Genomic DNA, 72,089 nt, shown 5'->3' with positions numbered 1-72,089 from the left:
CAATGTATTCCACTTAGTGAATTTACCCACCCATGCCCTGTATACACACATACATATTTAGTCCTTTAAGAAGCTGGACATGCTCTCTGCACATGCTTTGAGCCCTCATTCTTTATGTCATTTTTTGTATATTTTTCCCTATCTGGAATGCCTGTCTCCATCCATTTACAGGGGTATTACTCATTTACCTTTCCAGAACCTCTTTCAGAAACCTTTCCAGATCTCTCGAGACATCGTAAAGCAACATACTGTTACCAATATAATAGTTGATGTTCTATATCCTCAAACACTGCAAAATTAACTACTCAATGGCCATGTATGCTGTGTCAGATGAAGTTATCTCCCGTTCATTGTTATCAGATAGTACTTTTTTGTCGGTCAAGGCAATTGTCTTTTGTAACAAACTGCACTCTAATGAAGAAAGGAAAGTGAGATCTTTTTATGTAGCATTTACTGAATTTGGTTAAGATGCAGTTCTTGTGAACCAGAGTGAGCATGTGTGCTGTGAACATGTCTCTGTGTGTGTGTGTGTGTGTGTGTGCTTGCTTGCATAAGAGGATATGAAGTTGGTGTTAGCATTCAGAAAGAACCTGGGAGAAAATCATTAACAACAACCTTTTTGAATTTATGAGAAAAGGCATCTTTTCAATGTGCAAATTACTGAGTGTGTAATCCATACCAGTCTCTGTTATAAGACATCAGAGATACAACTGAAAGACAAAGTCACTGCCAACATGACAGTTCCATTCTAGAGAAGCTCAACAAATAAATGCAAATAATGATGTCAGGATTTGATAAATGCAACAAAGTAAAATGGAGAAACAGGATACAAAGTGATAGGGCTGTTTTAGACTAGATGGTCAGGAAAGGCCCACTGAGGAGGTGACATTTGTTGAACAGAGACATGAAAGAAATGAAGTACTGAGCCTCGGAAGTATCTTAGAAAAGATATTGTAGGCAGCAGAAGTACAACTGCAAAGATTTTAGAAAAAAAGGAGTTAATCCTGTGAACTAGATTAACCTGTCCATTTCACAGATGAAATCTCTAGTAAAGATAGCTACTTAATTAGTTCTGTAGTGCAGTACGACTTACTAGTTGTCTCAAGCTTCTTTCATCATCTTCAAAATTAGGCTTAACTAGAGGAGAGTTAAGGACTTTGTAGCTCCGGAGAGCTGTACTTCTGTTGTGGGTGCCTAATGACTGCGCAAGGTGGTGGGGGAGAGGGAGGAGCTAATGATTGACAGCTCCATCTGAACTGGAGTTTGAGAGCTAGGAGCTGAGTTAAGGTCTACCATCTCCTGACCAACCCATCCTGGTGACTGACAGCTAGGAGCCACACTAGAGTCTGACAGCGGCAGCCAATGAGATCAGCAGGGCGTTGGGAGTCCCTAATTCACAACTCCGGACTGCAGATGATGGCTCATCAGTGTCCGCAGAGGTCCTTAACAGTTCCAGATGATGGTAGCTGGCCTGCCTTGAGACAGTTGCACCCAGCTGCTCTAACAGTTTGGTTCTACTTGCATGTCGGGTCTCCTTCTAAGCACCATCTAGGTCCTTTCTCTGCCTGTCCGTAAGCAATGCAGCTCCCACACACACCAGGAAGCACCCATGTGTAAGTTTCCGAGTAGCAGAAACAGCCAATGCCACAATGTAACAAGCGCCAGCCGGAAGTGCCCAACAAGGCTGCGGAATTTGCTCCTCCGATGACCTAGAGGTCGTTATAATATCATTATAATATGCCATGGGGGAAATCCTCTCCAACCTCGCCTATAACTCCGACCCCTTTTGAACATTCCATCAGTCTCCATCCTGGACAACACCCACAACACCTGTCAAGGATAGGCTTCACCTTGTTAAGAGGGGCTTTTTCTTAATCAGGGATTATTTTCTTAGGGCCTTTTTCTTTAGTTGAGACTTTTTCTTTTGTGGGTAGATTTTCACTGTTGTAAGTTTTTCCTTGGAGAGTAGTTTTTCCTTTGGGGCCTTGTGCATTGTTGGCTGTTTTGTTAATGGCAGACTTGGTTTTTAAGCTTGTACTTTTGTTTTGCTTCAAATAAACCCTGCTGTCACATATCTCTATGCTGCCACCTTTGCATTCTTCCACCTGTGGAGTGAAAAACCTGCAAAAATTTGAGCTGGAAATCCCTGTTCTACAAAATTTTTATGACTTAATTGCTTCTCTGCCCTCTTGGCAACACTAGCTTCATTTGTATGAGTTTGATATACTTTCAGTTATGAATTTATATATATATATGGTTAGAACAATATATTGCAAAAACATTTGTTATTAATAGCAGTGTTTTCTCTCTGTTGATTTCTGAAGCCATCACTACCTGGCTGTCTCACTATGACTGCAGTTTTGAGGCAGCCCTATAAAGCTCTCCAAACAGTGATCTCAGATGCCTAAGATTTACAGTCTCACTTCACTAATTCCAGCACACGTGGAAAGAAAATTTTCTGGGGAAAATTAACAGGGATTTATAAGGTAGATTCAGGATTTTTTTTATTTGCAATCATAGTACATAATTGACAGCCAGTCCAGGGTACAACTGTGGTTTTGGAGACTTAGAGGTAACTGAGGCACTTGGTCAACCTAGAGCAATTAGCCTTTTTCACTGAGGCAATTGGCTGAAAGGTCAGCTTGGGAAGACAGGGGTCCTGCTGGGATATGGCACAAGGAGCAGATTTATCTCGAAATATGATCCTTAATCCAACTTTCACAATAGGAATTCCATACCCACAGCTACCAATGAAAGCTTGTGGAAGCTCTGTGAAATAGATATTGACACTGCCTAAACTGGCCTTCAGTTTGGTCCTGGATGAAAATCAAATCAACTGGATAATTACTTGAATACAAATACAGTGTCCAGTGTGAGTTTTTGGAAGAATATTTATTATTTTTTAACAATGTTGCCTTCATAAACTTATAGACATATTGCTTACCTAAAATTCTGAGAAATATTCAAATAAAATGCTTGACAAAGGGGTTACTATTTGCATGCCTCTCCCCTTCTCTCTCCTCCTTCCTTTTTTCTTTGTGTCTATTGTGTGACAAGCACTATGGGAGATGCTATAGAATAAAAAGATGTTAACATATAGCCTATAACCTTTTTGATAGTCAATTTGCAACTACATAGAAAAGAGATATACACATGTTAAATGTAAAATATTATAACAGGAGAAATATCAACATTTAAAATTATTTATTTATTTATTTAGAGACAGTGATAGACAGAAAGAGAGAGACCCCTTCCTCTGGATCACTCCCCAAATGCTCGTAATGTCTTTAGCCAGGGAATAAGCCAGAAATTAGGAATGGAATCCATTTCTCCCACATTGTTAGCAGGAACTCAATTCCTTAAGTCATCAGCAATACCTCTTATGATATGTAATGGCAAGAAGCTGGAGTCAAGAGACAGAGCTGGGACTTAAACCCAGGCATTCGGACGCTGGACAGACATCTCACCCACTAAGCTAAACAGCTACTCCCAACAATGTGTTTTGAACACACATAGATTTTAAGTCTCAAGACAGTCAGGACACAGTCTTGGCTACTGCTGTTAATTTTGTTGAATAGCAAGCTGATGATGCATAGCAGATGCTTCATAGTAGAACAATGGGATATGTCATACAGTTTTGTAGACAAGAAATACATGATAACTTAACAAAAGAGGTCATATTTTAACTGGGATAGAAATCATTTTTTCTTCTTAAAAATTTGTGCTAAAAGTCCCCTGAAGACTATTGAATAAAATTTATTTATATACAGAGAACAGACATCCATGTAGTTCATTTTTATAATTTTAAGCATATAATGATACTTCTCTCCCTCTCGTCCTCTCTCCACCACTCTTTCTTTCTTTCTTTCTTTCTTTCTTTCTTTCTTTCTTTAATTTTTGTGATAACATACTTTCAGTTTACTTTAAAGTCACAAGCTTAATCCTCCACTAAATATAGGATTCAAGAAGAGGGCTGGTGCTGTGGTGTAGTGGGTTAAGCTGCCACTTGCAATACTGGCATCCCATATATGTGCCAGTTTGAGTCCTGGCTGCTCCACTTCCAATCCATCTCCCCGAACCTGGGAAAGCAGTAGAAGATGGCCAAGTGTTTGGGCCCCTGCACCTACATGGGAGACCCATAAGAATCTCCAGGCTCACGGATTTGGCCTGGCACAGTCCAGGCCGTTGTGGCCATTTGCAGAGTGAACCAGTGGATGGAGTTCCCTCTCTCTCTCTCTCTGCTTTTCAAATAAATAAATTGTTAGTCTTTTTTATTCTATTATCATCAGAAAAGAAACATGATATGATTTTGAGTTTTTTTTTTAATTTGAAGACAGTTGTTTTGTGTGCTAGTAAATGGTTTATCCTGAAGAAAGATCTATGAACTGATTAAAAGAACATATATTCTGCAGTTGATGGATACTATGTTTTTTAAGTGTCTTTTAGGTCCATTTGCTTCATAATATAGTTTCACTCATGATGTTTCTTTGTTAAATTTTTTTGTCTGGATGATTTTTCACTGACCAAAGTAGGGTGTTCAAGTCTTTAGTTATTATTGTATCGGAGTGTATCTCTCTCTCTAGATCTAATCTAGTTTTTTTTTTTAATTTAAATTAAATTGGGTTCTCCAGGATTAGGAGCATATGTATTTACCATTTCTACAACTTCTTGCTGAATTGATCCCCTTTTTTTCTTGGCTGTTATGCAGTAGGCATCTTTATCTCTTACAGTTTTTCTCTTATGTTTGTTTCTTTGGTGTAAGTGTAGATACTCCACCTTGCTTTGGTTTCTGTTTATATGGAATATTGTTTTCTATTCTTTCACTTTCAATCTCTGTGTATGTCATTACTGCTGAAGAAAATGTCTTGTAGGTACCATACCATTTTTTAATATATTCAGTCAGTCTGAATCTTCAAAAGTTTCATTATTTAAAAAAGTTTAAAAGACATATTGTGCATATTTATGGGGGGCTGGTGATGTTACACTGTATGTATACATTGTGTAATGTCTAGTCACAATGAATATATTTGTCTTTTGAGTATTAAACATTTCTTCATAATTAGAACACACCAAAGCACGTTTCCAGTTGTGTTTTTAATAGAGAAATCTGCAATACTGTGCAATAGAGTCCAAATTTTCCCACTCATTCTCTGTCTAACCTAGTACTCATCAATTGACTTTTCCCAATCCCTCCCCCAAGCCTGTGGTAACAATAATTATATTTTGTAGCTTCTATGAGATCAACTATGTTTTATGAATGTGATCATGTGATATTTGTATTTCTGTGTTGGATTAGTTCACTTAACACAATGACCTCAGTCACATCCATGTTGTTGAAAATGACATTTCATTCCTTCTATGGCTAATATTTTATTGTGTATAAGTACCATGTTTTTTTTTATCAGTTTTTCAGTTGATAAGCATTATGTTGTGTCCATTTCCTGGCTATTGTGAATAGTTCTATAATAAACATGTGAATGCAATTATCTCTTCAAAAGATGGATCTCATTTCCTTTGGATATATACCCAAGAGTGGGACTGCTGGATCATATGGTAGTTCTATTTGAAGTTTTTTGGGGAACAGCCATACATTTTTACACAATGACTGTCCTAATTTATATTTCCAGCAACAATGTGCAATGCTTCCCTTTTCTCTACATCCTCACTGACACTCGTTATCTCCTATCTAATAATAACCAATCTTATTAGAGGGAGGTGAGATCTCATTGGTGTTCTAATTTGCATTTCACTGATTATTGGTGATGCTGAGCAATATTTTCATGTACCTGTTGGTCATTTGTGCGTCTTCCTTTGAGAAAAGTCTGTTTAGGTCTATTGCCTATTCGTTTTATTTGTTTGTTTTTAAAGATTTATTTATTTTATTTAAAAGTCAGAGTTACACAGAGAGAGGAGAGACAGACAGAGAGAGAGAGAGAGGGTTTCATCTGCTGATTTACTCCTCAATTGCCTGCAATGGCCAGAGCTGAGCCAATCCGAAGCCAGGAGCCAGGAGCTTCTTCCAGGTCTTCCACGTGGGTGCAGGAGCCCACGGACCTGGGTCATCTTCTACTGCTTTCCCAGGCCATAGGAGAGATCTGGATTGGAAGTAGGGCAGCCTCAACTTGAACTGGTGCCCATATGGGATGCCAGCGCTTCATGCCAGGGTGTTAACCCGCTGTGCCACAGCCCCAGCCCCTGTTTGTTTGTTTTTTTTTTTTTGCTATTTAATTGTTTGACTTCTTATATTCTGGATATTAATCCCTTAATTGATGTATAGCTTGAAAATATTTTCTCCTATCCTGTATGTTGTCTCTTTGCTCTGTTGATCATTTCTTTTGTTGTGCAAAAGCTCTTTAGTTTGATGAAATCCAATTTGTATATTTATTTATTTATTTATTTATTTTTTCCTCCTGTGCTTTGGGGATCTGATAAAGAAAATCCTTACACATTCCTAGGTTTTGAAGTGTTTTTCTTATGTTTTCTTCTAATAGTCTCAAAGGTTCTGGTGTTATATTTAGGTCTTTAATAATTTTGAACTGATTTTTTTTAAAGACTTATCTACTTATGTGAAAGAAGGCCAAAGCAAGGAGCCAGGAAGTCGACCTGGATTTTACACATGGATGACAGCAGACAAGTTGTGCCATCTTCTGCTACCTTTCCAGGGCATTAGCAAGAAGTGAGGGCAAAAATTGAGTAGATAGGATTTAACCCTGCACTTCAATATTGGGTGCCAGTGCCAATGTTACAAGCGGTGACTTAATTCACTGTGCCACAATGCTATACTGCCATACATTTATCTTAAAAAATCATGTAGCTTATCTCTTGCCAAACAATACAAGAAGAAATAATTATATACTCTTTCCTACTATCACATGCCACTTTTCACTTTTTTGGCCAAGATTTATGTCCACTTTAGTTGATTAATTTTGTAAACTGTATTATATCACTTAATAAAATTTTATTTTTAGTTTTACTGGCATGATATAATTTTCTTTGCCCTGTTTTTCTTCTTACACCTTAGAGATTGTCCTTTGCAATGAATTTTATGTCATAATAAAGAATATTTTCTTGAAGTTAGCTCATTTAGTCTATTGGTCAAGCATGCTCTCAGTTTGCATTTGTTTGACATTGCATTTTCACTCTACACTCATTACTGAGAGATAACTTCACCAGAGAAAGATTTCTAAAATTATTTTTAAAAATTTTTAAATCATCCCTGTAAAAATATAATCACATTGGGGCCAGCGCTGTGGCATAGCAGGTAAAGCCACCGCCTGTGGTGCAGGCAACCCATAGGGGCACCAGTTCAAATCCCGGCTGCTTAGCTTCCATTCCAGCTCTCTGCTATGGCCTGGAAAAGCAATAGAAGATGGCCCAAGTCCTTGGGCCCCTGCCCACTGTGTGGAAGACCCAGAGGAAGCTCCTGGCTCCTGGCTTCAGGTTGGTGCAGCTCCGGCCATTGTGGCCATTCTGGGGAGTGCAACATCAGATATAAGACCTCTCTTTCTCTCTCTCTCTTTCTGCCTCTGCCTCTCTGTAACTCTGTCTTTCAAATAAATGTTTTAAAAAAGATATAATCATATTGATTCTAGATTTTAAATGTTTATAACTATAAATCATTAATAATAAGTCTGTACTTTTTCATTGATTGCTTTTAATATTGTTTTTGATATTTTCTATGACGTACAAAATTTGGACTTATGAGATTTTTTTTGGATTATTTTAATAAGTGTGGTTAATGACATTTTCCATCAGTTATTCATAACTCGTAGCCATGTTTCAACTATTTGTTTTTCTCTGTCCTTTGCATATCTCCTTCTGGAACTCAAAAAAAATAGGTTATTTTGCATATTTTGACCTTATTTAAAAATGTCATAATCTCTCCTATTTAATGTAGTACTTCACTAATGTAGTAATTTAATGTTTATTTTTTAATCTTTCCTGTTTTTTCTTATAGAAGGTGGATCTTCATAACTGAAAATGAATTTTTTGAAGAATGCAATTGGAGGGAGTGGGAGATGGGATGGTTGTGGGTGGGAGGGAGGTTATGGGGGGAAAAGCCACTATAATCCAAAAGTTGTACTTTGGAATTTACATTTATTAAATAAAAGTTTTTAAAAAAAGAAGGTGGATCTTCAGGTCTTTCTCTCTCTCTCTTTTTTCTTTTTTTCTTTTTTTCTTTTTTTTTTTTCTTTTTTTTTTTTTTTTTTGCTAGAGGAACTATTTTATTTGTAGGTGCACCAGTGTTTTTTTTTTAGAAAGTTTTTATTTAATAAATATAAATTTCATAATTACAACTTTTGGATTATAGCAGTTCTTCCCCCCTGTGGGGAGCAACTCGGACTAGGCTAAGTTACTGGAATTAAGACTTATTCTATGCATCTGCTCTCCCACAATATGGCGCTGGGAGAGGAGGAAACAGCTTCTACACAGCTGCCTCCAGTTCAAGCAATAAACAGCAGGACCTGCTCCTGATTGGAGGAGAGCAGCGTACTCAGCGTGTGGGTAGCAGAGTTGGGATTGGTGGAAGAGGACTATAAAGGAGGAGAGAGACAACATGCACCAGGAACATCTATCTGAAGGAACACCTGTGCAGCCCCCGAGAGAGCCGGCCAGCGGTGTGCCGCTCCCCCGTGGAAGTGGGGAAAGTGGCAGGGGGAACCGCCCTTCCACGGAGGTGGAAGGGACAGTAGCCAACCCGGGAAGAACCAGCAGCAAACCCGGGGAGGGCCGAGCAGATGAAAGAACAGCGCAGGGTCCTGTGTCGCTCCTCCATGAAGAGGGGGAGCGACACCCCCCCATACCCACCTTCCCCCCAAACCATCCCACCTCCTACTTCCTCTCCCATATCATTCTACATTAACATTTATTTTTAATTATCTTCATATACAGAAGATCAAGTCTACACTAAGTAAAGATTTCAACAGTTTGTACGCATACAGAGTCTTTCTACTGAATTATATATCTGTTGATTTTCTGAAGTTAGACATTACTTTCATGTTTGAATTTTACATTTTAATCAAATATACTCAGTCATATTTTAAAAGCCATTAAAATCATATTAAATATATATCAGTATTACATCTTATAATTTCAATATCTGCTTCAGTTTTTAAACTGCTAATTTCTTCTTATGGAAAACAATGTTTCATTATTTCCGTTTCTTGTAATTATAGACTGATTTTTAAAATTTTTTAGGTTCATTGTATTACATAGATTTTTTTTTTGCATAGAATGTGGATAAAATTTTTGTGGTTTCTGTATTTTATTCACCAACCCTAGTTGTGGCTAGAAAGTCATTCAATTAATGTTTGTTCTAATGTTTACTCTAATGTTTAATTCTAACAGTGGAGGCCCTTTTAGTTTTCCACAGCTATTTCGTAAATTGTCAAGCTTAATTTATATGTGATACTATTTAAAGATAACAAAGAGAAACAGTTAACATTAGATAAGAAACGTTTATATGATGTCATGTGACATCTGATTTAGGATCAGTTAATGATTGCTTTTTTTCCTATCCAAAGACAGATAATACATGTCATCATGTAATGACTTAGAGTAGTATGATTTGAAGATAGAGGAAACTGTTAGCAAGTCTCTTCACTATTGCAATGGCCAGTATATACTTTCTATTCAACTTTATTTTTCTAAGTGAATAGAAACATTTTAGAAATGTTCCTTGTGGGCCCTTGTTGTGAAACAGTGAGTGGATTAAGTGTTTGACACCTTATCCCATACCAGAATGCCAGAATCCTAGCTGCTCCACTTCTGATCCAGCTCCATGCTAATGTATGGGAAGGAAACAGAAGACGACCCGAGTATTCGGACTCCTGCCATCCACATGGGAGACATGAATGTAGTTCCTGATGTTGTCTTACCCAGCCCTAGTCTTTGTAGCCATTTCATGAGTGAACTACAGGATGGAAGATCTCTTTTTCTTTGTCCCCCTTCTCTCTGTTACTCTGCCTTTCAAACAAAAAATCAATTTTAAAAAAAGGAATGTTGGTAGTATTGTATTTTATCCTGATAATTACTACAATATTACAAATATTAGGAGAGGAAATCATCATATATAATGTAATTGCTTGTTAAATATTATGTTTAATAGCATTGTATGACAAAATTAAGGATACTACTTATCTTACCAAAATTGCTTAGGATGTATTAGATCTGATTTATTTACTTTCCAGAGACATGACGGCTTTCAAAGGTGAAAAATAATTGTGTGTGTTTCACAAAGACTTCGGTATGCTAAGATTCTAGGTGCCTACTGAAATACAATCACATAAAGTATGAAGGGCTTTGAACTATTTCATTTCAAAGCTAGTAATCATCTACATTATACACAATTAGTCACCTTCAGCACCTCTGTTCAAACAATTTAGTTCCTCACGTTCTGTGTCAACTGCAGTCTCCATTTTGGGTATTACTGATAATACTGTAACATGCTGCAACCCACAAAGCTGTTTTTCTTATTTATCATCTATATATTACCATGTAAGAGCAGAAGAGGTTGTCAAATAATCATTTGGTCACACAGGTATTCCTACAGCTATATAACACAATTTCTAGTTCTAAGGGTTTAAACCAGTGTTTTTTGGAGAGAAATTTATGGAGACTTCTTTCTCCCAGTAACAAGAGCTGGGAACTTACAGAATGCCAAGGTCTTATATCTATCTAAAAGATTAAGAACAAAGTTAAAAGTTCTGGCCTACACAGAGTTGCTTTAGGAGACATTTTCTTTCCCCTAGACTTTACTAAAGGCATCTTAATGTTTTAAAGTCATATTTTAGGGAACTACATGTCAAATATCAACGCAGTATGATCAAAGTGCCCCTCAGCTCTCCTGGCTTTGGACCTCCTTACTTTACAGGAGGGTGAATAATAGCTTCTAGCATAGTTTACCACAAGCAACTTGATTGCAAGAAGAAAAACAGTGTCTTTTTTTTAAACATAGAATGTTTTGAACAACTTAAAAATATATAAAAAAATCAAAATGCACTTGATGTGGTTAAACTACAGAGTAGCTCGCTCTTGAATTTAAAATATGTCATCTTCTTGGGTTTTTGGGAGAAAGCCAAAGGCAACATCCAAAATGCTTTTCTTAGTTATGAATAAAGACATCAGGATATATGGAAATTGTGTTCAAAGGAATTCAGACAAATTGAAGAGAGGTGATATGGATTACATCACCTCAGTAGGACAAGTGTCAAATTTATTGAATACAGCAAGGACAGTGTGTGAGACATTCCTGTCTGAACTAAGAGAGACACAAACTGCTTCCTATCTTCAAAACAAAGCTACTATCATCAATGTTTTGATTTTTGAAACTTTTATTTTGGGGGTAGTGTATGTTAATGACTAATGTATTTTTCTCTTTCAATGAGTTCTATATTTGAAGAAATCATAACTGTAACCTCTCTATGATACTTCCCTTAGAAATAAATGAAAAGTTTCTATTTTGTATTATTTTCCTTCCTGATTAGTATTTCTAAAGCAAGATAAGGTTAATAATTCAAAAATGATAGATATTTACAAATCATAAGGGACAGTACCTCATGACTGATCTCCAAGGGAATTGAAGAGGAAAGCAAAGGAGGGACCAAGGAAAACAACATTTAATAAACTGTATTTTCTCAGAAATAACATTAAGTACCAACCTTGTGCTAGTTGTTCACGGATCTTGAAATTCTTTCCCCATCTCCTTCTGGTTGGATAATTCTTGTCATCCAGGCCAGGTCCTAGATTATTTTCTAAGAAAGCAAAGAGAAATTCTGGACCATTCAATGTAAAGTAACTTCGCTGTCCCTGGCTGGTGTACCATTATGTTTTCTTCTCTTTCTGGCACTATGGAGTCATTACTTCTGTGTTTCCATCATTGAAGTTTAAGTGACTGACACCTTACCTACATTGTTCACTAGTATATATTCACAGTACTTTTTAATGGTGCCAGTAGATAACAGCCACTCAGTAAATATGTAATGGCTAAATTAATTCTTTGTACGTATGTATTTTATATATCTAACTGGACAGTACATTATCCTGAATAAGTCTGAATTAGTCTGCTTCTATTAAATTTTTTTAAACTTCTGCAAATATCTAATATATGGTCTTGTATATCAGAAATGTTAAATAGGTATTTTTAAATAGCACTGTTATTATGGCTGAAAAAAACAAAAGGAAATTGAAGTTGTTAACTCACATTTTGCAGAAATATAGTTTTCATTGTGTCATCATTGTATTTCATGGGCTCTTGGTTAGATGAAAAATATACTGAATAATATTACAATTTTAGTATGCTAACGTATGAATTGATAGCAAAGCAAGGCAACTACATTCCCAAAGGAAAACTTGACTTAATTATTTTCCAAAAAATTCTCCATGTTCTACTTTACCATTTGGAAAATGGTGCAATTATATAAAGAAAATACATTAAATTATAGCTATTATAACCCTTATAATGAACCTAAAACTATAGCTAAGTATTTTTTAAATATTTCTGAAGAAATTTTGTTATAGACCTGGTCTGTCCACAAATTAGTCAGTCTACCTGGAGGATAGCATTTCCATTCCTGATATACCATGATTTGATTGACCTAGGCTGTTCACAAACAAAAATTGTGCCTTATGTGAAATGGATTAAAGCAGAAAATTTCTAAATTCTCTAGTTAATTTTCATATAAATAGGAAAATTAATTCAAGTGATGTATTATTCCTGCAAAACAAAATGGTCTGGATTAGGTACAGACTTGTTACTTTGAAATTTAATTTGCTATGAAATTAATATTAATTAGAATGTAGGAACCAAGAGGCAGTATAGAAGTCCTTCACATGAGGTACTTTGTAGATGAGGACCCTGAAGTCAATCAGCTTACATAAAGTTGTGTAACTAGCTACGCCAGATTATCTCAACCTGAAGGCTGGCAGAAGTTCAGACACGAACATCCTCTTCTCAGTATAATGCTTGCCACAAAATATAACCTACAGACTCCTATTTAATCTAACTGAACGCAGAATTGCAAAGCTCTGAATCAGGTATTCAGCAAGCTTGGAGGCTAGTAGGTTTAGGGTCACCAAAATTTAAATTTATATTAATATACTACAATCAAATAGATAATATTCCTTAAAAGTAAGTCTTTCTTTGATTATTTGGAAAGCACTTGTGGATCTAAATCGCTTTCTTTATGAAATTATGAGATGGGAATTCTGTAGAATGAATGACATTCTTGTTATAAAAATGCACAGCAGGAGCCTAAGACACAGTGGGTTAATCAGGATTAACGCTGGCTTCCAATATGGTGCTGGTTCCAGTCTTAGTTGCTCCACTTTCAACTAGACCCCAGTGAATGCACCTGGGAAAGCAGTAAAGGATGGCCCAAGTACTTGGGCCTCTGCACCCATCTGGGCGACCTGGTTAAATCTCCTGGCTTCTGACTTTCCCTTGGCCCACCTCTGGCTGTTTTGGCCATTTGGGGAGTGAACCAGCGAATGGCAGATATCTCTCATTCTTGCTTCTTCTTTTTCCCTCCAACCCCCTGTAACTGTTTCAGATAAGTACATACAACTTAAAAGAAGAATGCAAAGTAGCAGAAAAGGACTTAAGCATACTATTTTCATGTATATTAATAAGAATTATTTCCAATGAAAATGTCTAAAAAGCCACTCAGATTATCTTATAAAAAAGAATTTCATTGTCTAGGAAGAAAGGGGTAGCTTAAAATTAAAAGAAGAAATACAGAAAAACAAACATATAGGAAAGGAATTATTCAGCACTACAAAAGTCTCTCTCTCTGTGTGTCTCTCTCTCACTCTCTATTTTATTTTTGCTTAGCTTCATTGTGTACAGTTTCATTGTTAATATTTCAAAAAATTATAGACCCTGGCAGCTTCAGCAGTATTTCCACTCAGTTTGGCAAACCCCAAAGAAAATAACTCATTTATTCTAGGTTCCATATATTAATATTAAGGAAGATTATAAATTGGAATAACGGGATACTTGTTAACAGTAAGGGATAGAGAAGTCCTATAGCAGGAGGGTATGACTGAAATGTCCACAAGAACCACATTCAGTGGGAAGAGTGATTCCCCACTCTGAAAAAGGACACCAAATGCTAAAAGGATGCTAGATTTAAAACAAATATTTGAGCTTTTACCCATAAGTTGTCTTTCCCCCTTCCTTCCTTCCTTCCTTCCTTCCTTCCTTCCTTCCTTCCTTCCTTCCTTCCTTCCTTCCTCCCTCCCTCCCTCCCTCCCTCCCTTCCTTCCTCTCAATTCTACACTACTATTTTATTTTAAAGGCAGAAAAGTTAGACAGAAACAGATAGATTTAGAGTATCTTCCGTCTCCTGGTTTGCTGCAATTGCTAGTTGTCTCCAATAGCTAGGTGCTGGCCAGGCCAAAGCTGGGAGGTAATTACTCAGTCTGAAACTCCCACATGGGAGGCAGGGATCCAAGTGCTCGCACAATCACCTGCTGCCACCTAAAGTGTACATTATCAGGAAGCTGGAGCAGGATGTGGAGCCAGTACTTGAGTCCAGGCACTCCAACACAGGATGTGGGCATCCTACACAGCATCTTAACTGTTGTGCCAAATGCTTGGCCATATCTATGGGGTTTTCATCAGTGGAATCAACAAATTGCAGCTCAGAATATTAAGAATAATTTGAAAAATTTATGGCTGCACTGAATATGCAGAGACTTCTTTTTCGTGTCATTATTCTGAACAATACAGTAAAACAAATATTTATATGACACTTGATTACATTAGGTATTAGAAGTAATCCAGATTATTTAAAATATGGGGGTTGGTGTAGATTCTTTACAAATACTGTGTCAGTTTATATAAAGAACTTGAGCATCTTAAGATTTTGGTATTTCAATGAGGTTCTGGAACCAATCTTCCATATATGTCAAGGGATGCCTGTATGCTCTCTGGAATATTGTTGATAATGGAATTTACCATGTGAATCTCTCATGAGTTGTTCAATATAGAGATGGCATCAGTATTTCTAGTATTGATGTACAAGAAAATAGCTTACAAGTTTAAAAATAAAAATGTAGATGTGGCAAAACAGTATTAGTGGAAGTGAAGTGTTATGGGCTTTTATATAAGTCTGGTAGAAATGCAAATGAGTAAAACCTTTTGGGAAAAAATTGGACAAGGTGTCAATTACATTTTCTCATGAATTTTTTGATGTACCTTTATATTGTGCTTGCAATTTTGAAGGCAAACAATTACCAGTTATTTTCACTTCTAAAAGTGAATTCTGGCATCAGATTTTGGCATGATGGTTTAGATGCTACATAGGAGCTTGGGTACTAGCCCCAGCTCTGCTTCAGATTCAAGGTTTTTACTAAGCAGAACTCTTGGAGGTAACAGGAGCTATCTCAAGTACCCTGATCCCTTCCACCCATGTGAGAGACTTAGATAGAGTTTCCTATTCCTAGCCCAATCTTGATAGTTGCTGGTTATTATGGCAGTGAAATAGCAGGTTGAAGATATTTTCCATCTGTCTCTGTCTCTGCCTTTTGAATAAATAAAAAGCAATTAAACTGAAATAAAAATGGATTATAATAAAAATAAAGCCATATATATGTATAAAATTTTATATAGTTCTTAATATTAGAAACATGCTAAGAAAAGTTGATTTACTTAAATATAAATGTAGGTGGGGCCAGCACTGAGGCATGGTGGGTAAAGCCTCTGCCTGCAGTGCCGGCATCCGATCCAGCTCCCTGCTATGGCCTGGGAAAGCGATGGAGGATGGCCCAAGTCTTTGGGCCCCTGTACCTGCATGGGAGGCCTGGAGGAAGCTCCTGGATCCTGGCTTCAGATGGGCACAGCTCCAGCTGTTTTGGCCATATGGGGAGTGAACCAGCAGGTGGAAGACTTTTCTCTCTCTCTCTCTCTCTTTCTCTGTCTCTCTCTGCCTCTCATTCTCTCTGTGTGTAACTCTGACTTTCAAATAAATAAATAAATCTTTAAAAAAAGTAAGTATAAATGTAGGTACAATACAAATATAAAACAATTTTTATGTAATTTAGTTATATAATATATATTAATATATTAGATTGCATATTTAATTGTATACATTTTAAATGAAATATATATTTTAAATGTTTCTGAAATATTTTATTTAGCTTAAATTTCACAGTTGAAGTTCATTTTCTTTTTTAAATTTTATTTAAGTTATACAAGTTACAAGGATTTCATATAAACAGATTTAGGAACATAGTAATACTTTCCACCCTACCCTCCCTCCCACGCATGCTTCGGCCCGTCTTCCTCCTTGTTCTCCTATTTCTACTCTTAATTTTCACAAATATCTACTTTCAGTTTACTTAATGATAGTAGGTTAACCCTACACTAAGTAAAGTTCAATAGTATGAAAAAAAAAAAAGCATTGTTCCTCAAGAGAAGAGACAAGGGCTTGTAAACAAGCACCAAATTTCAAAATGAGGAGGTGGTATCTCTTACTTCATACAGTGTGATCAAATTTGTAGTATCCTTTCCTAATGGCTTTTAAAATTGTTGTGTATTTTAAAATTCAGCCAGAGGAAAAAAAGCATGTGGAATTCCACAAGGAAGATTTTTATTAGAAAGTCTATAGTTGGCACATTGTTCTGTTTCCTTATTCCTAACAAACTGTCACATGATCACACCTAAGTACCATGAGTCTGAAAATGTGGTAACTTGGCCATGTGCCTAAGAAGAGGTAATAAAGTTTGTTCAGGCCAGCGTCGTGGCTCATTGGTTAATCCTCCTCCTGCGGCGCCAGCATCCCATATGGGCCCCAGTTCTAGTCTTGGTTATTCCTTTTCCAGTCCAGCTCTCTGCTGTGGCCTGGGAGTGCAGTGGAGGATGGCCCAAGTGCTTGGGCTCTGCACCAGCATGGGAGACCAGGAGGAAGCATCTGGCTCCTGGTTTCGGATCGGCGCAGCACCGGCCGGCTGCAGCGGCCATTTGGGGAGTGAATCAAAGGAAGGAAGACCTTTCTCTCTCTCTCTCTAACTCTACCTGTCAAAAAAAAAAAAAAAAAAAAAGCTTGTTCAGCAGTTAAAGAAGATTTTGCTACAGATAGACTTATTTTTCATGGCATAACCAATTATTATTAGTTGAATTTAAAATAATTGGAATATATGATATTTTAAAATTGAAGTTATCACAGAAAGTGCACATGAAAATACTCATGTTTTCTGGCTTAAATTTTGTGAGTTTTTTGGTTATTAAAGTAAATATATTTCCTTTCAGAAAATGTAGAAGTAAGTCAAACAATAAAGAAGCAGCAAACTCATCCATCAACCTCCATGATCCTACCATAATGATCTAATAGGATTAAATTGCTTTCTTTATTTTACAGTTGCAGGTGCTATACCCAGTTTGAGACTCGCCAACTGAAGTAAGTGGTAAAGTATACAGGAAAGAAGAACCAGGGAAGCTCTCTCGCAGCATGATCCAGGTTGAAAAAGCAATTAAGAATAAAGGCACAACTGCCAGGTTATTTAAAATTTTGCATATCTGAGAGAGGGCAACGAAAAAGAATCATGAAGGCAAGAAAAATAATGACATCAGCTTTAGGCATTTTTCCATCTTATGTATCTTATATTTTCATTTAGATAATACCCAGGTATTCCCAGTAGGTAGAATAAACCTGGGTGCTGGGTGAACACTGATCAGGATATCAACACTTATATGTCACAATGGGAGTGTTTCAAGGTTCTGGTATTAAAGGTTTCGGATAGAGTTGTAAAGAAGCAGAAGCAGAATCCTGAAATACAATGCAATTTAGGAGTTAGATGTTTTTCAGATTGTTGAAGGGTAGAATTGGTTTCTGTTCTTTTTCTTAATGCCATGGCCTGTTTCCCTGAAGGGCTCTCCTGGAACAACTAGATTCAGATGCAGCAAGAGGGTCTGGCCAAGATTCTAAGCAGTGAATGTGGTAAGTACTTGGCTGCCTGGTATTAAATACATCCAGGTGTTCAATTCTCCTGAGCTCCAAGGCTGTTACGTTTAACCACTGTGAACATTCAATCTAATAAATATCAAAATATAGGGAAGGCAGAGAATTTATTTTGCTCATGGGTCTGTTACTAATTAACTATATGAACCAGGAAAGATTGTTTTTCCAACCAGGACTTTGATTTCCTCATAACTAAAATGATAATAATAGACTAAACAGTCTCAACCTTCCAGTTCTGACACCTAGACTCTGTGATCTAAAGTAACAACTCTCCCAAACTCCCAAACCCAGCATTTTTTCTTGCATATAGCAATTATTACTTTATTCTTCATTCTGTGATTCTCCATGTTTCATCACTCCTACTGGATCATAACCACCATGCAGCAGAAAAAAAAACCACTTATTTCTGTCTCTTCTTTTGCATCTAATAGAGAACACTGATAACAAATGGAATCAATAACTGGAATTAATAACAATTCAAACAATGGACCAATATATAATTATCAAATTGAAATGTAGTATGGTGTGATGATTTCTGTGATAAAAATAGGCTAAAGTTCAAATCAGTGAGTGTAAAAATAATATTCTAGAACCCTCATAATTAAAATATTATGTTCTCTGAAAAATTGCATAAGGTTTGAGTATCCCCACAATATTCTTCATACCCAGTACATTAATGGATTAAAAATCTTGGAAATATGTAGCTTGAGTATCTATGACCCTGAGAAATACCCTGATTGCATATTGTGTTTTTTTTTTTTAGAGTAACAATCTTCATTTATATTCAATGTTTAGAACCTTGGCTTTACCTTACTTTGACAACTTGTCAGGAGAACATCTTGTCAAGGAGGGTATTCCCTTTGGAAAACTCTAAGCAGCTTGTGTCACTAGTGAGGAAGAAAGAAAAACATAACAGGCTTGTTCCATCCAATTAGCAAGGATGTGTAGGTTGTCTTGTTGTGCAGCTGGGCAATTGGCAATGGAGGAAGCTAATTTTATGGTCTATGAAAACCTCTCATTTGTGGTGACAAATTTAGGAACTCAACCAGTGCTGTTAACTCTTTCTAAACCATTTTGTAATCTTTTGCTTTTATAACTGTTATAATAAAACATGCTTTATCCTTGCATAAGCAGGATGGTTCAATACTTGTATCAACACAGTAGAAGTCAATGTATAATTCATCAACATAGATCTTAACTAGATAGAATATTTGGGTTTATATCTTTCTCTTTGGCATTTAGATTTCTTGTTGTACAGTGTTATGCCAAACATAGTAAACGTGGAGTTGCAAAAATTGGGATAAGGTATAAAAGTGAATACTTAGAGATGGTGAATGTAAGTTGTTTTACTGTTTATGATCTCAATTTCTTATAAAAGGGTAATTAAAAATGTTGTGAAATAATGAAATTAAAAGATTAATTCATTTTGTGCATATTTTTGAAATATATGCATATGTTTTTGATAATAAGCATTCCCATGAACTTTTTGAACAACTCACATATGAATTTCAAAATAATTGCACCAAAATATATTTATCTTTTAATTCCGTTTCCATGAACTTTTGAAATCTCCTTTAACATAAATGATTATAATACCTATCATACTGTATTTATTGTCATAGGATCATTTTAAGGATCTCCATTTAACCATTTGTGATATTGTAACATGCAAAGAATCATACAAATGCAAGGATTTATGTGTTTTCACCATATCAGCATCATCTGAGAAATATTGTCCCCGTTATTGATACAAATAAAATGGGAGTTTACAGCTTCACTGTGTAATGCTGTTAATAATCCGGTTTCCTGCTGGTCTTTCTTTCTTTCTTTCTTTCTTTCTTTCTTTCTTTCTTTCTTTCTTTCTTTCTTTCTTTCTTTCTTTCTTTCTTTCATCTCTCTCTCGATTTATTTATTTATTTATTTATTTATTTATTTGATAGGCAGAGTTGCAGACAGACAGAGGGAGAGACAGAGAGCAATATCTTCCATCTGCTGGTTCACTCCCAAATTGCTGTAATGGCCAGAGCTGGGTGAATCCAAAACCAGGAGCCAGGAGCCTCTTCCAGGTCTCCCACCTGGGTGCAGGTGCCCAAGCACTTGGGCCATCTTCCACTGCTTTCACAGGCCATAGAAGAAAGCTAGATTGGAAGTGGAATAGTTAGGACTCAAACCAGCGCCCACATGGGATGCTGGTGCTACAGCATAGTATAACCTACTATGCCACAGTGCCAGCCCTACTTGCAGATATTTCCTCATCCTTTGGCACGCCATCTGGTTGGACATTATCTTTCCTCACTTGAATGAAGAACAAAGTGAAATGCAAAATTCTTCAGTGAGTTTTCCAAAGCCAACCAAATATTAACATTTTGTGATGCCTTAAATTTACTGATTTCTTTTCTATCATATTGCATTAGACAGGATCCGTAAAGGACGCACTCCCTGGTGAGATGATAGTTGGCCAGATCTCTGGATGAAGTAAGACAGCAATACAGACCAAAGCGAAGACAAAACAAATCCTGGAATAAGGAAGCAGCAAGTACAAATTCTATCAGTGACAATTGTGTCTGGAAGAACTACCAATAGGTTCAGTCTTACTGATGTCAAATGAACAACATCAATTGTGTAAGAAGAGAAAGGTAAAGACATGAAGTGTTGGGGCGGGTGCTGTGGTGCAGCAGGTTAAAGCCCCAGCCTACAGCGTTGGCATCCCATGTGGGCACCAGTTCAAGTCTCAGCTGCTCCAATTCCAATCCAGCTCTCTGCTATGGCCTGGGAAAGCAGTACAAGATGGTCCAAGTCCCTGCACCCCTGCACCCACATGGGAGACCCTGGAGGAAGCTCCTGGTTCCTGGCTTCAGATCAGCTCAACTCTGGCTGTTTTGGTCATTTGGGGAGTGAACCAACAGAATGGAAGACCTCTCTCTGGCTCTACATCTCTCTGTAACTCTGTTTTTCAAATAAATTAAATTATATTATATTAAAAAAAAGACATGAACTGTTGGTCTCTCACAGGTAACATTGTTTTATTCCAAGTGCAGTGAAGTGGCATTGACAGCAACATAGGGGAAGCAACATAGGTGAAGCAAGGTAGACAGGGAAAAGTGATTTTGGAAATAGAAAATCAGGAATTTGGGTTTGTATGTGAAGAAATTTCATGAAATTCCCTCATATATTAAGTATAAGTTGCCTAGATTCCAAGAGAAGAGTTTGAGCAGTCAAATGACTATAGGTGTTTTCATATTGGCTAATAACAATGATAACTAAGAAGAAATAATTTTTGCTATATGCTACTTGCAGGTCTAAATGTTTTACATGTCTTCACTCTCTTAATGAGTTCTCAATTCTTGTGTTAGTATATGTCTAGGATTCATTCCAACAGCAGGTGTCACAATATCTGAGAAAAGTGCGCCTTATGTAAAGATGCTAACTAATAACCTCATATAACAATATCTCTAAGTATTTGATTTCAGTTTACATTAAGACTTTTGGTAATTTCAGCAATATATTCATTTTTCTATTCTGCCTTGTTAAGCCTGTTGTGTTTTCTCTTTCACCTTATTGTCTCTGATGGCTGCATCAGTTTTAAGAATCAAAGCCTTAGACATTTGCATTCAAGGGAGGATGAATGAGGCCAATCCAACTAAGCAAGGAACCATTTTTTTTTTTTTTTTTTGCATCAGGAAGGAAAATCTTCCCCAAGGAAGCTCCAAATAAACTGATGTTTCTTAGGTCTAACAGACCAATGTTTTCTCCCCTCTAAGAAATTAATGAAAGAAATGTCCACTTTTTACATTCCTTCACTCCTTTTAATCAAGGGACTTGCCACTGATGTCCTACGAGAGGCAACCAAGGAGACACTATGTATTAATTTAAAACATAAGCAGAGATGGAAGTACTAAAAAAAGACAATCACAAACTACAACATACCTTAACATATATTTTATGGCTCATAGATATGTTTATGGATATATGTGCTTTTGAATATCACTTAAAATTATTTTAATGGCATTTCATAAAATTCCAGAAACATGCAATTAAAATAAACCATAACTTATGGCTCAAGATTCATATCACACAAATGATCCTGACCAAGAATTCAATTTCCCCATTACACAAGAATGTTCAGAGAAAAAAATAAATGTATCAGTAAGAAGTAAATTTGAAAAGAATATTAATAGCTATATATGATATGTGCTATGTTGGAAAAATCAAGGCAAATTGTTTATTCTGGGAATGATGATTATCTGTTCTAATTTTTTAAATTGCATGAATCACCTGCCGTCCAAACTAGTCATTTTAAGAATTATAAATTGATTTTGTAAAACTCATCATGAATCATAAGTGTCACCCTTTGCATCAGCTACTTTTATCTCTGGTAAGGAAATAACTAATTTAATGAAGAAGTTTAAGAAAGGGAACAATTCAAAGAAAAGTAATATAATGAGAAGCAGTTTTATTCAGACCTGCTCCTAATATTTAACATGGGAAAACTTCAGTGATCTTTTAAGATTTAGAGATGTTATAGTGATGTATACAATAACAAAGATTATCTTACCAATGATAGCCAGGTTAATATCGAACTTCTCACATAGAAGGCAGAGTATACCAGGTATTTTCCAAATGTTCATGGAAATGCATATTATGAGAAAATTATGCTTGTATTTCAAAATTTTTACACCAAAATACAATTCTCACTCCATTATTTCATTAACTTTTGAAGTAGACAGTGTGGTATGTAGAAAGTAGATCAATTGCCATTTTCATGTTTCTTTTGCCTTTTTTAGCACGTCATTCCATGGTATGATGTTCTGGGTTGATAGCCTTGACAGAATAAGAGAGTTGAAATGACTAGTAAAGGTGGTGTATTAGCAGGAAAAGAACAAATACAAATTTTTGAGGTTGCCTCAACATTATTTGATTTGAAAAATTCAGGTAATGTCTTTCTTCCTTCTCAAAATTTGAAAATATAATTTTGAATAATGATATTGGGAACAAAGAGTACCTAAAAGATACCTACTCCTTCTCCTGGTATTTAAATTCCTTCTTGATTTCTGTTATAAGACAGTATTTCTAGGCAGAAGATTTCTCTCTAACTCCATCTTTCAAATAAATAAAATAAATCTTTTAAATAAAAGATTTGTTAAAGAACTAGTTGTTGATTACGCCTTGTGTCTAGAAATATCATCTTCACTTGTTCAATGGGAAAACCACAACTTAGCTTCAAAGCTTAGCATCAGTATCAGTACCAAACATGGTTTTCCCTCTGTGTGAAATTACTGCTTCTTAATGTTGTGAACTTTGCTGTCTGTTTAAGTAGAAATTGTCTTTGATGACAGATAAACCAAGGACTTTTGCCAGGAACCCATTTACTTGGTGGCTCCCATGTTTCAGTTTTTCAGTGACACCCATGAGACTAGAAGAACTTATACTCAGCTTCTGTATTTCTTAAATATAGCTTGCAAATCAACCAACTTCTTAAGAATAAAGAATGAGTGCAGAAATTTGTAATTACCTTGCTGGATTTCTTCCCTCTTGGATACACTGCCCCCTAGAGTCTGAAGACCTTAGAAAATATTGGATATCTTCAAATAGATTTTTTTAAAAAAATATTTCTATGTTTTCTAGCTATATCCAGAAGGATGATTGATTCAGAGAATAATCTAGGCTACCATTATCAGAAACAAAATTATTACTTTTGGCTTTCATAACAGCAAAACAAAGCAAAAATACGTAGTATATACACATTTTTTCTTATCAACTTTCCTGAGAAAAAGAGGCTATAAAGGAAGCTGTATTCATTTAAAATTTATAATAAATGAATTTTGGCAGCTGCATATGCTCATAAAACTACAATCATGACATTCTCACCATTCTTAAAAGAACATTCTCATACTTTTGCAGTCAGACCTGCCCTCCATCCTCAATTAAGCAACCACTTACCTGATTTTTACTTGCATTTTAATAAAGTGAATAATATCATAGTATCATCTGTTATGTCTACCACCTTTCAGCAAACTGATTTTCAGACTTATCTATATTATTGTGCATATTGGTACTCTATTCCTTCCTATTGTCGAGTGTCATTTCATTGAATGGACAAGGTTTACGTTATACTTTATCAAGTCATCTGATAATAAAAAGTTGGGTTCTTTAAATGTTGGGCTGTTACAAGTGAAGTTGTTAACTGTACTTATACACACGTTTTTACACAAGCATATTGTTTGATTGCCTTGTGTAAATACCTGAGAGTGAAAAGACTGACTTATATGGCATATGCATTATTAACTTTATAAGAAACTGATGAATCTCTTGTCAGTGGTTATACCATTTTACATTACTACCAACAATTTATGCAAGTTTTAGTTGCTCTATATCCTTGGTGATATTGGAGAATGTAGTTAGCCTGTTCAATGTAAACCATTTTTATTGTTGGTAAGTAGTAGTTAGTTGTGTTTCAGTTTGTATTTACCTGATAAACAATGATGTTGAGTACCTTATCATGTATTTATTGAGTATCAATGTTTCTTATTTTTTTTTAAAGATTCACTTCATTCATTTGAAACACAGAGGTTGGCTGGCGCCGCGGCTCACTAAGCTAATCCTCCGCCTTGCGGCACCGGCACACCGGGTTCTAATCCTGGTCGGGGCGCTGGATTCTGTCCCGGTTGCCCCTCTTCCAGGCCAGCTCTCTGCTGTGGCCTGGGAGTGCAGTGGAGGATGGCCCAAGTACTTGGGCCCTGCACCCCATGGGAGACCAGGATAAATACCTGGCTCCTGCCATTGGATCAGCGCGGTGCGCCGGCCGCAGCGCACTGGCCGCAGTGGCCATTGGAGGGTGAACCAACGGCAAAGGAAGACCTTTCTCTCTGTTTCTCTCTCTCACTGTCCACTCTGCCTGTCAAAATATAAAAAAAAGAAAAAAAGAAACAGAGGTACAGAGAGAGGTAGAGACAGAGACAGAGACAGAGAGGTCTTCCATCCGCTGGGTCACTCCCCAGATGGCTGCAAGGGCTGGAGCTGTGCCAATCCAAAGCCAGGAGCCAGGAGCTTCCTCCCAGTCTCCCACATGAGTGCAGGGGACCAAGGACTTGGGCCATCTTCCACTGCTTTCCCAGGCCACAGCAGAGAGCTGGACTGAAAGAGGAGCAGCCAGGACTTGAATTGGTACCCATATGTGGAACAGCCGAGACTAGAACTGGTGTCCATATGGGATGCCGGCACTTAAGGCCAGGACTTTAACCCACTGCGCCACAGTGCCGGTCCCCATGCATCTTCTTTTACAAATATATATTCAAATCTTTTTAATAATTGAAAAAAAAGGTTAATGTCTTACTATTTCAATAATTGATTGTATGTTCTAAATATAAATTCTTTGTGAGACATATGTGTTGTAAATTTTTATGTATTGATTTCTGTTTTCTTAATAGTAGTTTGAAGAGTAAAAATGTTAAAGATTTTTAAAATCCCATTTATGAAATTTATCCTTAATTTCACCTTATGTGTTCTATATAAGAAATGCTTACCTAACCCTAAGCCTCCTGGATTGTTTTGTTTGTTTTTAAAATTTAAAAAAAATATATTTTTATTTTATATAAAAATCAGAGACCAAGGCAGAAAGAAAGCAATCTTAAACTTGCTACTTCATCACCCTAATGCTGCCAAAGCCATGGCAGGGTCAGGCTGAAGCCTGAACTCAGTTCAAGTCTGCCACCTGGTTGATAAGGATCCAAGTACTCGGGAGTTACCTGCTGCCAAACAGGGTATGCATCAGCAGGAAGCTAAAATAGGTGGTAGAGCTGGGAATTGAACTCAGGCACTGTGATGTGAAATGCAAGTGTCCCAAGATACATCTATATGGTTGGGCCAAACATCCACCCCTCATTTTCTTTTTAAATGGGTATTTTGAGATTTTAGTTTTTTTTATTTAGGTCTGTAACCCACTTAGAGCAATGTGTGATTAAAGGCTGAAATTATCACTTTTTTCATACAGATACCAGGTTTTATAAGTGTCAGTTTTTGAAAATTTTTTCACAAAAGAATTGTGTTGGTATCTTTGTTAAAAATCAATTCACCATACATATAGTTGGGTCTAGTTCAATTTGCTCCATCGTTCTGTGTCTGTCTTTATGCCAGTTCTACATTGTCTCGATTACTCCAGAGCTATTGTTATTTATGATATTATATGTTTTTTACTGTTTAACACTGCTTTCATGTGTTGAATGTTGCAAAGTTTAACAATTAACTACTCTAGATCCTTTATGTTTCATAACCACTTTAAAAATCAACTTGTCAATTTCTATAGAGCTTTTTAGTTATTTTATTGAGAGTACAATAGACATTTTTCAAAAGAGGAAATTCAAATGACCAACAGACGCATGAAAAACGTTCAAGATCACTAGCAATCAGGGAAATGCAAATCAAAACCACAATGAGGTTTCACCTCACAACGGGTGAGAATGGCTTACATACAGAAATCTACCAGCAACAGATGCTGGTGAGGATGAGGGGAAAAAGGGACACTAACCCACTGTTGGTGGGAATGCAAACTGGTAAAGCCACTATGGAAGTCAGTCTGGAGATTCCTCAGAAACCTGAATATAACCCTACCATACAACCCAGCCATCCCACTCCCAAATTAAATTGGCAAATAAAAGAGCTGTTTGCACCTCAATGTTTATTGCAGCTCAATTCACAACAGCTAAGACCTGGAATCAACCTAAATGCCCATCAACAGTAGACTGGATAAAGAAATTATGGGATATGTACTCTATAGAATACTATACAACAGTCAAAAACAATGAAATCCGGTCATTTGCAACAAAATGGAGGAATCTGGGACACATCCTGCTGAGTGAAATAAGCCAGTCCCAAAGGGACAAATCTCATATGTTCTCCCTGATCGGTGACAACTAACCGAGTACCAAAAAGGAAAGCTGTTAAAGTGATTTGGAAACTATGAGAAATGGTGACTTGAACAGCCCTTGCCCTGGCTGTTGATGTACAATGTAATACTTTATGCCTTTTAGTTTTTTGTTGTTGTTGTTGTTCTACTTAATACTATTGGTTGAACCCTATAATTAACACACAATTATTCTTAGGTGTTTAAATTTAAGTGAAAAATGATCTCTGTTAAGTATAAGAGTGGGAATACGAGAGGGAGAAGATGTACAATTTGGGGCAAGCTCAAGCTGACTTGCCCCAAATGGTAGAGATAGAAATGTGCCAGGGGATTCCAATTCAACCCCATCAAGGTGGCATATACCAATGCCATCTCACTAGTTCAAGTGAGCAAATTTCAGTTCACAATTGATCATAATGATAGGACCTAGAGTCAAAGGGATCACATACACAAGACTAGTGTCTGCTAATACTAAACAATAAAATAAAAAAAGGGAGAGAATGATCCATCATGGGAAGCGGGATACACAGCAGACTCATAGAATGGCAGATGTCCTAAACAGCACTCTGGCCTCAGAATCAGCCCTTAAGGCATGTGGATCTGGCTGAAGAGCCCATGAGAGTATTTAGGCATGAAAAGCCAAGACAGACTGGAAAAAAGAAAGAAAGAAAGAAAGAAAGAAAGAAAGAAAGAAAGAAAGAAAGAAAGAAAGAAAGAAAGAAAGAAAGAAAAGAAAAGAAAAGAAATCTGTGAGTGAGATCCCAATGGAAAGAATGGGCCACCAAAGAAGGAGGTACCTTTCTCTGAAGGGAGTAGAGAACTTCCACTTTGACTATGACCTTGTCTAAATAAGATCGGAGTTGGCGAACTCAAAAGGCTTCCATAGCCTTGGCAACTCAAGAGAAGAGTCTTGGGTGATTACTGACGCCATAAACAAGAGTGTCAATTTGTTAAGTCAACAACAGGATTCACTGTGCACTTATTCCTCATGTAGGATCTCTGTCCTTAATGTGTTGTACAATGTGAATTAATGTTATGACTAGTACTCAAACTGCACTTTACACTTTGTGTTTTGGTGTGGGTGCAAATCTTTACTTAATATATACTAAATTGATTTTCTGTATAATAAAGAGAATTGAAAATGTGTTTTCATGTGAATGGAATGGGAGAGGGAGTGGGAGATGGGAGGGTTGCAGGTGGGAGGGAAGTTATGGGGGGGGAAGCCACCCTAATCCATAAACTGTACTTTGGAAATTTATATTCATTAAATAAAAGTTTAAAAAAGAGAGTGCATTGTATTTATAGATAATTTTGAGATAAATTTCATCTACAATATTGATCCTTCCAATTTATGATGTATGTGCACTATCACTCCATTTATTTATTTAGTTTAATTTTTGTTGTTATTGTTGACTTCTGTATTTCACAGCATAAAGGTTCTGCAAGCATTTTGTTAGGTTTTATTTTAATCATTGTATTATATGGGAGTGCATGAACGAATGTTGCATTTTTAAAAATTTTATTTTCCATGTGTTTTTATAGGTGTGTAAAATACTGTTACTATTGATTTTTATATTAACTCTGAACATTAATGAAGTTATGAAAAAAGATTTTATACATAACCCCATATTTACTGTCTTTAGTCTTTGTTGATTTAAACTTCTTTCAATTTTCTCCTTTATTTTCTTATAAGAGCTATTGTTACATAGAAAATTAACCCTGTAAGTCGTTCAGTTTCCAATAAATTATTCCAGTTATTCAGTTAGTCTTGATTAATATCCTCTTACATTTTTAAAGGAATTTAACAGTCTAATTTTTAGGGTCATAGCAAATGTATAATAATTACTACAGCACAATTCTCATCAGTTCTAGTGTTAATGTCATATTAATACAAAGAGAAGAGATTCAGTGTAATTCATAGATATGATTCTATTTTTTTAAAGATTTATTTATTTATTTGTGAGGTAGAGTTACAGAGAGAGGGAGAGACAGAGAGAAAGATCTTTCATCTGTTGGTTCACTTTCCAAATGGCTACAATGGCTGGAGCTGGATTGATCCAAAACCAGAAGTAGGGCACATCCTCTAGGTCTCCCATGCAGGTGCAGGGGCTGAATGACTTGAGCCATCTTCTGCTGCTTTCCCAGGTCATAAGCAGAGAACTGGGTCAGAAGACAGGCAGCCAGGACACGAACCAGAGCCCATATGGAATGCCAGCACCGCAGGTACAGGCTTAGCCTACTGCACCCCTGCATGGGCCATTCATAGATTCAATCCTAAAAGCAGGATGTTGCTTCCCTTCTACCCTGCCTCCTTGTAAACTTTGTTCATTCCAAAATATCTGAGTTTCCCTCTGATATCAATTTCCCTTTCAAGCCTGAAGAATCGTATTAGCATTTTCCATAGTTTTGCTTTTTCTGAAAGAGTATTATTTTAACTGTAGTCTATTTTCACTCAGTACAGAAGTATTTTTTAATATTTTAACATTAAAATGCATTGTTCCACTATTATTTTTTTCTTTCAACACTTAAAATATTTGTTCTACTATTACCTGTTCTTAATGGTTCCTGTTGTATCCTTCATCATCTGAATCATTGTTCCCTTTTCTGCAGAGTCATTTTCCCGGTGCTTTTGAATTTCAGTAGTTTGGCTATTATGTGACCACGTCTGTTTGTAGATTGCCAATTTTTGCAATCTATACCTGTAGGTCTTCTGCCACATTTGTGAAATTTTTTTTTGACAGGCAGAGTAGACAGTGAGAGAGAGAGAGACAGAGAGAAATGTCTCCCTTTACCGTTTGTTCACCCTCCGATGGCCGCTGCGGCCAGCGCACCATGCTGATCTGAAGCCAGGAGCCAGGTGCTTTTCCTGGTCTCCCATGGGGTGCAGGGCCCAAGGACCTGGGCCATCCTCCACTGCACTCCTGGGCCACAGCAAAGAGCTGGACTGGAAGAGGGTATGGTATAGGAGTCAGCGCCCCAACAAGAACTAGAATCTGGTGTGCTGGTGCCGCAGGCAGAGGATTAGCCTATTGAGCTGTGGCACCGGCCACATTTGTGAAATTTTTGGTCAAGATTTCTTCAAAAATTTTCTAGATCATATTTTCTATTTTTCTGATAGTATTCTAATTACTCACATGCTAGATTTTCAAAATTGCCCACAAAAGTCTCTGAAGCACATTACATATTTCCTCCATTTCTCACAATTTTTTTTTCCTTTCTCTTCTTCAAATTGGATGATTTTTTAAAATGTCTTATTTATTTTAAAAGCAGAGAGACAGAAAAAGAAAGAGATACAGAAAAAGACAAGGATCTTCCATCCACTAATTCTCCAAAGGATTGCGACAGCTGAAGATGGGCTAGGCTGATGCCAGTTTCCCAGAACTCCATCAAGGTCTCCCATGATGGCGGTGGGATTTCAGATCCTTAGGCCATCATCTCCTCCCTCCCAGGCTGTGCATCAGTGGGAAGCTGGAATCAGAAGACAAGCTGAGACTGGATTCCATGTATTACGGTGTGAGTTTTGGCATCCCAAGCAGTGTGCTGACTCCTATACCATGTGTACTTCCCCAGTTGGATGATATCTACTGATTTACTTTCAGATTCACTTAGATTTTGTTGTCATGTTCATTTTAATAATTAAGCCTTTTCTAAAAATTTACATTTCAAGTCTTGAATTTTGATTTATATATCCTGAAATTTATTATTCCTTCTTATATTTTCCATTTCTATATTGATATTTCATGTTTTCCTGTTAAGGATTTATTTTACTTATTTGAAAGTTAGAGTTACAGAGAGAGAAGGAAAGACAGAGAAAAAGGGAGAGAGAGATTTTCCATCGGGTGGTTCACTCTCAAAATAGCTGCAATGGTTGGGTGGGGCTGGGCCAAGCTGAAGCCAGGAACTTCATCCTGGTCTCCAAACACTTGTGTCATCTTCCATTTCTTTCCCAGGCACATTAGCAGGAAACTGAGTCAGAAGAGAGCAGCCACACTGTAACCAGCACCTACTTGAGAAGCCGGCATTGCAGGTAGCCACTTCACGTGCTATGCCACAACACCATCCCCATTTTGTTTCTTGTAAGTGTACTTTTCTTTACCTCACTGAGCATAGTTATAACTGTGCTTCAATTCCTTTTCTCCAACATCTTGTTAATAAGATTTGTCATCTTGCTGATTTTCTTCAAAATGGATCATTGTTTCCTGGTTCTTTATATACGAAAATATTTTAGATTGGGTTGTGAGCATTTTGAATGTAAATATAGGCTTCAGATGTTTTCAGAAAGCGTTGCTGCATTTGTTTAGAAGAAAATTAACTTAAACTCTAATTAAAGACAACGCATCTATAGTGGCAGTGGCTGAAACTGTAGGCTCATTCTTTAAACCTTACCTCCTAATTGCTTTCTGCTTTCTGCTTGCCTGTACTTCAGTTGTCAGCAGTTCAGGTGTTAAAGTTTCCTCTGCTCTGGAATTTTTTTCCTTTTCTGGAGCCCTAGTTTCTCTGGGGTCTCTTCCCTGATTTCTTTCATAAAGAGATTTTCTTTTTAATTAGAGCTACAACTACCACAAGTCTAGTTCTGCTGCTGTTATTGCTTTCTGTGGAGAGCAGCTGGAAAAGAACATCCTGATGACCTTTCTTCCAAGTGTCCATTCTCTTTCAAAGGATATCTTCTCAGTTTCATCTCCAGTGGGCCTCAGGTAGGAGTCTGAGAGTCTTTTACTTGTGGGAAGATCTATTTTTTAAGAGTTCACTCCCCTATGCCAGAAACTGAATTCTGGCATACAAATTATGAAATGCACAACAGCTCCATTTTGCATGTTTCCACCCCTTTAAGCCAAACTCCCTTTAAAACCCGTTGTTGCAATGAAATATGGTAACAGAGAGGTACATATTATTTAGCTCTGAGATATGCAAATAGTACTACAGTGAAATAATTTCCTACCCTTTTATTTTCTGCTCTCAACTCTTCCTTATAGATGAACTATTGAATTCCCCCTCATTAGCATCAGGCTTAGCCAATGATACATGAGCAGAAATTATTTGGGTGACTTTCCAGCAAAATAAATTATAGCTGTTACATAGTCCTATCATCTTACTTCCTTATTGCCATAAAATAATTATATAGCAGATATCATCACCTCATCATCCTTAGTCTGGAAGAAAGCAGAGAGCAGAGCCACAGCCACTCTGCAATGCGTGAGAAATAAATCTCAGAACATGAATGAGAAATAAATCTTCATTGCCTTAAGCCTAAAATAGTGGGGTCATTTGTTATGATAATATAACTTAGCTTAAATTAACTGACAGAGACATGCTGCATAATTTAGCCTAAACTGACAGATAGTTATATATGAATATAAGACTGAAGAAGAGAAACAGAATTTCTCATTGTGTATATTAACCAACAACATGAACAGGAATAGCAACAAAAAAAAACACACTGGTTTTATGAAATAATTTCATGCTTCTTCTGAAGAAAGAAGCATAAAGAAATAGGCAAAACTAACAAAAAATAAGGCAAGACAAAATCTGCCCCCTTTGAGAAACTAACTTATGACATCATTCTTTGAAAGTGACTTTTTATTTTTTTATTTTTTAGATTTTTTTAACTATTATTTAATGAATATAAATTTCCAAAGTGCAGAATATGGATTACAATGGCTTCCCCCCCATAATGTCCCTCCCACCCGCAACCGTCCCCTTATCCACTCCCTCTCCCCTTCCATTCACATCAAGATTCATTTTCAATTCTCTTTATATACAGAAGATCAGTTTAGCATACATTAAGTAAATATTTCAACAGTTTGCTCCCACACAGAAACATAAAGTGAAAAATACTGTGTGAGTACTAGTTATAGCATTAAATCTCAATGCACAGCACATTAAGGACAGAGATCCTACATGAGGAGTAAGTGCACAGTGACTCCTGTTGTTGACTTAACAAATTAACACTCTTGTTTATGGCATCAGTAATCACCCTAGGCTCTTGTCATGAGCTGCCAAGGCTATGGAAGTCCCCTGAGTTCACTGACTCTGATCATATTTAGACAAGGCCATGGTCAAAGTGGAAGTTCTCTCCTCCCTTCAGAGAAAGGTACCTCCTTCTTTGATGACCCGTTCTTTCCACTGGGATCTCACTCACAGAGATCTTTCATTTAGGGTTTTTTTTCCCCAGAGTGTCTTGGCTTTCCATGCCTGAAATACTCTCATGGGCATTTCAGCCGGATCCACATGCCTTAAGGGCTGATTATGAGGGCAGAGTGCTGTTTAGGACATCTGCCATTCTATGGGTCTGCTGTGTATCTCATTTCCCATGTTGGATCATTCTCTCCCTTTTTGATTCTATCAGCTAGTATTTGCAGACACTATTCTTGTTTATGTGATCCCTTTGGTTCTTAGTCCTATCATTACGATCAATTGTGAACAGAAATTGATCACTGGTACTAGTGAGATGGCATTGGTACATGCCACCTCGATGGAATTGAATTCGAATCCCCTGGTATGTTTCTAACTCTACCGTTTGAGGTAAGTCAGCTTAAGCATGTCCCGAATTGCACATCTCTTCCCTCTTTTACTCCCACTCTTATATTTTACAGCGATCACTTCTCAGTTAAGTTTCAGCACTTAAGAATAATTGTGTATTGATTACAGTATTCAACCAAAAGTATTAAGTAGACAAACAAAAAAAAATACTAAGAGGGATAACATATTAAGCTGCTCATCAACAGTCAGGGTGAGGGCTGATCAAGTCACCGTTTCTCATAGTGTTCATTTTACTTTAAAAGGTTTCCTTTTTGGTGCTCAGTTAGTTGTCACCTATCAAGGAGAACAAGTGGTATTTGTCCCTTTGGGATTGGCTTATTTCACTCAACATAATGTTTTCCAAATTCCTAACAGGGATCACTTTTCAGTTAAAATTTAAATACCTAAGAATAATTGTGTGTTAATTACAGAGTTCAACCGATGGCACTAGAACAAAAAAAAATACTAAAATGGATAAAGTATTACATTGTACATCAACCGTCAGGACAAGAGCTGATCAAGTCACTGTTTCTCATAGTGTCCATTTCACTTCAACAAGTTTCCCCTTTGGTGCTCAGTTAGTTGTCGCCAATCAGGGAGAACATATGATATTTGTCCCTTTGGGACTGGCTTAATTCACTCAGCATAATGTTTTCCAAATTCCTCCATCTTGTTGTAAATGACTGGATTTCGTTGTTTTTGACTGCTGTATAGTATTCTATAGAGTACATGTCCCAAAATTTCTTTATCCAGTCTACTGTTGATGGGCATTTGGGTTGGTTCCAGGTTTAGCTATTGTGAATTGAGCTGCAATAAACATTAATGTGCAGACAGCTTGTTTGTTTGCCAATTTCATTTCCTTTGGGTAAATTCCAAGGAGTGGGATGGCTGGGTTGAATGGTAGGGTTATCTTCAGGTTTCTGAGGAATCTCCAGACTGACTTCCCTAGTGGCTTAACCAATTTGCATTCCCACCAATAGTGGGTTAGTGTCCCTTTTTCCCCACATCCTCTCCAGCATCTGTTGCTGGTAGATTTCTGAATGTGAGCCATTCTAACCGGGGTGAGGTGAAACCTCATTGTGGTTTTGATTTGCATTTCCCTGATTGCTAGTGATCTTGAACATTTTTTCATGTGTCTGTTGGCCCTTTGGATTTCCTCTTTTGAAAAATGTCTATTGAGGTCCTTGGCCCATCTCTTGAGTGGGTTGTTTGTTTTGATGTTGTGGAGTTTCTTGATCTCTTTGTAGATTCTGGTTATCAACCCTTTATCAGTTGCATAGTTTGCAAATATATTTTCCCATTCTGTCGGTTGTCTCTTCACTCTCCTGACTGTTTCTTTTGCAGTACAGAAACTTCTCAATTTGATAAATTTCCAAAGTACAGTTTATGGATTACAATGGCTCCCCCCCATAATTTCCCTCCCAATCACACCTCTCCTATCTCCCACTCCCTCTCCCATTCCATTCACATCAAGATTCATTTTCAATTATCTTTATATACAGAAGATCGATTTAGTATATATTAAGTAAATATTTCATCAGTTTGCACCCACACAGAAACACAAAGTGTCAAATACTGTTTCAGTACTAGTTATAGCATTACTTCACATTGGACAACACACTAAGGACAGATCCCACATGAGAAGTAAGTACACAGTGACTCCTTTTGTTGACTTAACAATTTGACACTCTTGTTTATGGCATCAATAATCTCCCTAGGCTCTAGTCATGAGTTGCCAAGGCTATGGAAGCCTTTTGAATTCGCCGACCTCGATCTTATTCCGACAGGGTCATAGTCAAAGTGGAAGTTGTCTCCTCCTTTCAGAGAAAGGTACCTCCTTCTTTGATGGCCCCGTTCTTTCCACTAGGATCTCACTCGCAGAGATCTTTCATTTAGGTCTTCTTTTTTTCCAGAGTGTCTTCACTTTTCATGCCTAAAATACTCTCATGGGCTCTTCAGCCAGATCTGAATGCCTTAAGGGCTGCTTCTGAGGCCAGAGTGCTATTTAGGACATCTGCCATTCTATGAGGAAAGTGACTTTTTTTTTAAGATCTAGTTATTTATTTGAAAGTCAGAGTCACACAGAGAGAGGAGAGGCAGAGAGATAGAGAGAGACACAGAGAGAGAGAGGTCTTCCATCTGCTGGTTCACTCCCCAATTAGCTGCAATGGCCAGAGCTGTACCGATCCAAAGCCAGGAGCCAGGCACTTCTTCTGGGTTTCTCACATGGGTGCAGTGGCCCAAGGACTCGGGCCATCTTCTACTGGGTTCCCAGGCCATAGCAGAGAGCTGGATCAGAAGTGGAGTAGCCAGTTCTCGAACTGGCACCCATATGGGATGCTGGCGCTTCAGGCCAGGGCGTTAACCAGCTGCTCCATAGTGCCGACACCTTAAAGTGAGTTTTTTTTTTTTTTTTTTTGACAGGCAGAGTTAGACAGTTAGAGATAGAGACAGAGAGAAAGGTCTTCCTTCCGTTGGTTCACCCCCCCCCCCCAAATGGCTGGTACGGCTGGCACACTGCACTGATCAGAAGCCAGGAGCCAGGTGCCTCCTCCCGGTCTCCCATGCGGGTGCAGAGCCCAAGCACTTGGGTCATCCTCCACTGCCTTCCTGGGCCACAGCAGAGAGCTGGACTGGAAAAGGAGCAACCAGGACAGAACCTGCGCCCCAACTGGGACTAGAACCCGGAGTACCGGTGCCGCAGGCGGAGGATTAGCCCAGTGAGCCATGGCGCTGGCCTTAAAGTGACTTTTAACTTTTGGTTTCCCCATATGTGTTTGCAATCAGAGCTACTGAAGATTTACTATATCTAAAAAGATCTAAGATTTGATGAATATCAGCAAAACAAAGCTTATTGGCCCCATTGTAAAACATCTCCTCAGTGAAATACTAATAACAGTACCAAAGGGCTTCTATTAGCACAAAAGAGTATCTGCAAAACAAACGAAAAACCTCTGGCACTCTATCCCCAAAATTAAGACATTTGTTCTGAAAAATGCAGCAGTACTTCTTGCTCTTCCTCTCTGTCATGAGGTTGGGTATGTTATAATCAAAGGCTGCTCCTTTAGCCTGTTTCCAGGAAAGAAAACTCATTTGGAGCCAGGAAAAGCAAAGCCAGAGCCAACAGTCAACCTACAAGTTAGCCCAAAGTAAGAAAATTTATTACTACAAACTACTGTGGTTTTGACTCTGTTTGTTATTTAACAAAATTTATTGCTACCCAAAATGTGATGACCCACAAATGGGCTCTCTCTTCCCTATCAAAATTCCCTAAGATATACCAATAGAAAAATATAACAGACTAGTGATGAAATTTGTTTTGAAAAGTTGAGGAAAAATGACAGTACCTATCAGCCAATGGTAAATATTTTGGATGCTGAAAGTTAGAAGAATTTGAAAGTCAATTAATATAATGGAATTTAGAGGAATAGAATTTAGAAATCAAAATTTTTCTAGAGCTTTTATTTATTGGCTGCATTTATCAAATACTAAACAATTTATGCTATTACATGTGCTGAGAAAAATATTGGCCCATTTATAAGCAGGAGTGTAATGTAAAAACAAACAAACAAAACCAAGACAGAAATTCTCAGAATTTGAGAACTGATATTTGCAATTGCTTCTTGTGTTCAGTTTAAAAAAGAAAAATTAACTTCAGAAATGATTCAATGAATCAAACTTATTCTCCAGGCATAAATTAAAAATGTCGCAGTAATGATTGCCTTTGTTAAGATATCTCTATAGATTAATATAGGCCTCTATTTAGTTGGACCCAGTGGCTCAAGAAGAGATGGAAAGTGCTTTCCTGCAGAAGTTTTCAGTGTCTGTATATAAGAGGAGAATGTGACTGTTTTTGCTGTGAAATAATCATTGGTTTCTAAATTGTCTCCAGGAGCAAAGCAGACTGAGAAAACTGCTCAATTCCCAAGGAGGTCATGTTCTCCATTGCTCTCTTCAGATTTGGACAAGGAAGATAATGGAAAAGAAGTGAACTCTCAGAGGACAAAATAAGAACTCACAGAGAGTAATGAACTGTGGAGTCTGTTATCAAGGCACATTACCAACCTTCAGGATGAGGAATTTCATAACATTTGCCCAAAAGGAATTAAGAATTTCTGGCAATCTCTGGGTACTTTCTTCCAATTTCTCTCTTTATAAAGATGTTATATATTTGCAACTAAAGGTAGGGGGGAAAAACTTGGCTTTTTATTTCACAGGTATTCAAGTCAAGTGGAGTTATAACTGAATCTTATGCAAAGACTATATGAAAGGGATTATACTTGTTCATCAATTATGGTGTTACTTGCCAATCAATGCCTCCCATATGAGGAGTTTACAGCTCCCACATATTCATATGGGGATTCACCCTGTAGCAGGCTTTAGTCAATCAAAGCTGTTAGAAGCATCTCAATTTCCTGGCTGCCCATCTGTCCTCAGTCCTTTGTTATGAGAAGGTGTAGGACCCACACAGGCGATGCATCTTCCTCTTGCATCTTAGAATGAGAAAATTCAAGAGCAAAGATAAATCACACCCATAAACTATATCAAAGCCACAGGTGAAATATTCTACATAATATAAAATGGGTAATAAACATAAGGTTTCATAAAAAGTACCAAAAAAGAAAATGCTCTTACCATAGACCACCATTTTTACATTGAATTTCAATAGAAATATTATTTTTCAAGACTGTCTTGAGAAATAGAATCTGTGCTCTTTGAAATGCATGTGCATACATTTATAAATCTGCAATATAATCAATGGTACATATCATGTTAGAGTCTATGCAGGAGCAGAAAATAGGACTACATCTCAACTTTGTATTCAGTACTGTGAGAATATATATTGACATACCATTATGGAAAACAGAATGGAATTTCAGAAATTAAAACATAACTACTTTATGATCAAGAAATTCCACTTTTGGGTATATATCCTAAGGATATAAAACTACTATGTCTAGGAAATTTCTGCACTCACATGTTCACTGCAGCATTATTCACTATAGTTAAGATATGGACTTGAACTAAGTGTCCACCAAAGGATGCATAAATAAAGAAAATGTCACACACACACACACATACACAATGGAATACTATTCAGCCTTAAAAATCATGGAAGTGCTTGCGGTTGTGAAAACATGGATAAAATGAGTGGACATTATCTTAAGTGAAATAAACCAGGTACAGAATGATAAATACTATACTTACATGGTTTCATTTCTATATGGACTCTGAAATAGCCAAATTCAAATAAGCAGAAACTAGAATGATTGTTGCTCTGAGCTGAGTGGTAGGGGGTGTGAAGTTAGTCAAAAGACAAGGCAAGATAAATAAGTTATGGTGGCCTACAGTATGGTGGTTATAATTAACTGTATACTGTTGTATAATTGATATTTACTAAAGGAGTATATCTCTTTTTTTTAAGAAAAAGATTTATTTATTTGAAAGACAGAGTTAGAGAGAGAGAGGGAGAGATAGAGAAAGAGAATCTTTCATGCATTGGTTCACCCCCAAATTGTCATAATGGCCCCAGGCTGGGCCAGACTGAAGCCAGGCACCAGGAACCAGGAGCTTCATCCTTGTCTCCCATGTTGGGGACAGGGGCCCAAGCACTGGGACTGTTCTTTGCTGCTTTCCCAGGCATGTTAACAGGGAGCTGGATAGGAAGTGAAGCAGCCAAGACCCCAGTTGGGGCCCATATGGGATGCAGTTGTTGCAAGCAGCAGCTTTATTCACTGTACCCCAGTGCCAGCCCCAAAGGAGTAGATCTTAAAAGTTCTCAAAAACACTCACCTCCCTCTCCTATTCCCATTCCTTTTGTTCCAGGGTGTAGGCGGGGTGGGGGAGTGAGAGTGTGGGCAGGAGGGAGGGTAGGGTGGGAAGAATCACTATTTTCCTAAATTTGTATATATGAAATGCATGAAGTTTTATACCTTAAATAAAATGTTTCTACGTAAAAAAAAATTTAAAAACACAGACACACAGACATTCACTATATAAATTCATGGAAATGTTAATTATCTTGATTTTTCAAAGTCATTTCATATGCATACCTATATACTCACATTTTTATTTGTCAATTATACCCCAATAGAACTGAGAAAATACTATGTTTTGAAAATGTTTTATTCTCATAATACTTTGAGTCATTTCTTTGTCCAGTGTGGGTGATAACTGCAATTCAAATTATTTTAACCTTCAAGAAAGCGTCCTTGTTCACTGATTAATCTTATTTTACTAGTCAATGTAACTCCATGGTCATAAATCTTCCACAGATTTTTAAGAAATGATTAGACTTCTGCATCTTTTCATATTATCAGGATACTTTTGGATTTACTTCTTTTTGCATTTTCTTAATGTCATTTTAGTGTGTTTCTGAAGGTCACTAAAATCAGTGTCTATTTTGAAATTTTAGAGTATTGAACTAGCAGAACTTTCTTGAATTAATATCACCATATTAATACTTTAAATCATTTAACCTTTCAGATAAATTTAAATATCATCTAAGGCAAAACATGTTTAATATTTTTATGTAAAAAGGAACTATTGGGAAAAATGAATCACCAATTACTAAAGCAGAGAATAGCGAAGGAGACATCAAGTACATATTATCTATATCAAAATTCAAGTAAGAAGACTGAAAATAAGTTATCTAAGAAACAGATATGATATGCATGATAAGCCACCTTTTAATCCAACTTCTCCATCTCCTACTTTATTTTGAAGAAATGGAAGTAGTTTTAAAAGCATTAGCCCTCCTTGACTTAAGTGATCACTAATAAGACATAGTAACAATCAATTGATTTAAGTTTTTGCTTAAATTTACATGCCTTTTGAAATTATTTTATAGATACCAGAATCCATATTCCCAACTCAGAAAGTGTGATTTTGGGATAGCATGCAATATTATCATGGGGCCAATGAGCTAAATATCTATTTTGCTTAGGGAAAAACATCCCATAAAGGCTTTATTTCAGTGTTTCTTGGAAAGTACTGAGTCGGCAAGAGGTTTTAAGGGTTCTCTTCTATTCATTCATTCATTCATTTAGTGTGGATGTGAGTTTTTTGCGGATTGAAATTTACACTTTGCAAACCGTCAATAGTTTTCAAAGCAAACAAAGGTGAAAGCTTAATCTGCGTGCTGAAAGGGCCTTAGAAACATTAGGCAGGGAAAGTAGAAGAAGTTCTCTCAGATGCAGAGATTAGCTGTAAAATATGAGTCTGAGAATTCCTATTTCCAAATTTGCTCTATTTCATTCAATATTGGATCAAGTGATGTTTATTTTCTACTGGACTCTGTAGCTGGTGTATTTGCACATCTTTTTATGCCAATACTCATTTCTTTTCCATTACCCAGGAACAGACTGTACCCTAGCAACCCGTGTCAGGTTTCACATGCAAACACTTGCACTTTATGAGGAGAAAATTGCACATTTCATGTAGATAATAATGTGATCAGGAAAGGTGATTCTTTCAAGGGTCTTTTAAAGGGAAGTATATTCTTAGGGAAAAAAAATACCTAAAGAATGTATCTATGATGTAGGAATGGAAAATGTGACTTATATGAGTTAATTGGAAGCTAATTATATATGTTTACTTGCAAAGTATTTATTACATTTACTGTCAATAAACTTATATGCCTATCTACATCCATATTTCTCAGTTCCAATATAAACCATAGCTATTATACAAATTTTCTCCACCTTTATGTATTCAATTTCAACATAACTTAGAGATTATGCCATAATGACATGCAAAGATATACTTGATCTCTTGATTTGTTTTAAAAATGGAATCATTTTATGATTCATGTAGAGTCATTGAACAAAACTGTGTCTGACTATTGTTTGTATTTTTTTTCCTTTAAGCTTGTTCAGCAGTTTTACCCAAAGAACTCAGAAGAAAATCTAAAGTGGGATGTCTAACTATAAAATATCTACATTCCTTTTTCTTTTGTGGTAAGGAGATTGTCCTCAACTGCAATCAGCAATCAGTGTGCCTACTACGTTTTCGTTACTTGGTTAAGCACCAAGTATTCAATAGTGATAATCATGTTTGTTGCACTCACATACTTAAAGTCTAACATAAGGCAACGAACGATATGTTCACAGAGAAGGCCAAGAATGTGTTCAAATTCACATAAAGAAGTCTGCTAGCATTTGAGGATGATAATAGCATATAATATGGAATAAGCAGAAGGGGATAAACCTGTTTTTTTATAACTAGTAAAGATATAGTAGATAACAGACTGGATCAGATATGAACATGGGATTTTAAACTCCCAATATATTGAATGAATTGATTTACCCCAACACATGAGTCAGAGCTTTTGAGTCAGGGAAGAACAGTGTCCATAAGTATATCCCATCAAAATAGGGTTATGTGAAAGAAAAGTCACATGAAATGTAGTTAACATGAAATTGTGCTATGCATAAGCAGTGACTCTTTATCCAGTTCATTAACCAGAGAAGTCCTATGTCTCCCCTAGGGAGATGCAAGTGGAAATGGAGGAAGGTAAGATATTCTATGTTATGTAGAACTTCCGAGTGGCATTAAACTTGAAAAAACATGAAATCTTTCTGGAAATTAATGTGACTGCACGTAGTTGGGATCTGCTACTGGAACTTCAGTGTTACATTAAGTCACGCAATGATGTAATTATTGCTGCTATAACTTATGGTCTTTATTCCTATTTTATCCTCAAAGCCAATAAAATACTCTGAATTCTTTGGTTCTCTCCCCTCATCTTGCACATTTTTTTTCTGTGAACATGTCCCCATGAATTTTCAAAACATTCAATTTTAGCTTTTTTTTTTCTGGGGGAAAAACTGCTTGCTTTCAGTTCACAGACAAAATATATCACAAGATGAGAACTTTCATAACTGATTCTCCCTTCCAACCTTTGAATTCCTGGTTTCTACCATTCACACTGTTATTTATTTCTGTTTTAGTGAAAAAGTTAGTTGGCTTTTTACTTAACCAGAGTGACATTACCACCTTTGTAATAAATCTCATCCCTTTGCACTACTTCAGAAATTTTAAAACATTGCATTTTTGCTTGTGATATTCAAAGCTTCTTGCCTTACTGAATTCTTGCCATCCTGTAAAACGGTGCTTTTACACTTCAAAGTTATGGATAGATCTTATGTAAAAAAGTACCTCCCTCCCATCTCACATACAGGGATGAACAAATTAAAAATTATTGAAATTATTTTTAAAATATTTTCTACCTTGCAACAATACTCAAGTGAAAAAGAAACATAAGATTAACAAATAGAACTTGTAGAGAAAGAGCCCAAGGGAAAATCGCAATGACAGCTTTGAACACCTAGGAATCAGGGTTAAAAATATTTCTGTTATTTATTTGAAAGGCAGTTACAAAAAAATAAAGATATACACAGAGATCAAGAGGGAGAGAGACAGAGAGATCAGCCATCAGCTGATTCACTCCCCAAATGACTGTAATGGCTGAGATTAGGCCAGGCTGAAGTCAGGAGTCTGGAGCTCATTTCAGCTTCCTACATGAGTGGCATGGGACCAAATATGTGGCCCATTTTCCATTGCTTTCCTAAGTTCATAAGCAGGGAGCTGGATCAGAAGTGGAATATCTGGGACATGAACAGGCACTTACACGGGGTGCTGGCTTCACTGGCAGCTACTAATCTGCTGTGCCACAATGCTGGCCTCTAACTGGGCCTTTAAATTCCACCAGGGATAGAAATACTTGTAGAGGGCCTGGCATCATGGTGTAGCAGGTAAAGCCGTCACCTGTAACAGCCGCATCCCATATGGATGCCAGTTCATGTTCTGGACACTCCACTTCCAATCCATTTTCCCAGGGAAAAATCAGGGAAAGATGTCCCACATATTTGGGGTCCTGTCACTCATGTGGAATACCCGGATGAACTTCCTGGCTCCCGGCTTCAGTCTGGTGCAGCACTTGCCCTCAAAGACATTTGGGGAGTGAATCAATAGATGAAGTTCTCTCTCTCTCTCTCTTTCTCTCTCTCTCTCTGGCTCTCCCTCTTTCTGCATAACCTGACTTTCAAATAGATAAATTTATCTTCATAAAAAAGGAAAACTTATTGAATAGAAGATTAGAACCCTTGGACCATCCACTTTTTCATAAAAGTAGTGAGAAGCTGGCAAAAATTGTCACAATAAAATTTTTCTGGACTTTGGTGATCAAAAGATTGAAACAATTCAAACAGCATAATTCAAGCAAAACAGCTGGATCTTCATAATTACACAGAGCTTTGTGGCATTTTAGCTTGTCCTGATTCTATCTGCCTCTCGTTCTATGATAGCCTTGAAACTCAACAGCATTGCAAGTACAACAGCTATGAAACAAGTAGCCCAGCAGCTTCCAGAGACGGGAGAAAAGGCTTGAAATTCCCCAAAGCCTTGTCCTCAGAGAATGGTCGCCATGCAGCCTTTCTGGAAGCACACTGAAAAGCTCAGAAACATGACTTGGCCTTCTTTAACCTGGTAGGATGAACATTTCTCAGAAAAAATCGGTAGCAAATGTTTAATATTGCAACTGACTCAGATGGTGCTACTAGTTGAGACAGAGACAGAGAAAGTCCTAGGCGGTGAAACAATCATCAGTGGAACACCTGAAACACAGATCTCTAGTTTCTATAAAGGTGAGGTCTGCATGGTTGCTAGGTACACAGTAACAGAAATCCCATACTGAGGAAGAGCAGAACTATTGCACAAATGACATGAATTTGAGCCCAGCAGAAACACACATGAAACTTCCACATACTTACGTTACTAGTGTATCAAGCTTCTACACTTCAAGGTACATGAAATTCATATGTAACACAGCCCAATTAAAAACTAAATTGTAGGGGTGGGCATTTGATGCAGCATTAGAGATGCTGTTTGGGATAACCACATCCATACTCGAGTGCCTGGTTTGAGTCTCCTGGTTACTCCACTTCCAATTCAGCTTCCTGCTAATGCACATCGTGAGGGGCAGCAGATGATCACCTGAGTCCCTTTCAACCACTTCCAACCATATAGGAGACCTGGATTGAGTTCTGGACTCCTGGCTTTGGCAAGGACTGACCCTGGGTGTTGCAAGGATCTGGGAAATGAGCAAGAAGATGGAAGATTTTTTTTTCTCTCTCTCTCTCTCCCTGCTTTCAAATAAAGTAAAACAAAATAAGCATTTTAAATTAAGTTATAGTAAGAAATACAATTGACAAATTGTATGATGAAACAAATTTTCAATAGGAAGAGTTACAGACAGTGAGTAAAAAATATTGTACCATAAGTTGTACCATAAGTGACTGAGATATTATAACTCAATGAAAGATATTTCTAAATATCTGCATTTAAAATTTAAATAAAGCATAGGAGCATTTGTAGTTAAATTGCATAACACAGATTGAACTTACTTACCTGGTTTTGTTTAAAATAAAAACAACCAAGCAAAATACATTACACAACTTTTTCAAGATATTGGATACCATGCAACAAGGGAACGGAAAACAAATGGAGTAAGTTAAAAAATTGTCCCAGTTGTGGCCTTGAGAGAGGTTCCATGGCATAGCAAAGTGAGAACAGACTTGGGCAAAGCTCAAGAGACATTCAGAGCTGAGAGTCCAGGGAAATCAGGATCTTAAGAGTATAGGGACAGACTTCCAGAGTGGGGAAGGTTACACTTAGAGAGAATCCTGAAGGTCTGAGAAAGGTTTCTGCTCAAATATCAGGGAGATTACTGATTATCACATGTATCTGAGACAATTATGCAAGGGTGGGCAAAGCCTTATAAAAGATTAAGCAGGATATTGTTCAGCCCTGATATGGGGTATGAATAATGTATTTTTTCACCTCCTAGAAAGTCATAATTCCCTAGGATTTGGTGTAGTATGAAGAAGGTCTTGCCTAAATATCAAATAGTATTTATCCTTAGATTGAGCAATGGTTTGCACTGCCTAGCATATAATAGAAGCAAAATATGGAAGAATCAGTTGTTTTAAAGCAACTTAACAGCATGTCAAAACAAGCCTCAAATATATTTATAGGGATACAAAGCTGTCACTACCAAGCAAGGTAAAATGCATAATGTCTAGAATATAATCAAAGATAATCTACAGTTTGGAAAAGACAACATAACCTATACTGTGAAAAAACTTAATCATTTGCAACCTATTCAGAGCAAACATAGATGTTAGAATTAACAGACAAGGACATTAAGAGAGGTTTTACTATTTGTTTCATAGATTCAATAATTTAAGTAGAAATTTCAGAGGCATTAAAAAAAGATCCTAAAGTAACTTCTAGACATGAAAAGCAAACTGGATAGAATTAACAGCTGATTAGACATTGTATCAGAAAATATCACTGAACTATAAGTCATTGTAATAAAACAATAGCAACTATCCAAAATAAAACAACTTGGAAGAGAGTTGAAAAATGAAGACTCCAGTAAGATTCTGGGCAATTTCAGTCAGCTCAATAGTCAGCTAGTTGGAGTCATTGAATGAGAGAAGGGAGGGTTAGGGTAAAAAAAATACTTGAATAAATAATGGCCAAATGGTTTCAAAATTCAGTAGAAATAATAAACCCACTGATGCAAGATCCTCAACAAAGCCTTGGGAGAAAATATGGTACATTATAAGTGCTCAACTATATTTTGAAGAGAAAAATCTTAAAAGCATTAAAAAATTAAGACATATGAGATACAAAGGAACAATGACAGGGATGATAAACAACTTCATATTGGAAACAATGCAAATGAAAACATCAATGTATTTTAGAACACTGAAAGAAAAAAAACTAATCAATCTAAAATTCTATAACTACAAAATGCGTAAAAGAAGAAAGCAAAACAAAGACATTTTCATATATTTAAAAGTTGGGGGCTGTCGTTTTGCTGTAGAAGGCTAAGCTGCCCCCTGCAGCGCTGGTATCCCATATGGACATGTTCAAGTTCTGACTGCTCCACTTCAGATCCAGCTCCCTGCTTATATGCTGGGGAACACATCAGAAGATGGTCCAAATATTTGTGTCCCTGCCGTCTACCTTGGAGGCACTGATGGAGTTTCAGGTTACTGGTTTTGGCCTGGCTCAGCCTTGGCAGTTGCAGCCATCTGGGGAATGAATCAGAGGATGGAAGATCTCTCTCTCTCTCTCATTCTGTCTCTGTAATTATGCCTTTCAAATAAATAAATCTTTAAAGAAAGTGTGAATGCAAATGACTAGACAACATTTTTATTTTCTCAGTGTAGCCAGATTTATCACAGAATAATGAAACTACAATCCCAGAGTAATCACAGGAAGCCAATGGATGATAAAGTGCTAGCCTCCACAGAGGGGATTTAAAGAATATATAATATATATTATGTAACTTTTCATATATATATAAAATCTCTAATAAGTTGTACACAGGATATCTGTGTACATCCTTATCTACAAGGATGTAAGCAAAATTCAACAAGGTAAAGGTAGAAATTCAGTATTGAAAGATATTGAAGAGGGGCGGAGGCAAGATGGCGGAATAGTGAGGGCGCGCACCAATAGTCCGGGAAAATTTAGTTTAATAAAAGTGGAGTTACGGTAGCCTCAGAAAAAGGATCAGGAAAAAAATTGCAGAGTAAACTCTTCCGGAGCTAGTGGCGCTGACTCAGAGGACCTACTGGGAGAGCAGGGTCGCCCACCGCGCAGAAGCCGAACCGCGGGAGCTGCAGAGTCTGAGCGCCAGTGCGGAAAGGGGAGTCGATGTGACACAGACACCAGAAGGGAGAGGAGGGACGCCCAGGGCTCCGAGTCCACACGTTGGCGCTGGAAGCGGAGGTGAGCTCAGTAACCAGAGATATTGGTGGGGAAACAGCAGATAGAATTTTAGAGGGAAGCAGGCTCTGAAGCGGGGAAGTTCAACAGACTACAGGAGAGAAGGGAAAAAAAAAAAAAAAAAAGGTGGGGGCATACTGGTACAGACAAGTTCCTCTCTCCACCAACCTTGCAAAGGCAAGCAAGAGACAAAGAGCTGGGATATACATAATAAAAGGGGAGAGTTAAGGCTACAATTCAGTAGCCTAGGCAACCCAGTGGGAGTCCACAGGAGAAACTGAACTGGCACAGACTCTTTGGGTAGAAGCCAGAGATCTGAAGCTAAATACCATCCATTCTGCTCAGCCTTGCAGTATTACTTACCTCCTGAATAAAAAATAAAATAAATAAATGAATAAATAAATAGAGATTTACCACGCATAAGCTTTGCACACCTGTAACCCTGAAGAACCAAGCAGAGCTCTCAGGCCACACCCATCTCAAGCCTCCAAGGCTCCTCCAACAGCAGGCAGTCCACAAACACAGACATAGTATATAAAAAAAAAAAAAAACTCACAGTGAGGAAAAAAGAATTAACCATGCCAAGCAATAAACACAAAAATCGAGGGAACAAGATCAACGATGACACTATGACGCCTCCAAATAAACAAAACACCCCAAGCCAAGATTAGGAAGATGATCAGATAGAAGAAATGCAAGATACGGATTTCAAAAAATTTATGGTAAGATCATTTAGACGTTTTCAAAAGCAAATCCTTGAATTACAGAAATCCTTATTGGACAGGATTGAAAATCTCTCTCATGAAAATGAAATTTTAAGGAAGAATCAAAATGAAACGCAGAAACTAGTAGAACAGGAAAGTGTGATAGTGAAGAGAAATCAAAACGAAATGAAGAGCTTAATAGATCAAATGACAAACACATTAGAGAGCCTTAAAAACAGAATGGGTGAAGCAGAAGAGAGAATATTGGACTCAGAAGACAGAGAAAAGGAAAGGATACAGTCAAACCAAAGAAAAGAAGAGGAAATTAGAAATCTAAAAAATATTGTTGGGTGCATAGGGAGATTACTGATGCCATAAACAGGAGTGTCAATTGGTAAAGTCAACAACAGGAGTCACTGTGCACTTACTCCTCATGTAGGATCTCTGTCCTTAATGTGCTGTACATTGAGATTTAACGCTATAACGAGTACTGAAACAGTATATTTCACTTTGTGTTTCTATGGGGGTGCAAACTGTTGAAATCTTTACTTAATGTATACTAAACTGATCTTCTGTAAAAAAAAAAAAAAAAAAAGAAGAAGAAGAAATTATCAATTCCCAACTTGACTCTCCCTGGGATTAAACATGACAATAGGTCTGATCTGATTTCATCATCATTTAAAAAATCATCTATTATTTTTCACTTTATGTTTCTGTGTGGGAGCAAACTGTTGAAATCTTTACTTAATGTATGCTAAACTGATCTTCTGTATATAAAGAGAATCGAAAATGAATCTTGATGTGAATGGAAGGGGAGAGGGAGTGGGAAAGGGGAGGGATGCGGGTGGGAGGGACGTTATGGGGGGGAAGCCATTGTAATCCATAAGCTGTACTTTGGAAATTTATATTCATTAAATAAAAGTTAAAAAAATATTGTTGGGAATCTACAGGATACTATTAAAAAAAACCAACATTCAAGTTCTAGGAGTTCCTGAAGGCATGGAGAGAGAGAAAGGATTAGAAGGCCTTTTTAGTGAGATACTAGCAGAGAACTTTCCAGATTTGGAGAAGGACAGAGACATCCTAATAGAGGAAGCTCATAGAACCACCAGTAAACATGACCAAAAGAGATCCTCACCACGACATGTTGTAATTAAACTCACCACAGTGAAACATAAAGAAAAGATCCTAAAATGTGCAAGAGAGAAACGTCAGATTACTCTCAGAGGATCTCCAATCAGACTCACAGCAGACTTCTCATCAGAAACACTACAGGATAGGAGGGAATGGCGAGACATAGCACAGGTGCTAAGAGAGAAAAATGCCAGCCCAGAATATTATATCCTGCAAAGCTCTCATTTGTGAATGAAGGTGAAATAAAAACCTTTCATAGCAAACAGAAATTGAAAGTCTTTGCTGCCACTTGTCCGGCCCTGCAAAAGATACTTAAAGATGTGCTGCACTCAGAAACACAGAAACACGGCCATCAATATGAAAGAAGGTAAAGGAAGAACACCTACCAGTAAAAGAGCATGGGAAGCTCAAAGCATATATTAGAACTTATCTTTGGAAATGGCAGGGCAAAGTCACTATGTATCCATAGTCACATTAAACGTCAATGGACTTAACTCTTCAGTTAAAAGACACCGATTGGCTGACTGGCTTAAGGAACAACACCCAACTATTTGTTGCCTACAAGAAACACATCTCTCTAACAAAGATGCATGCAGACTGAAAGTGAAAGGTTGGAAAAAGATATTCCATGCCAACAAAAACCAAAAAAAGCAGGTGTAGCCATATTAATATCAGACAAAATAAACTTTAATACAAAAACTGTTAAGAGAGACAAAGAGGGGCACTATATAATGATTAAGGGTTCAATTCAACAGGAAGATGTAACTATTATAAATGTATATGCACCTAATTACAGGGCACAGGTCTATTTAAAAGATACGTTAAGGGACTTAAAGGGAGACTTAGATTCCAATACAATAGTACTGGGGGACTTCAATACTCCACTCTCAGAAATAGGCAGATCATCCGGACAGAAGATCAACAAGGAAACAGCAGATTTAATCGACACTATTGCCCAAATGGATCTAACAGATATCTACAGAACTTTCATTCCCACATCTAAAGACTTTACATTCTTCTCAGCAGTGCATGGAACCTTCTCTAGGATTGATCACATACTAGGTCATAAAGCAAGTCTCAGCAAATTTAAAAGAATTAGAATCATACCATGCAGCTTCTCAGACCATAAAGGAATGAAGCTGGAAATTAGCAACTCAGGAAACCCCAGAAAGTATGCAAACACATGGAGACTGAACAACATGCTCCTGAATGAACACTGGGTCATTCAAGAAATTAAAAGAGAAATCAGAAACTTTCTGGAAGTAAATGAGGATAACAACACAACATATCAAAACTTATGGGATACAGCAAAAGCAGTATTGAGAGGCAAGTTTATAGCAATAGGGGCCTATACCAAGAAATTGGAAAGACACCAAATAAATGAGTTTTCAACGCATCTCAAGGACCTAGAAAAACTGCAGCAAAGCAGACCCAAATCTAGTAGGAGAAGAGAAATAATTAAAATCAGAGAATAAATCAACAGGATTGAATCCAAAAAAACATTACAAAAAATCAGCCAAGTGAAGAGATGGTTTTTTGAAAAAATAAACAAAATTGACACCCCATTGGCCCAACTAACTAAAAAAAGAAGAGAAAAGACCCAAATCAATAAAATCAGAGATGTAAAAGGAAACGTAACAACAGAATGGGGAAAAGTTGGAAGCATTTCCACTGAGATCTGGTACCAGTCAGGGATGCCCACTCTCACCACTGCTATTTAACGTAGTTCTGGAAGTTCTAGCCAGAGCCATCAGACAAGAAAAAGAAATTAAAGGGATACAAATTGGGAAGGAAGAACTCAAACTATCCCTCTTTGCAGATGATATGATTCTTTACTTAGAGGATCCAAAGAACTCTACTAAGAGACTATTAGAACTCATAGAGGAGTTTGGCAAAGTGGCAGGATATAAAATCAATGCACAAAAATCAACAGCCTTTGTATACACATACAATGCCATGGCTGAGGAAGAACTTCTAAGATCAATCCCATTCACAATAGCTACAAAAACAATCAAATACCTTGGAATAAACTTAACCAAGGACGTTAAAGATCTCTACGATGAAAATTACAAAACCTTAAAGAAAGAAATAGAAGGGGATACCAAGAAATGGAAAAATCTTCCATGCTCATGGATTGGAAGAATCCATATCATCAAAATGTCCATTCTCCCAAAAGCAATTTATAGATTCAATGCAATCCCAATCCAGATACCAAAGACCTTCTTCTCAGATCTAGAAAAAATGATGCTGAAATTCATATGGAGAAGCAAGAAAACTCGAATAGCTAAAGCAATATTGTACAACGAAAACAAAGCCAGAGGCATCACAATACCTGATTTCAGGACATACTACAGGGCAGTTGTAACCAAAACAGCATGGTACTGGTACAGAAACAGATGGATAGACCAATGGAACAGAATTGAAACACCAGAAATCAACCCAAACATCTACAGCCAACTTACATTTGATCAAGGATCTAAAACCAATTCCTGGAGCAAGGACAGTCTATTCAATAAATGGTGCTGGGAAAACTGGATTTCCACGTGCAGAAGCATGAAGCAAGACCCCTACCTTACACCTTACACAAAAATCCACTCAACATGGATTAAAGACCTAAATCTACGACCTGACACCATCAAGTTATTAGAGAACATTGGAGAAACCCTTCAAGATATTGGCACAGGCAAAGAGTTTTTGGAAAAGACCCGGGAGGCACAGGCAGTCAAAGCCAAAATCAACTATTGGGATTGCATCAAATTGAGAAATTTCTGTACTGCAAAAGCAACAGTCAGGAGAGTGAAGAGACAACCGACAGAATGGGAAAAAATATTTGCAAACTATGCAACAGATAAAGGGTTAATAACCAGAATCTACAAAGAGATCAAGAAACTCCACAAAAACAAAACCAACAACCCACTTAAGAGATGGGCCAAGGACCTCAATAGACATTTTTCAAAAGAGGAAATCCAAATGGCCAACAGGCACATGAAAAAATGTTCAAGGTCGCTAGCAATCAGGGAAATGCAAATCAAAACCACAATGAGGTTTCACCTCACCCCGGTTAGAATGGCTCACATGCAGAAATCTACCAACAACAGATGCTGGCGAGGATGTGGGGAAAAAGGGACACTAACCCACTGTTGGTGGGAATGCAAACTGGTCAAGCCACTGTGGAAGTCAGTCTGGAGATTCCTCAGAAACCTGAATATAGCCCTACCATTCGACCCAGCCATCCCACTCCTTGGAATTTACCCAAAGGAATTTAAATTGGCAAACAAAAAAGCGGTCTGCACCCTAATGTTTATTGCAGCACAATTCACAATAGCCAAGTCCTGGAACCAACCTAAATGCCCATCAACGGTAGAATGGATAAAGAAATTATGGGATATGTATTTTTTAGAATACTATACCGCAGTAAGAAACAACGAAATCCAGTCATTTGCAACAAAATGGAGGAATCTGGGACACATCCTGCTGAGTGAAATAAGCCAGTCCCAAAGGGACAAATACCATATGTTCTCCCTGATCGGTGACAACTGACTGAACACCAAAAAGGAAACCTGTTGAAGTGAAATGGACACTATGAGAAACGGTGACTTGATCAGCATAGCCCTGATTGTTAATGAACAACCTAATTCATTATCCCTCTTAGTAGTTTTTTTTTTTTTGTCTGTTCTACTTAATATGACTGGTTTAATTCTGTAATTAATACACAGTTATTCTTAAGTGTTGAAATTTAACTGAAATGTGATCCCTGTTAAACATAAGAGTGGGAATAAAAGAGGGAAATGATGTACAATTTGGGACATGCTCAAGCTGACTTGCCCCAAATGGTAGAGTCAGAAACATACCAGGGGACTCCAATTCAATCCCATCAAGGTGGCATGTACAAATGCCATCTCACTAGTCCAAGTGATCAATTTCAGTTCACAATTGATCATAATGAAAGGACTAAGAGTCAAAGGGATCACATAAACAAGTCCAGTGCCTGCTAATACTAACCAATAGAATAAATAAAGGGGAGAGTGATCCAACATGGGAAGTGAGATACTCAGCAGACTCATAGAATGGCAGATGTCCTAAACAGCACTCTGGCCTCAGAATCAGCCCTAAAGGCATTCGGATCTGGCTGTAAAGCCCATGAGAGTATTTCAGGCATGGAAAGCCAAGACACTCTGGCAAAAAAAAAAAAAAAAAAAAACCTAAATGAAAGATCTCTGTGAGTGAGATCCCAGTAGAAAGAACAGGTCTTCAAAGAAGGAGGTACCTTTCTCTGAAGGGAGGAGAGAACCTCCACTTTGACTATGACCTTGTCTAAACAAGGTAAGAGTTGGAGAACTCAAGGGGCTTCCATAGCCTTGGAAACTCATGACTGGAGCATAGGGAGATTACTGATGCCATAAACAGGAGTGTCAATTGGTAAAGTCAACAACAGGAGTCACTGTGCACTTACTCCTCATGTAGGATCTCTGTCCTTAATGTGCTGTACATTGAGACTTAATGCTATAACGAGTACTCAAACAGTATATTTCACTTTGTGTTTCTATGGGGGTGCAAACTGTTGAAAGCTTTACTTAATGTATACTAAACTGATCTTCTGTAAAAAAAAAAAAAGAAGAAGAAGAAGAAATTATCAACTCCCAACTTGACTCTCCCTGGGATTAAACATGACAATAGGTCTGATCTGATTTCATCATCATTTAAAAAATCATCTATTATTTTTCACTTTTTGTTTCTGTGTGGGAGCAAACTGTTGAAATCTTTACTTAATGTATGCTAAACTGATCTTCTGTATATAAAGAGAATCAAAAATGAATCCTCATGTGAATGGAAGGGGAGAGGGAGTGGGAAAGGGGAGGGATGCGGGTGGGAGGGACGTTATGGGGGGAAAGCCATTGTAATCCATAAGCCGTACTTTGGAAATTTATATTCATTAAATAAAAGTTAAAAAAAAAAGAGATGTGAAGATCACTCTTAGCTCAAACAACTAATCTGAACCACATTTTAAAAATATGTATTTTTTTCTTTAGGTAGTATATAGTTCTGGAAAAAAGAAAATATCAAAGTTTTCTTCATCCTAAGTGCCTATGTGTGAATTGGTAATTTGATTTTCTTTTTGCTTCTCAATTCTTTATTCTAGAAATATGTTCATTTCTAGCCAGGCTGGAAATAACACATGTACTGGAGACTGCTTTGAGCCTAATTATTTATCAAGTTGCTTTCATTTTCTGTTTAATTGTTTGGACTATTTAGAGATTTTCTATTCTTAAAGTTTTTTTTTTTTTTTTTTTTTTGACAGGCAGAGTGGACAGTGAAAGAGACAGAGAGAAAAGTCTTCCTTTGCCGGTGGTTCACCCTCCAATGGCCGCCGCAGCTGGCGTACTTCGCTGATCCAAAGGCAGGAGCCAGGTTCTTCCTCCTGGTCTCCCATGGGGTGCAGGGCCCAAGCACTTGGGCCATCCTCCACTGCACTTCCCTGGCCACAGCATAGAGCTGGCCTGGAAGAGGGGTAACTGGGACAGAATCTGGCGCCCCGACTGGGACTAGAACCCGGTGTGCTGGCGCTGCAAGGCGGAGGATTAACCTATTGAGCCACGGTGCCGGCCTATTCTTAAAGTTTTGAGCAACATGTTTTATGGGATTCCATGAAGTATTTCAACACATATCTATGGCATAAACTGATCAAATGGAACAGCTAACTTTTTATTTCCTTTTCTTTGTTTTCAAAGCATACTGATTCTTTTCTTCCATTCTTTTACAAAGTATATAATACATGATTGTGAACTATAGTCATCCCACTATGCTATAGAACACTAGAAATTGTTACTTATTTTTTAAAATTTTTTTATTTGAAAGGCAGTGATACAAAGAGGGAGGAAGGGAGTGAGAGAGGGAGGAAGAGAGAGAGAGAGAGAGAATATCTTTCATCTGCTCCTTCACTCCCCAAATCAGCTGAGGTTGGGCCAGGCCAAAACCAGATGCCAGGAGCTTCATCTGGGTATCCCATGTGGGTGTATGGGTCCAAGCTCTTAGCAGGGAGATTGATCAGAAGTGAAGCTGACAGGAATCAAACTGGAGTCTATGTTGGATGGCGGGATGCTAGTGTCACAGGCAATGGCTTAACCTACTATACCACAACATCAGCCCCAGAACTTGTTATATCTAAATGACTGTGTTTGGGCACCCATGATTCAATATTTCTCCTTTCTGACTTTCTCCACCCTTCCCAATATCTATTAATCAATATTCCAAGACAGATTGACTGTTATTTAGTTTCCACATATAAGAGATATAATGTGAAGTTTATGTTTATGTCTCTGAATTATTTCACTTAGTAAAATGGCTTCCAGTTCCATCTATTTTGCTGCAAATATAAGGATTTTTTTTTCTCTTCAGTGTCTGAATGATATCCCATTGTCTGTCTGTTTGTGTGTGTGTGTGTGTGTGTGTATCTCACATTTTCTGTATCCATTTCCCTAATGATGGACACATTAGTTGATTCCTTATCTTGGATATTTTGAATAGTGCTGCAATGAACATGAGAATGCAAGTATTTTGTTGATATGCTAGTTTCATTTACATGTTCTGGGTTATATATCCAGGACTGATATCTCTGGGATATCTGGTGGATCTACTTTTAGTTATTTGAGAAACTTTCATGTTGCTTTCCAAAATGGCTGTACTAATTTGCTGTATTATTTTCTCTTACAATTGTACTAACAACTTATAAGAGTTTTGTGTTCTCCACAAGGTTGCCAGCATTTATTATTTTTTATTTTTTATAATAGTCATTCCAAATAGACTGAGATGATCTAAATGTGGTTTTGATTTGAATATCCCTGATGTCCTATCAAGAATTTGTCATGTTAGCTAGTCATTTGTATATCTTTTTTTGAGAAATGTCTATTCAGATACTTAGCCCATTACTTAAAAAAAAGTGTTTTGTTACTGGGCATTTTGAGTTTCATCTACATTCTAGGTATTGTTTGCCCAAATATTTTTTCTTATGCATTAACCTGGGTTTCTTTTTCTATGCATTGTTTCCTTAGCTATACAGAAGCTTCTTACTTTGTATAACACCTGTTATCTCTTTTTATTTTTGTGGCCTGTGATTTTGGGATATTATACAAATATCCACTGTATGTTATACTGTCTTGAAATGTTTTCCCTGTACTTTCTTCAAGCAGTTTCACAGTTTTAGGTCTCACTTGTAGATCTTTGATCTATTTTGAGTTGTTATTTGTACAGACTGAGAGGTAGCTGCAAGTTTTAACATTCTGCATATAGATATTGAGTTTTTCCGGAACCGTTAATTGGGAGGACTTCTGTTTTGTGGCACCGTTATGGAGACATGGAGAATCAGAAGGCTATAGCTATGTGGAATGATTTCTGCGATCCTATTCTATTCTGTTGCTGGTGTGAAGGTCAGCAGCTGCATGGAGAGTCCCAGAGTATACATGCTGATTGAGTTTTCAGAAAATTTCCATTGCCAACAATAATGTGAGTGAGCCATATTGGATGTTTTGGTCCAGTGGAGAACCCAGGTGATTGTGTATGATCAATATCAAATGGAACAGAATAGAAGAGGTACACAGTTGAGACTACTAAGTCCATAGAATCATAACAAATGACATATTTATCTTTTTTTGTTTCACATCAATAGACATTTGAAATAAGAATAAAATCTCATTATTGTTGAGAAAAGCAAACTACAATGATAAAATGTAAAAAACACAACTTATACCATCACTTTAATATAAGAGTTTGTGTGTTAACAGTCTTCTAAACACTTATTATATAAATGTTCACTTATTCCACATAGCATTTCTAGATATAGGGATATTGACTTATTTTACATATGAAAGAAATAAGAAAATGAAAAATTTTCAGCATGTCCAAGATCACCTGGTTTGCAGGTTTCATAGCGAGATTTCAAAACAGGACAAGTGAGTCTAGATTCCAGACTTTTAGCATCTTTGCATGCTCTATCTCATCACTTATTGAAACCTAATATGTATCAGGTCTTGTTCTATGTTCTTTTTACTCTAAAACATAGCACTTGACTATCTTGTGTAAATTCCCAGGCAATGATACTTCAGGAGCTGGCATTTTACCGCTGAATTGGTGCTGTTTTCTTTATTTTCAGTTTCTTTCTCTTTGAGTGTAAATAAATTTCTGATTGCTAGGGCCTTGTGTCAGAAGTGCTTTGTTGCCCATGGAGTTGGCCCTGTGAAATTCTTTGGCTACACATTAAAGTAGCACTTTAATGCTACATTATGAGATGATAAAATTTCAATAAGGAAAATTTTCTTTTATTTTTTGCCAGGCAGAGAGAGAGAGAGAGAGAGAGAGTTATAGACAGTGAGAGAGAGACAGAGAAAGAGGTCTTCCTTCTGTTGGTTCACTCCCCTAATGACCGCTATGGCTGGCGCTGTGCCAATCCAAAGCCAGGAGCCAGGTACTTCCTCCTGGTCTCTCACGCGAATACAGGGCCCAAGCACTTGGGCCATCCTCCACTGCCTTCCCGGGCTACAGCAACTGGGGCTGGAAGAGGAGCAACTGGAACAGAATCCGGTGTCCCGACTGGGACTAGAACCCGGTGTGTTGGCGCCGCAGGCAGAGGATTAGCCTATTGAGCCACGGCACCGGCCTAATAAGTAAAATTTTAATAATTCTGTTTATAATAAAGTAATGATATGCTGTCCAGAGAAATTAAAATTATCAGCACTATGAAGTAAGAATTATTTTTTATTTTTTAAAAATTTTTTTTGACAGGCAGAGTGGACAGTGAGAGAGAGAGACAGAGAGAAAGGTCTTCCTTTTCCATTGGTTCACCCTCCAATGGCCGCCGTGACCAGTGTGCTGCGGCCGGCGCTTCGCGCTGATCCAAAGCCAGGAGCCAGGTACTTCTCCTGGTCTCCCATGCGGGTTCAGGGTCCAAGGACCTGGGCCATCCTCCACTGCACTCCCGGGCCACAGCAGAGAGCTGGCCTGGAAGAGGGGCAACCAGGACAGAATCCAGTGCACCGACCGGGACTAGAACCCGGTGTGCGGGCGCCACAGGGCGGAGGATTAGCCTATTGAGCCACTGCGCCTGCTTGGATGACATTTTCTAAGTAGCATTACAGGAATCCTCATCTATTGCTGATGATTGTGCAAATGAGTATGGGACTAGAACCAGGGGTGCCAGTGCCGCAGGCAGAGGATTAGCATATTGAGCCGCAGTGTTGGCCAGGAATTATTTTTTTAAATTGAACAAATTTGTGGAAAACTGTGTGATATTTCAATACATGTATGCATTGTGTAATGTTCAAACCAAAGTAAGTATATTTGACTTCTTAAAAATTTACCATTTCTTGGTGGTGAAAACGTTAAAAATCCTTTCTTCTAGATTTTTGAAATATAAGGTACATTTTTGTTATCTATAACCTCCCTACAATTTAACAGAATTTTTTTCTCTTATCTAACTGCAACATAGAACCTCTTGAATAGCCTAATCCCATTCCAATCTCTCCTTTACCCCTACCCTCCTCCTGCCTCTGGTAATTACTATTCTACCCCAAACTTCCATGAGATTGACTTCTTCACATTCCACATGGAAGTGAGACCAGGTCAAAAATTTTACCATAGCTAGATCAGTAATTTATACATGAAACATAAAATAATTCAGTAAAGCTAAAGTTGAAAAATATTTTTTTTATTTTGACAGAGTTAGTGAGAGAGAGAGACAGAGAGAAATGTCTTCCTTCCTTTTAGTTTACCCCTCAAATGGCCACCACATCTGGAGCTATGCCGATCTGAAGCCAGGAGTCAGGTGCCTCCTCCTGGTCTCCCATGTGGGTGCAGGACCCAAGCACTTGGGCCATCCTCCACTGCCTTCCTGGGCCACAGCAGAGAGCTGGACTGGAAGAGGAGCAACCGGGACTAGAACCCAGCGCCCATATGGGATGTCGGTGCCACAGGCGGAGGATTAACCAAGTCAGCCACGGCGCTGGCCCAGAAATAAAATTTTTAAATTTAGTTTGCTATCCCCATCAAAATAACAATGACATATTTGTAACAGAATTAGGGAAAAATCCTAAAATTTATATAGAACCAAAAAGACCCAGAATAGCCAAATCAAGCCTGAAGAAAGAAAGAAAGAAAGAATGAAAGAAAGAGAGAGAGAAAGAGAGAGAAAGAAAGAAAGTAGACAAACTGAGGACATCACAAGATCAACTTTAAAGCATACTACAATGCTATAATCATTAAAACAGCATGGTACTGGCAGAACCAACACATAGATCAATGAAAGAGAAGAAAGAACCTAGAAATCAATCTATGTAAATGCAGCCAACTGATGTTACAAGGTACCAAAAGCATACATTGGAGAAAGGATAATCTATTTATTAACTGATGATAAGACTGTCTATATATTTATAAATATGTACATATATGCATATATATACACTATATATGTAGAAAAATTAAATTTGACCCCTAACTCTCACTATACACAAAAACCAACTCATATTTGATCAAAGACTTATGTATAAAATATGCAGTTACAAAATGCTAGAAGAAAATATGTGGGTCAACACTTCAAGATTGGTGTAACTAATAATTTTTTGGATAAGACTCCAAATCAAAGGTAAGAAAAGCAAAACTAGGCAAATGAGATTTTATCAGACTCAGAAGCATGTGAAAAGCAAACAATCAACAGAATGAAGAAACACTTAACAGAATAGGAGAAAAATATTTGCAGCGTACCTGACAAAAGATTAATACCCAAAATATGTTAAGGAACCCAAAGAACTCTACAACACAAAAACAATCAATCCACTCAAGAAATAGGTTATTGGTGCAGGCATTTTGTGACGGCTTGTTAACAAGCAGCTTGGAGTGACTGCATCCCATATTAGAGTACCAGTTCCAGTCCCAACTATGCTGCTCCTGATCTAGCTTCCTGCTAATATTTCTGGGATACAGGAGCTGATGGCTCAAGTGCTTGAGCCCTTGCCACCCATGTGGTAGACTCAGATGGAGTTCCTAACTCCTGGCTTTGATATGGCCAACCCTTGGCTGTTGTGGGCATTTGTGGAGTGCAATAGTGTACGTTCGGAAGCTATTTCCTCCCACCCCTTCTCTCTCTCTCTGTTACTCTGATTTTCAAGTAGATGAAAATAAATAAATGAACCTTTAAAAAAGAAAGTGGGAAATGAAACTGAGCAGACATTTTGTTTAAAAACGTAGTACAAATGGCAAAAAAATGACAAAAATATAAAAAGCTCACTATCACTAACCATCAGGGAAATGCACACCAAAATCATAGTGAGTGGCCAGCATGATGGAGCAGTGGGTTAATCTGCTGCCTGCAATGCTGTCATCCCATAGAAATGCCAATTTGAGTTTCCACTTCTCTGCTTCTCATCCATCTGCTTGCTAATGTATCTGGGAAAGCAAAGAAAGATGGCCTAAGGGCTTAGTTTTCTGCCTTCTAAGTGGGAGACTCCAATAGAGCTACAGGCTTTTGGTTTCAGCCTGGACATTGGCCAGAACTGACCATTTTTTTTATTTTGATGCAAAATATTTTAAATACAACCCTAGTTTTATCATATGCATTTTCTAGGCTAGTTCTGTTTATAAATGAAGAAGAAATATACTTAAAAATTAACAATTTAAATTCAACTTAGGCTAACCCAATAAGAACAATCTGGGTCATCAGGGTCATCGCAAGAATGCAAAATGATTTTATGTACCATCATATTCTATTGGATTATTAAAAGAATTGTATCAGCTTACAATAATGACTTCAAAAGTCCTCTAGTTTGTCTTATCATCTGTAAATGGTGATAGTGATCTCTGCTCTGTCTCTTATTAGATGACAAAGTTGATCAAATGAAAAGAGGTTCAATTAATATAAATCTGGTTTGTAAATTAACCTGTAATATAGTTGTGAAATGACTTATTTTACTAGGCACAAAATGTGTTACCAATATTTTTCTGCTTCTCAACTCATGTTAGTTAATGAACTAAATATAACAATGGGTTGATCTAAGGATCTTAGTGTATTCTCATAACAAAAATAATCATATACAATTGTCTATACATTTACATATACTGTCCAAAGATAATAAAATAAACAATTTCTATAAGGTTTATGAAATAATGCTTTACCATTATTCAGAGGTACACTGTGAGTTTTCCTTGATTGCATCCCCTTTCCTCTCACTGAAAATTGATCACAGTTCTGAAATTTGTGTATCTCCAGCAGACACATAGAATGCCAGATGTCCTAAACAGCACTCTGGCCTCAGAATCAGCCCTTAAGTTATTCAGATCTGGCTAAAAAGCCCATGAAAATTTCTTAGGAATGGAAAGCCAAGACACTCTGGAAAAAAAAAAAAATCTCTGTGAGTGAGATCCCAGCAGAAAGAACAGGCCATCAAAGAAGGAAGTACCTTTCTCTGAAGGGAGGAGAGAACTTCCACTTTGACTATGGCCTTGTCTAAATAAGATTGGAGTAAGTGAACTCAAAAGGCTTTCATAGTCTTGGCAGCTGATGATAAGAGCCTCGGGTGATTACTGACTTCAGAAATAAGTGTGTCAATCGTTAAATCAACAATGGGAATCACTATGCACTTAATCCTCATGTAGGATCTCTGTCCTTAATGTGTGTCTGTGTTGGCGCAAACTGTTGGAATCTTTACTTAGTAAGTACTAAGTAGATCTTCTGTATATAAAGATAATTGAAAATGAAACTTGGGGCCAGCGCTGTGGCACAGTGGGTTAATGCCCTGGCCTGAAGCGCCGGCATCCCATATGGGCGCCGGTTCCAGTCCTGACTGCTCCACTTCCAATCCAGCTCTCTGCTGTGGCCTGGGAAAGCAGTAGAAGATGGCCCATGTCCTTGGGCCCCTGCACCCGCATGGGAGACCCGGAAGAAGATCCTGCCTCCTGGCTTTGGATCAGCACAGCTCTGTCCGTTAAGGCCATCTGCCTCTCCTTTCTCTGTGTAACTCTGATTTTCAAATAAATAAATAAATCTTTAAAAAATGAATCTTGATAAAGAATGGGATGGGAGAGGGAGTGGGAGATGGGATGGTTCCAAGTGGGAGGGAGGTTATGGGGGGAAAAAGCTGCTATAATCCATAAGCTGTACTTTGGAAATTTATATTTATTAAATAAAAGTTAAAAAAAGAAATGCATGTATCTCATTTTATTGATCTTATTTATATTTTACATATATATCTATATTTGTAAGTATATATGGCTATATATTTTGGTCTGCTTTTAAAATTTAAATTTGTAGACTCATACTAGATGTTATTTTGACATGACTTACTTTTTTTTGTTCAAACTCACTAAAATTCTTTAATCATAATATTTATTGGTGTAATTCATTAATATTCTACAACTATCTAGTATTCTATTGTATAAATTTAATGTAGCCAGTATCCATTTTAATGGAAATAAAATTTAATTTATTTCAACTACTTTATGTTTACCGTTTCAAACAATGCTACTATGAACATTGCCATTCCTGTCTCCTTGTAATTGGTTATACTAGTGCAAGATTCTACCTAGATTTTATACATAGGGCTGAAATCATTATGCCAAAAGTTGCCACATTCTAAATACACTGAGAAATTTTCTACCCCTTTCTAGTTCATTCCAAAATATTTATACTCATTTGCACAATCATCAGCAATAGATGAGGATTCCTGTAATGCTACTTAGAAAATGTCATCCAAGCAGGCGCAGTGGCTCAATAGGCTAATCCTCCGCCCTGTGGCGCCCGCACACCGGGTTCTAGTCCCGGTCGGTGCACTGGATTCTGTCCTGGTTGCCCCTCTTCCAGGCCAGCTCTCTGCTGTGGCCCGGGAGTGCAGTGGAGGATGGCCCAGGTCCTTGGACCCTGAACCCGCATGGGAGACCAGGAGAAGTACCTGGCTCCTGGCTTTGGATCAGCGCGAAGCGCCGGCCGCAGCACACTGGTCACGGCAGCCATTGGAGGTTGAACCAACGGCAAAAGTAAGACCTTTCTCTCTGTCTCTCTCACTGTCCACTCTGCCTGTTAAAAATTAAAAAAAAAAAAAGAAAAAAGAAAATGATATTCAAATTCTCAATTGCTATTACTATGTTACATCTGAAAATGATTTCTTATTCAGGAATTACTTTGCATTTTCCTAATTCCAAATAAAACTAATAATATTTCCTCATTTATTGGTCTTTTTTCTCTTCTGTGAAATGCTTCTTTATGTGTTATGATTGTATTTCATTTATAAAAATTTATTATTAAATATTGAAATACAAAATAATATTTTAAAGATTTATTTGAATATCAGAGTTACAGAGACAGGGGGATACACCAGAGAGAGAGAGAGAGAGAGAGAGAGAGAATCTTCTCTGCTATTTCACTCCCCAGATGGTCGCAATAGCCAGGGCTGAGATAAGCTGAAGCCAGGAGCCAGGAGCTCCATCCTTGTCTCCTACATGGTTGGCAGAGTCCCAAACACTTCAACTGCCTTTCCCAGGCCATTGGTAGGGAGCTGGATCAGAAGCAGATCAGTCGGGACACAAACCAGCATCCATATAGGATGCTGGCATTGCAAGCGGCAGCTTAATTAACTACACTACAATGCCAGCCCCACAAAATTGTATTGAAACATTATACTTAAAATAAGGACAATGATAATAAAATGAATAATGCTGAAACTAAAAATTTACATTTGAATTTCCTGCACCCTATATGTGCTTCTTGATCTTATTCCACTTCCCACCCGTAAGGGTAACTACAGTCCCGAAATATGTGCTTGTTGGGACTTTTAGTTTTCACTCTCCTGTATGCATTTAATATTGTTTTAGCAACCATAATTTCAGTTAATGAATTTTTCTCCCCATTCTCCTGTTTGATGAAACCTTTATTTTCTATTTGCATCAGCTGGATTTGGTAGCAATACTCAGGGAGTGATTGAACAGTATTAAACAGAATGCTGCTGCTGCTGACCCATCAATGGATTACATACATATCCTGTGTGAGCAGCTGCTTAATTGCAAATCATTGACTGCAAATCAAAACGCCAGATCCATTGACTTTCGATTTTGGGGTTCTGTTTGAACGGACTGGGTGCTTTATCTCTCTCTCCCCTTTGTATTTAATAGGATGTTAATCATATCTACCTTCTGGTTACCATATGTACTCAGGACTCTAAGTACACCTCAGGTTGATTTGATCAATCAGTATTGACATGAGTGTGTATTCTCTTCATGTTTTTAATAGCAAAGTTGCCTGTATATTTTCCTTTTTTTTTTTTTTTTTGACAGGCAGAGTGGACAATGAGAGAGAGACAGAGAGAAAGGTCTTCAATTTGCCATTGGTTCACCCCCCACAATGGTCACTGCGGCCAGCGCACCGCGCTGATCCGAAGCCAGGAGCTAGGTGCTTCTCCTGGTCTCCCATGGGATTCAGGGCCCAAGGACCTGGGCCATCCTCCACTGAACTCCTGGGCCACAGCAGAGAGCTGGCCTGGAAGAGGGGCAACTGGGACAGAATAAGGCGCCCCGACCGGGACTAGAACCCGGTGTTCCGGAGCCACAGGTGGAGGATTAACTTACTGAGCCACGGCACCAGCCGGTATATTTTCCATAAACAACAGCATGCAATACTAGGGTTGCATTGGTGTTTCCCATAAATAGCACACACATTATTTATTCCCATAAATAATACAAATATATTTTGCCTGTATATTTCCCATATATAACACATTATATTTAACTTATACAAATTAACTTGTATAATAAGAGTAAAAATTCTCCTAAAATATAGATTATTGGTTAAACAATGTTATCATGTTGTATATAAATAGATGAAGACAATGTATTTTAATGTGTAAAAGCATTTCATTCAAGAGACAGAGAAAAAGAGAGAGGGAAATGCAGAGAGAGGGCAAGAATTTCCATCTGCTAAAGCATTCACCCAGTGTTCATAAGGGCCAGAACTGGGCCAAACTCAAGTTGGGAGCCATGAAGTCAGTCCAGGTCTCTAGTGTAGGCAGCAGAGATACAAAGACTTGAATCATCACCTGCCACCACTGATGTCTGCATTAGAAGAAAAGTGGAATCAGGAGCTGGAGCTGGGACTTGAACCCAAGCACTCCAATACAGCCTGTAGGCATTTTAACTTACATCTTAGCTAATAGACCAAATGTCTGCTCCTTATTTTAACTTTATATTTTCTATTATGTTTCTGTCACAACTTATTAAACTTTATCTTATGGGAAACAATAAAAATTCAACTATAAATACAGAAAGGTCTTGATACCCAAGACATTTGAAGGTCTTTGAATCAATATGTTGTTTTGTACCTTTCAACACAACTGAAATGTTCTCTTAATGTTTTTCAATATCTTTAATATATTTCAATATCTTCAATATCTTTCTTTTTTTAACTTTTATTTAATGAATACAAATTTCCAAAGTACGGCTTATGGATTACAATGGCTTCCCCCCCATAACGTGCCTCCCACACGCAACCCACCCCTATCCCACTCCCTCTCCTCTTCCAATCACATCAAGATACATTTTGATTCTCTTTATATACAGAAGATCAGTTTAGCATACATTAAGTAAAGATTTCAACAGTTTGCTCCCACACAGAAACAAAAAGTGAAAAATAATAGATGAATTTTTTAAATGATGATGAAATCAGATCAGACCTATTGTCATGTTTAATCCCAGGGAGAGTCAAGTTGGGAATTGATCATTTCTTCTTCTTCTTTTTTTTTTTTTTTTTACAGAAGATCAGTTTAGTATACATTAAGTAAAGCTTTCAACAGTTTGCACCCCCATAGAAACACAAAGTGAAATATACTGTTTGAGTACTCGTTATAGCATTAAGTCTCAATGTACAGCACATTAAGGACAGAGATCCTACATGAGGAGTAAGTGCACAGTGACTCCTGTTGTTGACTTTACCAATTGACACTCCTGTCTATGGCATCAGTAATCTCCCTATGCTCCAGTCATGAGTTTCCAAGGCTATGGAAGCCCCTTGAGTTCTCCAACTCTTACCTTGTTTAGACAAGGTCATAGTCAAAGTGGAGGTTCTCTCCTCCCTTCAGAGAAAGGTACCTCCTTCTTTGAAGACCTGTTCTTTCTACTGGGATCTCACTCACAGAGATCTTTCATTTAGTTTTTTTTTTTTTTTTTTTTTTTTTTTTTTTTTTTTTTTTGCCAGAGTGTCTTGGCTTTCCATGCCTGAAATACTCTCATGGGCTTTACAGCCAGATCCGAATGCCTTTAGGGCTGATTCTGAGGCCAGAGTGCTGTTTAGGACATCTGCCATTCTATGAGTCTGCTGAGTATCTCACTTCCCATGTTGGATCACTCTCCCCTTTATTTATTCTATTGGTTAGTATTAGCAGGCACTGGACTTGTTTATGTGATCCCTTTGACTCTTAGTCCTTTCATTATGATCAATTGTGAACTGAAATTGATCACTTGGACTAGTGAGATGGCATTTGTACATGCCACCTTGATGGGATTGAATTGGAGTCCCCTGGTATGTTTCTGACTCTACCATTTGGGGCAAGTCAGCTTGAGCATGTCCCAAATTGTACATCATTTCCCTCTTTTATTCCCACTCTTATGTTTAACAGGGATCACATTTCAGTTAAATTTCAACACTTAAGAATAACTGTGTATTAATTACAGAATTAAACCAGTCATATTAAGTAGAACAGACAAAAAAAAAAAAAACTACTAAGAGGGATAATGAATTAGGTTGTTCATTAACAATCAGGGCTATGCTGATCAAGTCACCGTTTCTCATAGTGTCCATTTCACTTCAACAGGTTTCCTTTTTGGTGTTCAGTCAGTTGTCACCGATCAGGGAGAACATATGGTATTTGTCCCTTTGGGACTGGCTTATTTCACTCAGCAGGATGTGTCCCAGATTCCTCCATTTTGTTGCAAATGACTGGATTTCGTTGTTTCTTACTGCGGTATAGTATTCTAAAAAATACATATCCCATAATTTCTTTATCCATTCTACCGTTGATGGGCATTTAGGTTGGTTCCAGGACTTGGCTATTGTGAATTGTGCTGCAATAAACATTAGGGTGCAGACCGCTTTTTTGTTTGCCAATTTAAATTCCTTTGGGTAAATTCCAAGGAGTGGGATGGCTGGGTCGAATGGTAGGGCTATATTCAGGTTTCTGAGGAATCTCCAGACTGACTTCCACAGTGGCTTGACCAGTTTGCATTCCCACCAACAGTGGGTTAGTGTCCCTTTTTCCCCACATCCTCGCCAGCATCTGTTGTTGGTAGATTTCTGCATGTGAGCCATTCTAACCGGGGTGAGGTGAAACCTCATTGTGGTTTTGATTTGCATTTCCCTGATTGCTAGCGACCTTGAACATTTTTTCATGTGCCTGTTGGCCATTTGGATTTCCTCTTTTGAAAAATGTCTATTGAGGTCCTTGGCCCATCTCTTAAGTGGGTTGTTGGTTTTGTTTTTGTGGAGTTTCTTGATCTCTTTGTAGATTCTGGTTATTAACCCTTTATCTGTTGCATAGTTTGCAAATATTTTTTCCCATTCTGTCGGTTGTCTCTTCACTCTCCTGACTGTTGCTTTTGCAGTACAGAAATTTCTCAATTTGATGCAATCCCAATAGTTGATTTTGGCTTTGACTGCCTGTGCCTCCCGGGTCTTTTCCAAAAACTCTTTGCCTGTGCCAATATCTTGAAGGGTTTCTCCAATGTTCTCTAATAACTTGATGGTGTCAGGTCGTAGATTTAGGTCTTTAATCCATGTTGAGTGGATTTTTGTGTAAGGTGTAAGGTAGGGGTCTTGCTTCATGCTTCTGCACGTGGAAATCCAGTTTTCCCAGCACCATTTATTGAATAGACTGTCCTTGCTCCAGGAATTGGTTTTAGATCCTTGATCAAATGTAAGTTGGCTGTAGATGTTTGGGTTGATTTCTGGTGTTTCAATTCTGTTCCATTGGTCTATCCATCTGTTTCTGTACCAGTACCATGCTGTTTTGGTTACAACTGCCCTGTAGTATGTCCTGAAATCAGGTATTGTGATGCCTCTGGCTTTGTTTTCGTTGTACAATATTGCTTTAGCTATTCGAGTTTTCTTGCTTCTCCATATGAATTTCAGCATCATTTTTTCTAGATCTGAGAAGAAGGTCTTTGGTATCTGGATTGGGATTGCATTGAATCTATAAATTGCTTTTGGGAGAATGGACATTTTGATGATATGGATTCTTCCAATCCATGAGCATGGAAGATTTTTCCATTTCTTGGTATCCCCTTCTATTTCTTTCTTTAAGGTTTTGTAATTTTCATCGTAGAGATCTTTAACGTCCTTGGTTAAGTTTATTCCAAGGTATTTGATTGTTTTTGTAGCTATTGTGAATGGGATTGATCTTAGAAGTTCTTCCTCAGCCATGGCATTGTATGTGTATACAAAGGCTGTTGATTTTTGTGCATTGATTTTATACCCTGCTACTTTGCCAAACTCTTCTATGAGTTCCAATAGTCTCTTAGTAGAGTTCTTCGGTTCCCCTAAATAAAGAATCATATCATCTGCAAAGAGGGATAGTTTGAGTTCTTCCTTCCCAATTTGTATCCCTTTAATTTCTTTTTCTTGTCTGATGGCTCTGGCTAGAACTTCCAGAACTATGTTAAATAGCAGTGGTGAGAGTGGCATCCCTGTCTGGTACCAGATCTCAGTGGAAATGCTTCCAGCTTTTCCCCATTCCATAGGATGTTGGTTGTGGGTTTTTCATAGATCGCTTTGATTGTATTGAAGAACGTTCCTTCCAAACCTAGTTTGCTTAGAGTTTTCATCATGAACGGGTGTTGTATTTTATCAAATGCTTTCTTGGCATCTATTGAGATAATCATATGGTTTTTCTTCTGCAGTCTGTTAATGTGGTGAATCACATTGATTGTTTTGCACACATTAAACCATCCCTGCATACCAGGGATAAATCCCACTTGGTCTGAGTAGATAATCTTTCTGATGTGTTGTTGCATTCTATTGGCAAGAATTTTATTGAGGATTTTTGCATCTATGTTCATCAGGGATATTGGTCTGCAATTCTCTTTCAATGCTGCATCTTTTTCCAGCTTAGGAATTAAGGTGATGCTGGCTTCATAGAAAGAATTTGGGAGGACTCCCTCTTTTTCGATTGTTCTGAATAGTTTGAGAAGAATTGGAGTCAGTTCTTCTTTAAATGTCTGGTAGAATTCAGCAGTGAATCCATCTGGTCCTGGGCTTTTCTTTGTTGGGAGGGCCTTTATTACGGTTTCAATTTCTGTTTCAGTTATGGGTCTGTTTAGGTTTTCTATGTCTTCCTGATTCAATTTAGGTAGGTTGCATGTGTCCAGGAATCTATCCATTTCTGATGGATTTCCCTATTTGCTGGCATATAAGTCCTTGTAGTAATTTCTGATTATTCTTTTTATTTCTGTGGTGTCTGTTGTTATGTTTCCTTTTACATCTCTGATTTTATTGATTTGGGTCTTTTCTCTTCTTTTTTTAGTAAGTTGGGACAATGGGGTGTCAATTTTGTTTATTTTTTCAAAAAACCAGCTCCTCGTTTGGCTGATTTTTTGAAATGTTTGTCTTGATTCAATCCTGTTGATTTCTTCTCTGATTTTAATTATTTCTCTTCTCCTAGTAGATTTGGGTCTGGTTTGCTGTTGGTTTTCCAGATCCTTGAGGTGAATTGAAAGCTCATCTATTTGGTGCCTTTCCAATTTCTTGATGTAAGCACCTATTGATATAAACTTTCCCCATAACACTGCTTTTGCCATATCCCATAAGTTTTGGTATGTTGTGCAGTTATCCTCATTTACTTCCAGAAAATTTTTGATTTCTCTTTTAATTTTTTCTATGACCCATTGTTCTAGGAATTGCTCTAGGAATTCCTGAGTTGTTAATTTCCAACTTCATTCCTCTATGATCTGAGAAGCTGCATGGTATGATTCTAATTCTTTTGAATTTGCTGAGACTTGCTTTATGGCCTAGTATGTGGTCAATCCTAGAGATGGTTCCATGTACTGCTGAGAAGAATGTAAAATCTTTAGCTGTAGGATTGAAAGTTCTGTATATATCTGTTAGATCCATTTGGGCTATAGTGTCCTTTAAATCTACTCTATCCTTGTTGATCTTCTGTCCTGTTGATCTGTCTATTTCTGAGAGTGGAGCATTGAAGTCCCCCAGTACTATTGTATTGGGGTCTAAGTCTCCCTTTAAGTCCCTTAACAAATCTTTTAGATAAACCGGTGCCTTGTCGTTAGGTGCATATACATTGATAATTGTTACATCTTCTTGTTGTATTGATCCCTTAATCATTATATAGTGTCCCTCTTTGTCTCTCTTAACAGTTTTTGTGGTAAAGTTTATGTTGTCTGATATTAAGATTGCTATGCCTGCTCTTTTTTCATTTATGTTGGCATGGTATATCTTTTTCCAGCCTTTCACTTTCAGTCTGTATGGATCTTTGTTGGAAAGATGTGTTTCTTGTAAGCAGCAAATAGATGGGCTTTGTTCCTTAACCCAATCAGCCAATCTGTGTCTTTTAACTGGACAGTTCAGACCATTAATGTTCAATGTGACTAATGATAAGTGGTAACTTTGCCCTGCCATTTGCCGAAGATAAGTTCTAATATATGCTTTGAATACCCTGTGATCTTTTGCTGTGAGGTTTCCTTCCTTTACCTTCTTTCATATTGATGGCCGTGTTTCTGTGTTTCTGTGTGTAACACATCTTTAAGCATCTTTTGCAGGGCTGGACAAGTGGCGACAAATTCTTTCAATTTCTGTTTGCTATGAAAAGTCTTTATTTCACCTTCATTCACAAATGAGAGCTTTGCAGGATGTAATATTCTGGGCTGGCAGTTTTTCTCTCTTAGTACCTGGGCTATATCTTGCCATTCCCTCCTAGCTTGTAGGGTTTCTGGTGAGAAGTCAGCTGTGAGTCTGATTGGAGATCCTCTGAGAGTAATCTGACGTTTCTCTCTTGCACATTTTAGGATCTTTTCTTTATGTTTCACTGTGGAGAGTTTAATTACAACATGTTGTGGTGAGGATCTCTTTTGGTCGTGTTTATTAGGGGTTCTGTGAGCTTCCTGTACTAGGATTTCTCTGTCCTTCTCCAAACCTGAGTAATTTTCTGCTAATAGCTCACTAAAAAGGCCTTCTAATCCTTTGTCCCTCTCCATGCCTTCAGGAACTCCTAGAACCCAGATGTTGGGTTTTTTAATAGTATCCTGAAGATTCCTGACAATATGTTTTAGATTTCTAATTTCCTCTTCTTTTCTTTGGTCTGACTGTTTCCTTTCCTGTTGTCTGTCTTCTAAGTCCGATATTCTCTCTTCTGCTTCACCCATTCAGTTTTTAAGGCTCTCTAATGTGTTTTTCATTTGATCTATTGAATTCTTCACTTCATTATGATTCCTTGTCACTATCACAGTTTCCTGTTGTACTAGTTGTTTTGTTTCATTTTGATTCCTCCTTAATATTTCATTTTCACGAGAGAGATTTTCTATCTTGTCCATTAAGGATTTCTGTAGTTCAAGAATTTGTTTTTGAGAACTTCTTAATGTTCTTATCAATTTTTTGAGATCTGCTTCTTGCATTTCTTCTATCTCATCATCTTCATAATCTTGAATTGGGGTGTCTTTTTCATTTGAGGGTGTCATGGTGACTTCCTTGTTTTTATTACCTCGGTTTTTGCATTTGTTATTTGGCATATTGGAGATATTTGGTTTATTCACTGTGGTGCTTTTTCTTGTTATACTATGACTCTAGATTAAGTGGACTGTCTGTTTTTGATGGAGTCTTAGAGGCTTGAGATGGGTGTGGCCTGAGAGCTCTGTTTGGTATGCCAAAGGTGACACTCCCAGGTTAGGCGTGGTAAACCTCTCTCTCTCTCTCTCTCTTTCTTTTTTTGATTCAAAAGGGAAGTAATTCTGCACAGCTGAACGAAGTTGGAGGTAGTTAGCAGGCAAATGATATACCCACAGGAGCCAGAGATCAGAAGCTCTTTCCCAAGGACCCCACAGGGAATC

Source organism: Oryctolagus cuniculus, chromosome 4 (genome assembly GCF_964237555.1).
Source record: "Oryctolagus cuniculus chromosome 4, mOryCun1.1, whole genome shotgun sequence".
Classification (NCBI taxonomy): Eukaryota; Metazoa; Chordata; class Mammalia; order Lagomorpha; family Leporidae; genus Oryctolagus; species Oryctolagus cuniculus.
The sequence above is the reverse complement of the archived record's forward strand: the minus strand, read 5'-3'. Positions refer to the sequence as shown.